Here is a 70,181-nt window from a genome sequence, read left to right on the forward strand (position 1 = left end):
CTCTTCTCTCTCTCCCTCCACATATTTTTTTGTTGACTGGCAAATCTCAAATGGAGTCACATTTTCAATGGATGCGACGCAACTTTTGTCAACAGAGCAGGCCAGAAAAAAAAAAAAAAAAATACAGTGACAGAACCGGAAGTTGAAGTGCTGTTGGGAATTCCAAAATTTGTTGCCTGCCATTGTCATTTTTGTATTCGCGGCGGCGCATTCGTGCGTTTTATTCCCAGCCAAACTGTAAATTCAAAGCTAGCGGCGCAAAATCGAACAAGTAACATGGCTGCTATAACAAAAACAACTACAACAGCAGCAGCAACCCGATAGCTCTTTTCGGCCATTGAAATTCGCTGCAATTGTCAGTTTTTTGTTGCGCGCCATGCTAAAGTCCCCAGCGTAAAAGCGAGAAACTCAACAACAGCTCCAGCAAAATTATAGTGTTTTCCAATTTTTTTCTGGGGCGCAACTTCTCCGATGGGCAACTGGAAAAGGCGCCAAATATGCAGCCAATTGCCAGCTGAAATTAATTTAGTAAACCAATTCCAGCTATACCCTGTAAAGTCAACAACTAGTGCAGGCTACGCTACGCACGCTTGGCTCAGTGCATATGTTAAGCTTTAAGCTCGTAAAGCTCTCACGTACGTGTGTCGCTTACGTGAGTAAGTTGCCCACACTGATTTAGGGAGTTACCCACACACACACACACACTCACACACGCACACACACATACGTAAATAAATCAGACTTAATGTGCCTAGTCTACAGGTCATTTCATAGTCGAGTCGTACGTTTAGTTTGCTCTCACCTGCTATTCCAAGTCTTGTCCCAGTATCGGATCAGAACAAACATTGAAGCTGAATGTGCTTTAAACACACTCACACACACACACACACATGCATATACACACACTCAGAAAATGTTCACTTAGTCCTGGCCATTAATGGACTTTTAAGTGCAGCCAACAATGTTCCCCGTATGTTTGACTTTATTGTTAAAATGTTCTTCGATTTTCGTGCGTCCGGACGGGGACTAACAAAGGCTGGGCAACGGCATGGCATCGGTTTCGGACTCATAATCCGTTTAGTGAGTGCGACAACACGTGCCGGCTTTCGTCACAGGACTTTGATTTCTGTTTCTATTTCTATTTTTGGCAAGGTAAATAAGGTGAGCGAAGAGTATTTATTAGTAGCAAACAATAAAGTTCGAGAGCTGCTTAACTTAAGCCACACTATTTGGAGTTTTTAAAGGAAATCTCTGCGCTAAGCTTTGAATGGACTAAAAATAGTTACATGTGTGGAGAGTATTTGAGATAAAGCGTGAAATATAAATGCGAGTCGGGCGTAAGTAAGTCGCAGCAGGATGCGCGTGTTGCTTAAACATTTTTGAGAACTGAGAGAATATAGTTTCAAGGACCAACAATAGTCAGGTGATGCGGATTAAGATTGCATACGTCGGCGTTTTTATTCTCTTAGCACACTATACATACCATTCTCACTTGCATTAAAAACTGAGTTACTTATCCACTTCGATTATGAGCAGAAGCGACTTATTTAACCTGATTATTATAGTCACTTATTATATGTACGTTTATGATAGAATATGCTTTCTGCTTCAGATTTACCTGTATTTTTTTTTTTATATAATAAACATTCCCTCTTCGTCTTTTATATGTGATATATATAACAACTAAAAAGAGGTAAGTGTATCTCTGACTCTCATTCGAATTCGATAAATCTTATGTTTCTTATTTCTGATGTCATATTTTAGATTTCATATAACGTTTATATGTATATATTGCTCTTACGTTGTTAGAATTTTTTTCCCTTCTGCTCTTCTTTATCTCTTTTAATTTCCACCAGACACAAGGTGTTTGCCTATTCTATACACTATTTATATATGCAGCAAAAGAGTTCTGTGGTTTTTCACTCCCTGCTACAGCAATAATTGTCGCCTACTGCGTATAGGGTATATTCATACAGCATATGCTGGAAGCAGCACTATATGGCTCTCCATATACATAGCTGCTATAATGTTTTTCTTCTTCTCTTCTGGAATGTCTCACTTTCTCTAGTCTTTCTTTATCCTACTCATCTCAAATCCTACGCATCTCAAATTGTTCAAGTTGTTCACTCTCTGTCATATTCTTCTTTCACACAGTTCAATTGCGTATGCCATAAGGCAGCTCTTAAGTGGTTTCCTTTGCATATCCACATTAATATACTCGCCGCAGAGCAAAATTGAAAAACCGCTGAGTAAATGCGTCTCAGCTGGTCCGCATTTCCTTTGGCCGGACAGAAATTGCTGGATTTATATTTATGACGCTGCCCTTGGCATATGGCCGGCTCCGGCAACGGTAGTGTGTGTGGGTGTATGTATCTGGAGGAGGGTGGGCGAAGGTCTAAGCCAGTGGATGGGTTCGGTTCAGTTCGACTCGGTCTGCTGGTCTGTTGGTTGGTTGCCTTTTGCCAAAAGATATTTAAAATCAAATTTGTTTAATTTACATGCATAAACGCGTCAAATTTGTTTGGGAAATGTGCACCCGGCTGTAGCAATAAGCCATAGTGGATCCCGAAGAGTGAAGAGGGGTGCGGGCAGCTGCTAGTGCGAGCCAGGCCATCGTGTGTGTGTATGTGTGTGTGCGCTCAAAGGCAACAACTGTTTCCGTTAATATAAAATGCAAATTTTGAGCATTTTTAGCAGCGCCCAAAATTGGTCAAACTCCCTGCCGCCCGTCATCCGCCTTCTGCCACATTGCTACCCGCTCCCTGCCCAGCCCTGCGGTCAGTTCGGTTAGAACAGCACAAGATATGAGTTTGTAATAACCAAATCGGTTGGCTGCCTGGCTGGTCGGCCATGGTCAAATGCAATGAGTAGTAAAATGTTGTTAGAAATTATGGGCCCAAACGCCGGATGTTGTTCATATCCTTTCTGTAAACGCACGGAAATATCCAGGACAAAAAACAACAGGCAGCAACAGCAGCAACATGGAAATGATGTTGGCAAAACAATTTCATGATGTTTTTGATTTCGCAACAACATATGTGCATAAACACAAACAACAGCAGCAATCACGATGACGAGGTTGTTGTTGTTGTTGTTGATGATGATGATGATGATGATGAGAAATAACAGCTAAACAAAGAGCAACTAAAGCATTTAGGTGCCGTTTCCTTTTGCATTTCGATTGACATTTTTAATTTAACGGGGGAGCAGCAAAGACAGATAAATTGAGAGCAAATCATTTTCATGCCATCGATGATTCAGCCGGCGGCGTCTTTCTCCAATTCTTACCATATTTTTCCACTCATTTATTTACATTTTCCTCAGCGCCCGCAGTCCTGGGTAGTGGGGATTTATTTATTTAGTGCTTATCTTCGAGGCGCATAAATGAATATCAAATCGAGTCGCATCGCATTCGAATTTATTCGCATCAAATGACGGCCAACAAAACGGCGCCCATTTCCATGCGGTTGACGCTTGTTTACACTAACAAGAATCGAGCTCTCGACCCTTACTCAGAGAGTAAGTGTGTGAGTGTGCGTGTGTGTGTGTAATGTGTGTGTGGGTGGACAATAGCAACGCCCACTTTTGTCGGCTCTGCCTTTTCTTTGCGAAGCATTGTGAAGGAACCCAACTCGTTGTTATGGCAAGTGATACGACTTCGTCGCTCTCGATATCTTTCTTCGTACTCTCTAATCCGATTAGCATCATTAAGTTAAGGCCACACAGTTATTGTCGAACGGTCCATTAGATCCATGTGATTGATTTTACTGAAAGAGAGACAGACAGACAGCTTACCGAAAAACTCGACTTTCCCAGAACTTTTGCGTATTCAATATTTTATTTCAACCTAAATATTACTTCTGATTGAAGACTTAACGGGCAGTGACCTCACTTCTTCTTCTTCTTCTGCGCCAAGGCCGAATTGCGGCAGACTTGACGTATAACCTGCAAGACCTGACCCTGCTCTACAGCGAAAAGACTCTGCACATGTTGTACGATGTCCTCCACCGATACGGGCTTCAGCTGCTCCTTGGCCTGTTTGTTCTGGGTAACGGTTCCGGGTCCCCTGCGGCCAGACAGCGTGTGCGTGGCCAGCACCTCCCGGCCGAAGATCGTGTAGCACAAGTCACGTGTGGCCGTTTGATATGAGCTGAAGTTCACCTTTCCGTACATCTTTTCACTCAACTCCGTGCAATTTGGTCCGATTTGAATAATCTGATTGCTTTTCTTATTTCGAGTAGGTTTTCTTGTTAGTAGTTGTTGATTTCCATTTGGCTTATTTTGATCACTGCTTGACGAGCTTTGGCTCTTCAGTGCCTGCTCAAGCTTTTCCAGCTTCTTTATCAATAGTTTTAAGAGCAGATTCTTTTCTGCCTCGTACAATCGACGTGGTGTTTGAGTAGCTGCATTCATTTTGATGCGCCCTGACATACTCTTCAACAACAGCGAATATAGCGGTAGAAAATGAGTTGAGATGGAAAACTATTTATGCTTAGTATACAGCTAATCGAGTTAGTTTTATATCGACTATTTTAAATACCGCTTATCGAAAGTTTATATTCATACATCTAGTATCGATGCTATCGATAGTATTGTATCGACTGTTCAATATAATATATCGTATGGTTTGCCGCCTCTGCAAGGAAATGCAATATTTTGAGGCGTGTACACAGCTGAAAGTATAAGTATATTAGCTTAATCATTTTAATTGGAGCTAAATGTAAAATCAATTAATTTTTGTTTATAATTCAGTTTCATTCGTGGTGCAGTGTAACTGGTCGAATACACCCGCCATGCATACTTTTAATTGCTTCTATTTACATCCGCAAATTTTTAAAATTTATGTTAGCATTAAATAAGTAGAGCAATTTGATTTGTGTTTGTTATCAAATAGTTCAAATTGAGCAAAACACAAATTACGTATTTGAACAATAATTTTTTGTAGCGCAAAATATTGACGAATAGGGCAAAAAGCTTAACACGAAATATGAGTAATATTTCTTTATTTTTAAATAAATATTTGAATTTATATTTAGCGTAAAAAAATGAAGCAATTTTGTTATGTTATTTATTACAGAGCTGAGATTAACTAAAAATATATTTATGCAAACTAAAAAACTTCATTAAATATAAATCGGGTTTGCGGAAATATATATATTTTTTATTGTACAGTTAAACAAATGAATGAAAATAAATACATTTTTGTAGTAAATGTAAAGTCTGCATTAAATTAACTAACAATATATATATTTCAGGAAACTAACGAACTGAATTAAAAAAAAAAAAAATAAATAAATAAATTGTGCATCTTTGGCAAGTTCTCTCAAATTGAACTTCAAATTCAAATCTCTCTTAACGAAGGAGCATTAATGAGTGTCGGCAACCTTTGCAGAATCTTTGCATCTGTGTTGAGTCTTAAGTAGCCTTTTGGAGCTGCTAATGGCAAACTAACTGCTAATTAGAGGAACAGACTTGGAACAATTAAAAGCCTTTGGCAGTTACAGATAGCAGATAGCAGATAGCAAATAGCAGTTACTCGTGTTCCGTCCGGATAAGCAAATGGCATTCGGTGTACTACAATTGCCCGCACTATTCGAAACAGCTGGCCAAATGGTTTTCCTTCTTTTTTCATCTCCTCTGTGGAACAAGTTCCAGATTGCATCTTTATCTTGGGCTATGCTCGTACATATTCTATAAGGCAATAAAAGTTTCTGCGCAATAAATCTGCAAGTTTCTGGACCGAGACTCCAAGTGCAGAGGCTGGGGTAAACATCTGCAGTTGGCACTCTGCACACACACACACACACACACACACAAATTGCAAAAGAGTTGAGCACAAAACAGGTGGCCCTCGAACTGACGACCATTTTATTTCCTGCCGGGTCACTGATTCACTTGGCCTCCATTTCGAGCCGAGCAGCAGCAGCAGCAGCAGCAGCAGGAGCAGCAGAAGGTTTTAAGGTGGCTTTAAAATCGTAGCTCTAGCAGCTGCTCCTGGCTCCTGGCACTATCAACGCCGTTTTGATATTTGGGTTGATAAAAATTAATGCATCCCGTGCATCTCTACCTCTCTCCACCCTTTGTCTGTTCAGCGGTTCTGACGAAAGTGTTGACGCATACAAATTGTGCATTAGCGAAAAACTCGCAGCTTTTGGGGCATTTAGTTGCAAATGCGTCACCAGGAGCCGCTGCTGGCCGGGCATCAGGCATCGGGCATCGGGTGAATGGTGCATGGTGCATGGAGCATGGTGCTAGTGACGCCTCCGTTTCGCGACAGCCAGTGGCGAAAATCTGCAAGCATCCGCATGGCATTTGCATAAATGCAATTTAAAATCTGAATTATTCATGAGCGCCGCCATTTGGCCATTTGTCTGAATGACCACTTGTGGCATTCGCTAGCTCCACACAAACACACAATCACACACACATAAATACATATAGACTGGACAGAGCTCTGCCACCAGTTCAGCGAGTCGCCTTCAGTTTCTATCCCCTCACAGCTGATATACGAGAGATGCTGTTTTATGCCTTGCTATGATAAGTATTTATCTACATATATATATTTGTTTTTATATATAATAATTAAAAAAAATATATATTAAAAATTTGATTTCTTCAACAAACACTTACATTTAAATATAATCGAAGATATGTAACTATTATTTTGGTGCATTTTTTAATACATTTTGAACATCCAAATTTGTTGATTGTTGGTTAATCTGAATAGCATTAGATAAAAAAACCAATTTTATAAATATAAGTAGATATCTAGATGCTGGATAGCTGGAACAATGCTGAATTCACTTCTTTCAGAAACCATTGTCATACTACTCAATAAGTATTTCTTTTTATTTTTAATGAAACTTTCTTTGATTTTCTTGAATGTCTAGGGTATCTGGAATTCGATAAACGCTCAATAAACAACTCGAATGGTATTTTTCTTTTTTATCTTTTGTGCTGGGCAACTGCATGTGCATGTGACAACTTAATGGTTTCCGTTATTTGAAAGCAAAAGCATCGAAAATTGCTGATGTCAAATTGTCGATAAGGATTAACTCTTCCGTTTGTGTACATTTAATATTAGCAGCTGCACATTTGATTTGGCTTTGGCTTTGGCTTTGGCTTTGGCCACGCCAGGCTCTGGGCTGGCCAGTCACCCTGCCAGTCACCCAGCCATTCAGTCAGCCAGTCAGGCTGTCACGCCCCTCCCCTGTTGCTGCTGCAATGTGTTTATTTTGGATTTGGAAATTACTAAAGTCTGTGTAGGTTCAATTTATTGAGCAAACATTTTTGTTAATCGGATGTGCAGTCGATGCTGCTGCAGTTTATTTCGCAATATTTCGATGAGTTTCACTGTGACATGGGACTGTTTTGATTGATTATTTAGAGGACATTATCAATTATGAACATTCCTTAATGGCAGTACAAAGTAAATGTGAAATCATATTATAAAAATAAAATGTATTTTATTAAGTATTTTATATTATGCTCATATGTATGTATGTAGTTTATTTATATTTCAACTATTATAATTATGAAAAAATATTGTTTCTTTTTAAATTTATTTAAATTAAATTAATTTATTTATGAATTTCTTTTAATTTTGAATAACTCTTCAATTTATTGTGGCTTCAATAATTTATAGATTAATGAATCTGACATTTATTATTACAATTGCAAAACATTTTCCCTTGAGCCAAGTCTAAAATATTATATTAAATTACTACAAAACCCATTGTATTTTTGTTAACCTATCTAAAATGCTTTGCTTTACTTTGCCATGAGCCAAGTTTTTAAATAATTCATTTGTCTGCGACTCACACTTGGCGTGGTAATTGTATTAAACGAAGTTCTTGCAACTTTTCCCCTTGATATTTGCGCTTGTTGCATGATATGGAAATATTAAATGCGTATGTGTATGTATGTATATAACATATGTCTGCATACACACACATATGTGCATATACATATCGATTTTCTACGGCGTATACATATGCCAAATGCCGTCCGTAAAGTCAAATGTCTGCGAATGTTTTTGTCACAAATGACTTGCCGTTTTAATTGATTGCTGGCAATAAACCGAACAGGCGCCCATTGTACGAGTGTGTGTGTGTATTTGGGTGTGTGTGTGCGTCTAACTGAGCTCACAGCTGTCGCAGGAAGTTTAAATGGCGAAAGCGTCAACGTCATACGCGTATCGCTCAAACTTTTGGAAAGGGGCAAACATGGCAGTGGAAATGGAAGTGGGCGGGGAGGGATCGTGAAATTCGTAGACTTTTCGCGGGTGAAGCGAGCTTTTTCCGTCTGCGCGTCTTTGTGGAAAATTTTCTTGTTTTATTCTTAGAATTTGCGACAATTTCAACTTTTATTTGCGCAACATTGCAGAGAGGGCGGGCACAGTGGGCACAGTGGGCGTGGCAGGCATTTCTATTTCAACAGCCGGTCCCCCCGTTGACGCATAAAATTTCTCAATTACATTTATGATTTCTTGCTGCTCTCCCTTGTTTTCTTTTTTTTTCTTGCTATGATTTGCCTGTTATGTTATTGCAAATGCTGTGCGAATGTGTGTGTGAGTTTCTTTTTTGTGTTTGTGTGTGTAGGTTTTTATTTTTATGCTATTTTTATAGCATTATTTTCAGAGTGCTCTGGCTCTAGTACCCTACAGTAGGGTATACGCAATGCCTTGTGAATGAAGACGTTTTGGGCATATTTTATTCTGTTTTTAGCGAGTTGGTTTTGGCTGAATATTTTTTGGAAATTATTATTGAGCTTAAAAAATATTTTCCTTAGGCTATTTTTTCATTAGGTGATTAACTCTAGTTAGTTTCCTCAGTTCATAAAATGAGAGCATATACTCTTCAACTCTCTGCCCGACAGATCTTTGTGATATTCTAGGAATTGTATATGTTTAGATTCGTATTCGGGCTTTGGTTTGCTTTTGCTCCGAAACGAAATGAAAATGGAGCTGTTTTGTGTATTGCTTGGAACGTGACTGAAACGCAATTTGCCAAGCTTAGTTTAATTTGCCTATATTAAGCCATCGACCAACCAACCAACCAACCCACCAACCAACCCGCCAGCCATCCATCTAGGCAGTCTGGCAGCCAGCTCAGACTCGCCTGGCAATAAAGAATTCTCTCGATTCGATTGTGCACACTTTTCAATATCGCTCATACGCAGCGGTGGCCGTGTGGGAGCGTCTGGCTGTATGATTTTTAGCAGCCGAGTCTATCTCGGCCGGAGCAAAAGCGAGACTAACGATTGACATGGGCCATGTCGAGGAATTTGTTCAGCTATTTGGCCTGGCTCGCCTGTGTTTAATCCCTTTAATGGACTATTAAGCGTTTTTTACGGCCAGCTCAGGCCAGGCCGTTCTAGCCGTTACTCAGAGACGAATGCTGTTGCTGTTGTTGCTGCTGCTGCTGCTGCTTTATGGTCTCGGCGAGTTTACGATAATCTCATCATTTGATGTTGCAGCACGTTTCACCGCTCATTTTATGCTCTCATATATTTGCATTGTGTGTGCATGTATGTGTGTGTCTGTGTGTGCTAGAAAATAAGAGAGTGAGATGTAAATATTCGCCATTTTCCAGTTTCATTGTGCTGTGCCTGGACTCCGTGAGCTCTTTCTGCGTTTGGCATTTGGAAAATTTGTCAACTGGCATTTGATTGTCACAGCGGGAGGCAAATTTTCTTTGAATTTTATATGACCAAATGGGTTGTACAAGTGTGTGTGTGTGTGTGTGTGTGTGTGTCTTGCTTTGATTGACATGTGAATAGAGAAGGCCGCAGCCACTTTCAGTTAGCCGGCCAATTAGGAGCGCTTTTTATACCCTGAACCCATTTTCAATGGGAAATCAGGGTATAATGGTTTTGTTGAAATGTATGTAACAGGGAGAAGGAGGCGTGGCAGACCCCACAAAGTATATATATTCTTGATCAGGGTGACGAGCTGAGTTGATTTGGCCCTGTCCGTCTGTCTGTCCGTCTGTCCGTCTGTCCGTCTGTCCGTCTGTCCGTCTGTCCGTATGTATGAACGCGTCGATTTCAGAAGATATAAGAGCTAGAGACTTCAAATTTTTTTTTAAATGTCCGTAATTACAGCGCGCATATCAAGTTTATCATTAAAAATCGATAACTCATCTCGATCTTTTTTTATCGATAAAAAACCTTATCGAAACCCAGTTATAAAATTATATCTTCTACACCTTTATTGCTAGAGTCTCCAAATTTTTAATGTATGCTTATATGCAATTTATACAATTTCGGTTTTTGTTAAAATTTACCCCCCACCTCTAAATTCACCCCCTCACCCCTCACTTTTGTAAAAAGCGTATTTCAAATACTAGAGACTTGTGCTTTGGCAATTACATGCATATTCATGTTATAATCATAATCTAAAAGTTTCATGAAGATCGTACGTCCATAAAAAAAAGTTATTAAACAATTAAGTTCTCATAGTAAGCGCACACTGCAGCCCATGCGTGTTTATGCGTGGTTGCTTGTATGTGTATGTGTGTGTGTATGTGTGTGTGTGTATGCGTTTGTGTCTGTATGCGTGTGTGTGTGTATGTGTGTCTGTATGTGTGTGTGTGTATGTATACCTGTGTGTGCGTACGTGCGTGTGTGTGTGTGTGTGTGCGTGTTTCTTGTGTAAGCTGAAAGTCGCGAAAAAGTATTGAAATATCTATTGCTCCAAGGGTTCAGGGGATCTCGTAGTCGAGCAGTCTCGACTAGAGCTTTCTTACTTGTTGCCTTTGTATTCGTCTAACAAAGCCAAGCACGAAGTCAACACCCACTCCACACACACACACATACACACACACAATCCCTTTGGGCTAGTACCACTTGGTCTTGGACATGGTCTTGTGAACGTGGCGTGTCAGTCACGCAGTTTTTTAGACGGCCGTCGTTAATGCCAACGACCACAGCACAGACAGGGCTCTGAATCTGGCCGACTGGCTGGCTGGCCGGCTGGCCGGCTGGTTGGCTGGTTAGCTTTAGCTCTGTGGTCGGTTGGCTCTGCCCCCGGGACAAAGGCTTTTTGGGGGCGTGGCATGCGGTGTGACTTTGTTGCGTGATTACCTTAATTGATGGGCATTTCCGTTGAACAAATGAAGCCACTCAATTAACACCTTTCAGCAGGATAAAAGTCACACGTCCGCCGAAGCAACAGCTACTAAAACCATCTCGCACTCATGTGTGAGTGTATTGCCCGGATTTAAATGTATTTAACTAGGTTTTTTCGGTTGTCATCTGTTAGACTGAAGAGCTCAGCTTTTTTAGCTCCCGTATATAATGGAAAATGGAATTCAATTAGTTTTCGGACATTTCAACTAATAAAAGAAAAGTTCCTGAAAGCGCCTGCCGGAAATGATAACTAATCATTGTAATGATATGTACAGTTTCACGTTTTGAGCTACGCCACTTGAAGATTTTTAACTCTATAATAACTCAAAGCTTCACTAATTTCTCATTATAGGTAGTTATTTTGATTTTCTGGTGTCATATAACTTTTTGTTGACACCGTATTATAGCTTAGTATGTTATAGAATATTTGGTATATTATATAATATCCTATGATATCACATCCGGAAAATGTAACTTGCCTTCCATTTTTAAGCAGCCTTGCCTATGCACTTTGCCTTATAAACAAAATAAAATAAAGAAGCTACTTTACCATTTTTGCATAATTAAACTTATTGCACTCACTCTGTCGCCCTTTTGTTGTAAAGTTAAGCGCACTTTGCAAATTGGTTATTAACAAAAAGGCAAGAGGAACACAAATGCCTTTTAACGAGACACCAAAACACGATACGAAACTTTGTGCACTTTTCGTAAAAGTGTTTTCTTTTTGTGTCTTTTTTCTCGGTTTTTGTGCACTGTTAACAAAATTATAAAACTTGGGCAATTTTTCGTGTACCAACCAACTCCCAACTCCCAACTCCCACATTTACACCTTACAGGTGTAAAAAGTTGTTGCATAAAGTTTTTTGCCAGCGCGCCCAGCCATGGCCACTCCCAAGTGTTGCGTTCAATTTTTCAATTAAAAATTGTTGGCAACAGGAAAGATGTGGGCCAGCAGATCAGCCCCAATAATCGCTGTGAGTTGTCAAATTGCAGCAAATTAGTGACAATGAACTGCCAGAGCAGAACACGAAGGCAGCCTACAAACGGCTTACGGAAAGCCAATAAAGATGGCCAGGCCAAGCATGGATGCAGTTGTCAGCGAACTGCCGGACAAAATTCGTAATCTCAACAGAGTGAAATTGTTTTGGATGTCAGCCAACTTACTAGCTGGTTGGCTGGTTGGCTAACAGGCTGGCTGACTGGCTAACGGGCAGTCGACCTACCATATTCTTACTCTCAGATAATTTCCTGTCATTATTTTGTGGTCTTCCGCAGTCGAACGTAAAAATTGCGACTCAAAGGTTTATTTCCAGCAAAACCAAACAAACAGCCCAACACAACGGACAGACAGACGGACAGATAGAGAGACAGATGGCCAGACAGAGGGTCAGACATTCAGCTGGCACAGATTGCAACTGTGAACTGATTGAGAGAGCTGAGGGAAGTGTAGCGTCAGTCAGTTGGTCAGGCAGTCGAAAAATTGACTGCATTGCCCACGGGTCAACAAATAAATTGGTTGACCGGCCTGGGCAGCGGACGATGAGCTGTGGAGAATGGAGAGTGGACAGCGGACAGCGGACTGCGGACAGTGGACAACGGACATTGGACAGTCTGTGCGGGGCTGTGCAGCCCCAATGTTGATTTTGAGGTCATCGCCGATATTGCGGATGTGAATCCTTTTTGATTGCATTGGCTCGCACTGAAATTGCGCTGCCAACTGCCAACTGGCAGCTGCCACTGCCACTGCCACCGGCAGAGTTGATTCCAACTGCAACTGCGACAAGCTACCAATGGACAGCGGACTGCGGCGTATTAATTGTGGTTTCGTCTGTCGAAAATTGGCATTTTAAGTGCGGCTTGGTGTTATTCCGCTGTAGTTAAACCATAAAAAAAAAGAATTACCTTCACGTCAAATATTTATTACGAATGCCCGCAGCCTGACCGACTCATAGACAGCAGCAACAGCTTCCAGCAGAACACACCTGCCCAGCACACCATGAAATAGTTATGGACATTCAAATTATATTATTAAGACATATGTAGTCTCAATGTGTGCCATCCTGCTCTATTCGAACATTAGTCCTTGTCAGCACTCGACGTGAGTCAATTTCTTTCTATTCCATACCTGCGCCTGTATGTGAGTGGCTTCATATATGAAATTTCTTTAATTTAAATATTTATTAGTATGATTTAATATTTAAATGTCAACTTTTCTTGAATATTTGCAGCTTAATAATCATTTATTCCATTATATTATTTTATTTATTTAATATTAATTATTTGATACATGTACAATGTATATATTCGTAATAAATAAGATTAAATATATTAATTTATTTATTTTTTGTAAATTTGGTTTCTCGCTTATGATGCAAGGTCTAAGTCCATTGACGAAATTCAAATTCAAATGTGAATATTAGAAATAAGGTATATTGAAGTAAGGTATATCACGTGTGTCTATTAATATTCATATTTATAGTTAAATTTCAAATTTTGTTTTTCAATTATAATTATAGTTACATATACTAATCGTGTTATTATTGCTTGTATACTTATATTTATTTTTGACTGATGCACATCAAACTTATGTATCAGTTACTGTATATAGTTTTTTTTTTTTTTTTTTTTTAATATAGATATTATCACATTCCACAATAGATAAGTGGCTAGTTGTGGGGCTCATGCGCGGGCCACACATTATCGAGTTCAAATCGAATGATATACCTCTGATATGCGAATGCTAAACAGTTGCAAATCGCGGCGCTGAGCTTAGAAGTCTATATGAAAGCTAAATGTACACTCACATCCATTCACAGCCCTCCACACACACATGCATAGAACGCACGGTTCATTGTCGAATATTTCACGAATCGAGCTGTCATGCAAATGTGTCATTTCTGTTTTTGAAGTTGACAGCGTCAAAATTGCTGCATACGTCGGCATGGAAATGCTTTCAGTGTCGAAAAGAGAGAGAGAGAGAGAGAGAGAGAGAGAGAGAGAGAGAGAGAGATAGAGATAGAAAGAGAGATGGGACGAGAGGCTAGGTAAGGGAGGGAGTATAGATTTGGCAATGAGTTTTTCGGTTGTTCAGAGATTGATTTGGTTTGGTGCGCTGCGCTGCGCTGCGTTGCGCTTTCCCTGGTTCATTGTTGTGCGGATGTTGCCGCAATTGTCAGTTCCATCAATCATGACCGCATGACAGACACTTGAGCGAGGCATAGATGAGTTGGCATGCCCCAGCGCACAGGCAACGATATGAAATTGTGTCCGTAAATTTCTACACTTAATACGCTAATAACTCAACTGGCTCGGACAACAGCTGAAAGCGCAAGAAATGGCAAAAGTTTTATTGAAAGTGCCACACAATTTGTTTGTATATTTAAATTATCATATAATTTTCAAAAAGTTTCACTCTGAAAATGAAAATGAGCTCTGGCCGCCCTCCATGACGACCGCCTGCTGCTTGACTTTTGCCCTCCTTGGAGGGCTGCGAATGGGTCCTTCTCCTGCTCCGTCGTCCTTCGTGTCGGCGTCCCGATGGCATTTGAATTACATTTGTGTAATTTTGCGGAAAAGAAACTTTTTTATTTGCTAATTTTGTTAAATTAGAGAAGAAAATGAAAGAGAATCGTGAATGACTTTATGCAATGCAACCAGAATAAATATTTCGAACAGACTCGTGGAACTTGCGGCAAACATAATTACGGAGAGACACATGTAATTTGTAATTCTCTTTAGCGCAGAGTAAAATGAAGGGCAGCTGAGGTACGAGGGGACCTTTAAAATATTCTAGAGCATTGATGTAAACCTTTATTACTTGGGCAAGTAACCTTAAGACGGAATCTGAGAAGAAAATAAACATATTTGATTCTTGGCATATTTCCAAAATGTTATATAAGTACACAAAGTGTATATGTGTGTCCATCCTGTTTATTCCATGTAAATACTCTCAAAGTGAATAGACTCTATATATAAATTTTGCTTTGCTTTTTCTAAGGGAAACAAATTTAAATTTCAGGCTCTCTCCTCTTTCACTCGAGGCAGCCTCAACATAACTTCTACTCTGTCCACTAGTTTTGGGTAAGACTAAGCCAACGATTACCATTAACTGTCATTTGTATATTTATTTGCTTATTTGATTACAAAAATCAGCTGACAGCTGTCAGCTCCCTCTCCCGAACTACTAAATCTGCTTACAATTTCCAATACACTTGCGGTCAGAGCATTAGCGGATTTATCAAATGGCAGCGCACAACATTTTCCCTCTCCCAGCCATAAATAGCCGATGGCAAAGTGAAGCCAGAGCGCACATATACCCCCACAATTTGGCTGAGTTTAATTGCAATTAACTAAACAGGCATAAAATGTACTTCAGTGGAGCCCAATCAATATGCATTCCATTAGATCAGCATTAATTTATATAATGTATTGTGCCCTAACTATGGTTGGAGCTTTTCTCTTTTTGCTTCACTTTTTTTGCTTCTTAGTAAATGAAATGTAGATGGAACTTTGTTTTGCGTCGTGCTTATGCCCTGTAGGTATTAGAGAGGGAGTAGTACAGAACCAATGGCTGAGTAATGAAAATAGCTAAGCTATTTATAATTTCCCATAGCCAGAAAATATTTTTCAATTTTCAATTTCAATTTATTTCACTCTTTGTAGTTATACTACATAATTTTGTGAATGGTATTTTACAATGTTTTAAGAGTTTAGGCTAATACATAACCCCTTTTCTGATAAGTTATTTATTTACATACTTGACATATGGATATGCGATAACATTGTTATTTAAAAAAAAAAAAACAAAGAAATAGGAAACCCCATGAAAATTTACTACAAACTAAATTAAATTAAATTAAACACTAAACATTAAAAACTACAAGTCTATGCCTGGTCGTTTATATGAGAATATGATGATTCCTGACACTTGGTTATAAATTTTTGCGATTGTCGCGATAGTCAAGAAAATATTGAAATTTCTTCTTTAAGAATCACTTATTTAATAATATAGTTTATCTTTTTTATAGTAAGTTTAAGTCTGTTAACGTATAAAATTTTCCATTTAAAAGTATCTTGTATCTTATATATTTTAATTATATTATATTAATTATAATATTATTAATATCACATTTGTTTTCCTCTTTTTTTATAGGGTATACTCCAGGCTGAGTTTTCTTTTTCTTTCCTTTTTTTTTTTTTTTTTTTTTGTTATTTGTCTCATTTTGTTTGGTTTCATTTGTGCGTAAATTGTAATAAACACATGTAGGGCAACAAATACATTGGCATGTGTTAGAGCCTACGAATAATTGATATTGATGACTGTAATCTAACTTAATCCCTAATTACAAACAAATGAATACATTCGACATGTGCATGGGAAGCATTTGCACTCCCACATCGAGATGTATTTAAATGGGGCGTCACATTTATTTAATAATAAGAAAATATGTATAAATTATTCGTCAATATGGCAAAGAGTAGGGAGCCAGACTCCATATACAACGCCAACCCACTTTAATGAATTGCTAAAAACAGTCTCTCGCTCAAGTAAGTTTCTTCGCCGAATCCAATGAAAATTACTTCCTAATTAGACTGATTGAAGCAAATAATCAGGAATGCCATGTGTGCCATGCATACAGTTAATGATTATGATGATGAGGCTGATGATCATGATGACGCTGATGATGATGATTATGCTGTCTATCCATTAATTAGTCCCTGGCATCGGCTTTCGCTCTAATTGAACAAACATTGACTATGAATAATTAAATAAGCCTGAGTGTTCAAATTAATACGACACTCAAAGAATTTAACCCGGATAAGGGCAGAAAAACCTGCATTATTCTGTATACCTGCATGGTATCTGAAAAATAACTTTAATATATGCTTTAGAAAAGCTTTATGGCGGTATGTCTTAGAATATCAAGGCATATATCAAAACTAATTGAAATGGTAATCATCGAACAAGGTTGATTGTTAATATTCTAATTGGTTAATAGAAGAGTAGTATAAATTAATAAAGTAATAAAAATGTATAAGAGAAGTATAAGTTAGCATAATAATTGGATTATATAACAAGTAAGAAGACTCTACTCGAGACTGCTCGACTAGGAGATATCCTGAAACCTTCAAGCTGATACTCGAATCATTGTGCACTGAGAGAGCCAGCGACCTTGAGGGGCCAGTGATGTTGAGGGGCCAGTGACGTTGAGGGGCCACTGACCTTGAGGGCTTGAGAAAAACTCAATATGCGAGAGATATACACGGACCTAGGAAAAACAATTTAAGTCTCTTGCTCTTATATCTTCTAAGATCGACACGTTCATATATACGGGCGGACGCCCGGACAAACGAACAGGGCTAAATCGACTCAGCTTGCCTCCTTCTGCCGGTTACATACCAAAAACCATTATACCCTGATTTCCCATTAAAAATGGGTTACGGGGAGAAAAAAAAGAGTTAATATTATTACTGTCAACATTCTTCATTACTTAGAATACATAAATGAAATATAATTGAATTCTACTTATCAGACATTCTAGTAGTATAAGTACACATTCCAATTTGAATACAGATACGAAACAGATACGATTAATCAATTTTTACGTGTGATAAATATGAGTTAATATAATTTGAATGATATATTGTAAGTTAATAGTATATCGAACCGCAAGTTAAAGCTATATACTCTCAGCCTCTGTATAGATCTCTTAAGCACTTGCCGTGTGATTGTCCATGCAGAGGTGTTAATCGTTTCTGATAAACAACTAAGAATCAAGTTGTGCTCAATCGTCTAGACACTTGTCAATCCATAAACTCCGAGTTTCGGGCTATCAATAAAAACAATCAATATGCTGACAGCAGACAATCCCCTCGGTCAAACAGACAAGCAGACGCCAATGGAGCTATTCATAAATTGACACATTATCAAAATTTATGGAGACAGAGGCGCAGATACAGAGGCGTGATATGAGTAACATGCAGAAAAAGGGATGGTGGCATGGCGAAATGGTGGGTGGTATGGGCATGGGCATGTCTGCGAGGGGGTTGCAAGCAAATAGCTGTAGGAAATTAATGGTGCGACACGCTGCAACAGCAAAAACAATGGCCAGCAACAGAAGCAACAGTTGCACGCCAACAAAACCAAAAGCAAAGAAAAGAAAAATAAGAGGAAAAACCAAAGAAAAGGCAATAAACGGTAGAGCCAAAGGGGTTGGGGATACTATGGGGTTGGCAAAACAGAGTCAAACCCCTGCTTCGCGACACATTGAGGGATGTCGAACCGTAGCAAGTGACCAGCAGCTCTATATATAAAGAGGAATATAAAAATATACATATAACAGTCGTTGCACAGAGTTTGACCTTCCCTTGGAGGGGACGGCTAAGAATGTTTGTCTGGCCAGCGGGTGGTTATTCTGAAATTTTTGGTACGTCAAGTGCTGAGATTTCTTGCGTAGCCGCCGGCTGATGTTTTTATTAAATTTCGGGCACAAATTTTTTAATAAACTGCCATCTAGTAATGAAACAGAACAGTGGCCAGAACAACCCTCCGTAAGAGGGTAAGAAAATGCCAAACAACCACCCACCCCTCCCCCGCCGAGCATCCGTGTGGCAACGCCCGAGCAATTGCGCCTGATGGAAATTATTTGTTTTGGCTTTGTTGTGGTCCAAGGGATGGTTATCGCCGTTTGATGTATTCATTCAGTGTACAAGTGTGTGTGCGTGTGTATTCGTGCAAAAGTTGTGCGGGTATAAATTTCAACTTGCTGCAAATAATTACGACGTGAGCGGCGCAAGTCACCAGAAGTCAGTTTGGCAGACAGATTACGTGATACGTTGGGTAAAGGGAACTTACAGAGTGAGAGAGAGAGAGAGAGAGAGAGAGAGAGAGAGAGAGAGGGAAAGGGAGACAGAAAGAAGTGGTAAATAACTGACAGGATCGTGAAGGAGAGGAGGGCGACGGCGACTGCCGTGTGAAATGTCACTTCAATTGCGAGTCTACAAATGTTGTTCACCTTTTTATACGTAGTGAGCATCAACGTCAACAACTTTTTAACAATGGAGCCGAGTGGCATAGAGGAGCGCAGACGTGGGTATGGGGCATGGCCCAGACAATGGTTTACTTATTCATGCTGCAAAGTTGTAGATGCTGTGAGGAGTCGAGGCTGCCAACAACTTCCGCAAAAATCATCCTTAGACGACGCTGTTTGACATTTCGGCCTGAATTATTTATTTGCTGCACTCTGGCAGGCTTCAACTCTTACTCTCTCTCTCTATCCACCCCATCCCTCTCTCTTACTCTCACTCTGTCCCTGTCTCTGTTGGCTGTTCGCTCTTTAGTCTTTTACTATTTGTTGCAGCGCACTAAAAAATGCCCAGGGAATCGATGTTAAAAGTAAACTTTTTCTAGTTTAGTTTTCATTTTGAATTTGCCTTTGTTCAGCTCCGCTTTTTTTTCATTTCGTTCTCTTCCTTTTTTTTTTTTTCTTATTTGGCCGGTTTCTCTTTTATTTAATCAACAACTGACATCGCTGCTGTCGCTGTCCGCTCGTGTGACGGCTCCACAGTGCGCCCGTTAGGGCCCCGCCTCCACCTTGGCCCCCACCCCAGCCTTTTCAATACTGGTGACAGTTGCACAACCGTTGAGCACATAATCCCCACTGGCCGAATCGTAAAAGCTCCGCAGATTCACATGCATATTATACGTAGATTTGTTGCATTGCACATACATATACATCACATATAAATACATGTATATACGGGAATATGTATATACATATATCTGTGTGGTATCCACGTTGGCCAGCCATTCGCAATCTGTGTGCTGCACAGGTTTGAAAGTGATTTGGGAACTGGGAGCTTATATTAGCATTTGTTCCGATTCGCCATTGACAAGCGGCAATCCAGGAGCTCTTAAGCACACTTAAGCAAAGTGCATATCGCCCACGATTTACAGAGTTCAATTGCTAAAGTAATTAATAAGCTGTGTGCGGATTTTAAGGAGTGTGGATGTACATACATATATTTAAATTACGAGTTGCTTAAATTATATTATTAGCTTGAAATTTAATTGAATATATTTGTTAAATCATAAAAATATTCGTATATAATATTTGATGCGATCTTTATACACAAATGCTGGCAAAATAAAAACAAATAAAAAACAATTTATGGTCTTTTGAATAGGTGGCCCAAATAAAAAAAAAAAAATAATATTTTGATTAAAAGTATCGCCTTTGTAAAATTGATCAAACATTCTGAACGAACTCACTTTGGTACAACATTTCCACTACCTACAGTACCGAGCAAAAATGAGTGAATGTTTCACAACTTTGACTTTCATCACGCATAAAAATTAAACCATACAAGCAAATTAAGATTTTGTTTTTTATACTTGTTTATTAGTTTGTTCTTAACAAATAGAAAAAGTTGCAACGCTAAATCAGCTAAACTCAATTAATGAAAAATAAAAAACCAAAAAAATCCACATAAACTCAATTTTGCACGTTTCATAATTGCCAATACTTTGGCTCTTCTACTTCTCTTCTCAGCCGAAATCATCCAGATTTCCCCATAACTTAGCTCCTTGGGTATTCTTCTTAGTCGTAGATTGAGCATATAGATTTACCGTTATCTTAGTCCTTTTAATATTCTTATTTGTAAAGCGATTTGAAGCACATTTTCTTTTCGCAACAAATCTAAAATAATTGGTGAAATATAATTTTAAAATGTGGAAAATTTCAGTCGACATTGAAAATAGTGGTGTGTGCCTGACCGGGAAGGGATTTCCTTCGCTTATTATTGCCGAAAAGCTTTGAATCAGCCGAAATTTGACTCCGAAAACTCAAGTCAAAGGTTGCAAAAAACTGTTCTCGGGCTCTGATGCTCGCCTAATGATGTCGAAAATTAAGAAAAACAAGCTGCTAGCACCAAAGGGTGTTTCTCTAGCAATTAATAAAAATGTTAGCAAATGGACTGCTAGAAGAGAAATTCGTGGCTTCGGATATGTATCATTCGTTAAAAAACAAACCTGCATTGTCCGAAAAGAATATGAAGGCGCGTTTGAAATTTGCAAGGGATCACAAAAACTGGAGCATTTATGATTGGAAACGAGTTGTTTGGTCAGATGAATTAAAATTTAACCGTTTCCAATCATATCCAAAGCAATATTGCTGGTGCAGACCAGAGGAACGCATTCAACGACATCATGGAAGGAAATCGTCAAACATGGCTGCGGCAGCATTATGGTTTGGGGATGCTTCTCTTGGTAGAACGTTGATCCTCTACATAGAGGAAGGATTATATGAATATTCTTCAAACCCATCTTCCCAAATTCACTGATAAATGTGCGTGTCCCCACAGAGAAAGGGTTTTCAACAAGATGGCGATCCAAAACATACTGTAAAGATTATTTAGGAATGGATAGGAAAGCAGAATTTTAAGCTAATTTTCGCTCCATACATATAGAGTCTATATACAAATCCTATCCCGACTTCAATCCTATTGAAAATCTGTGTTCAATAGTGAAAAGACGGCTGGGACAGTATGATGCAGCCCCAACGAACATTGACAGCTAATGGGAGCGCGTAGAAGCGGAGTGGAGCCAATTTCCGAAAGAAATGATTCAAAGTTTGGCTGAGAGCATGCCAAAAATAGTCAACAAAATTATTGCTAATAAGGGTTTTGGACTAAATATTAAAAATGTTTAGTTTTTTTTAGTTTTTAGTAGTTTTTTTTAAACGTGCAAAATTGAGTTTATGTGGATTTTTTCGGTTTTTTATTTCTAATTTTTTGAATTTTGCTAATTTAGTCTTGCAACTTTTTTGTATTTGTTGAGAATACACTAATAAACAAACACACAAAAAAATTTGTTGATTTGCTTGTATGGTTTAATTTTTATGCGTGATGAAAGTCAAAGTTCTGTAACATTCACTCATTTTTGCTCGGTACTGTATGGTGCCTATGGTCTTGAGATGTTCAAGAAACATCGAAGCTGATTTTAAGAGTTTTTGGCTCTCAGAAATAAATTATGAGAGTATAATCTAAGTCTAGAGACTTTGCGAAATATAAAGATTCAATTCACAAATTGTGTACAAATTTCTCTAAATTATTATTAGTCTTACGATTTGCCGTGAGAACAAACAAGCTTGAGGGGAATGAAAAGAAATTTGAACGAATGACCGAAATCTGTTTGCAAATATAAATCTCTTAGTCACATTAATAGTAGCGCTGGTTGCTTGGCTCAACAATAATCATTGAGTGAAACTAATTTTTCTCAGGAATTTTTCCCCTGCAAGGCATGAAAATCAGTTTTCTCAAAGATCACACTTAATTTAGTTGAGTTGCAGTGAGCAGCAGCGGCGCCTCTATTAAAAGCATTTTGTATTCCTTTCTGGTGCTCAGCTCTGACCCCCCGCCCCCTGCGGGCATTGTGTTCAGGTTCATCAGTGCAAATTAACTCGACCCGCTCAAAGGCCAGAGACTATCCATTGGGTGCGCCTTCGTTACGCAAGCCCTGCAGCTCTCTCAACCCTGGCTTAATTAGTTAGCAAAATGTTAGAGCACTCGAAAATGTACGTAAATTGTTTAATTGTTGCGTAAAAGGAACTGAATAATCTGCTCAAATTCATTCATTACTTGCCTTGGCATTGGCATGGCTCTTATCAATTTTTTTTTTTTTTTTTTGTGTTTTTGTTTTGCTTGTTGCTGGCACAGCGGAAGGAGCCCCCAGTTGTGCGGGCGTGGCAAGCTGAGAGGCGGCGTCATAGAAGCCACTTCATTTGCATAAATGAATTCTGCAAATTTTGAGTAGCACTCGAAGCTCTCCACAATCTCAAACGCACTGCAGCTGCCATTTGCCCCACTTCCACATTTCCACAGTCTGTCTATGTATCTGTCCGATGCTGATGCGTATTCCTGTGCCGATGCCTCAGCCGATGCGGTTGCTCTTCAACTCTGCTTGTGCTTATCCGTAAACCGCAATTCAATACGCAGGCCAAACAAATTGATATGAAAGGCTGTGGCACATTCGTTCCCGTATTTCTACTTTTGTCCTTGTCGGCTGTCGGCTGTCGGCTGTCGGCGCTCGGCTCAACTCAACTTGAGCCGAGTTTCGAGTGCCTTGCATCACGCATACGCACTGTAGTGCGGCTGCTGTTTGGGCTTTCTATTTAATTATGTGAACTCTGACTCGTATGCTGCCTATTCACTGTTGCCAGTCAAATGTGCAGCTCTCCCAGCAGCTGCCAGTTTCAATTCGCAATTGGCAAAGCAAAAGCAAAGCAACGCAAAAAAATGTCCATTGAAATTCTTCTTTTCAGCTGCAGCTTTGAAATGAATCCTCACTTTGGCAAATCAATTCTGAAGCGGCAATACTACATCAATTGCGTTTCATAACTATTTTACATATTTTTCAACCTTTACTGGGAGTATTTCATGTCAGCATCGCATCTGGCAACACCTCTCGTTACGCCGCGGGCGCGTGAACTTTTATCATTATGACGCGCAAATGGGCAAAACTTTGCGCTATGCACCGCAACGTAAATTAGTTACGTTCTAAGCGATTTAAATTTGTTGATTAAACTTTTTGCATAAACGCTATGACCGCGCCTCAGGCGTGCCCCATAAATAAATTATCCAACGTTTTGTCTGTGACTCGAAATATTTCACACACACGACGAACTCATTTAACTTTTTATTGTAATTTAAATGCCTTAAATTACTTAACTTGTGTTTGCAGTTTGATTAGAAAAATTCTCAAATAATTGGGAATTGAATTAACATCGTTACGCATGCGAAGAGTGTGACGTTTATATTTTATATCCACTGTAAATTATTTTGATTAGAAAAACTTGAAAATGTCATAAAACTGAATGATCGAAAATATATGATAGATGGATATATGTATATTATTTATTTTATATATATACATATATCCAAATTTTTTTAGCACAAAAAATCACGCATACGACGAGTGTAGTGCGTATTATATAAAACTTTTGATTTTTATTTGATTAAAACGCTATTCAAGTCGAGTATACATATACACATATGTAGATATATGTATAAATCAAATCATACCATACATCATCTCTTCATTCAATATATCAATCCGAGTTAAGGTGTGACGCATATTTAATTACAGTTTGCTCTCAACTATTAAATCAAATCTGCATTTTGTATACGAAATCAAATTCAGCTATCAAAATTGCGCAAAATTGTAGCATCAGTTGAATACTTGACTTAAGATAGAAATACATCTGTGGTTGCATTAAATTGCCTCTCACAGAGTCATTGATGCGCAGTATAATTATCTAAAATCCATTGTTGGCCTTAATTAGTGCAAAATCAGGGAGCATTTTTTAATCATGCTGCGCTCCGCTGCGCTGGGTTTGGCGTAAAACTGCATATTTGTGTTGTGAGCCACAAGGCTAACCCGAAGCAGAGTTTCGCAGCAATTAAACATTAATTACGAAACCTCAAAGAGGCACATTAGTGGCCGCTGTTGCAGCGTGGCAGCGTGCAAAGGACGACGCGTCGCATCGCTACCCCCCCACCGAAACCTGCACCGGCGCCTCGAATTCTGCTATATAATATATATAGAAGTCTGCATTCGAGTGCCAAGGCGTGAGCCTGTGTAAGTGTGTGCGAGTGTGGGGCATGTATGTGTGGCGTCTCTGTGTGTGTGTGTGTGCTGAGTGCTCGTCGGGCAAACTAATTACGCGCCTCTTTAAGAAAATTAAATGCATTTGGGCCTTGTCAACATGCAACACCAACTGGCAACAACCGACAACCAGCAACCAGCAACCGACAACCGACAGGCGACAACAACAACAACAAGCGGGTTGCGCTCCTTTTGCCAATTGGAGTGCACACTCAACGACTGGCTGGAGGACATAATTGGCACTTGGCACAAGTCCTTGAGGAATGTTTCCTTCTGCTGAAATCAAAAGAGTTGACTTGCAATTAAAATATTTGAAACATTAAAGACGCCCAGCCGGTGAGCAGCAAAAGTGCTTTCACACCAAGCACGCTGCAACAAAAGCATTACATTTATTTATTTTTTTATTTGCCACGTTTTTTAAGCTGCGGCTAATTGGGCGCATTTGCAAGTTGAGGCCATTAAACACTTAAAAGCAATGCAGTGCAAATGCATTCTCTCAAGGCAATAACAAAATCAATTGTGCTGCCAGTGGAAAGTTTTAAAAGAAGAAATGGAGCTGTGCGAGGGTCAGTTGTGAAGTAATGAAAATTCATTTAACTAGGGATAAATAAAAAAAATGTCGGACTTATCTAAAAACTGAACAAGTACAGATTTTTTAAAATATTAAAAATTTAATTTTAAAAAATTAAATAAACCTGTGACTGCAATAATTTACCTTTATATAATCCAAATCGAGTTGCCAAAAATAAGCCACAGCTCACAATAATAACTTTTGCGACATACCATGCGAGCATTTACTTGCGAATATCTGTGATTGTTTAGAATTTTGAGCGGAAAAGCACAATTTGGGAAATTACATTTAAATAATTGAAATAACAAATGTTTTGCCCGTAGACAATTTTGACATCGTTTTACGTGTCTAACGAGGTCGCTCAATTTGATGAGATCCACAGCCCGATGAATTATGCATACAAAAAAAAAAAAAAAAAAACAAAAAACTCCCAAACTAACTGCGGGACGAATTGGGGGCTATGCAGTCATCCATCCACAGGGAGGTAAGCCCACACAGAGAAAGAGAGATAGGGAGAAATATACTGACAAATGGAAGAGCCACATGTTTGTACTTGTTTTGACATAAGGCAAAGTAGGTAGGTAGGGGAGAGCACCATGTGAAGGGGGGCAGGAGGCAAGGTGTTTGGGCTGTCTTAGATGGCTTTAAACATATGTACGTTTAATATAGCACCCAGGACACACACACACACAGACACACTGCTTTGGCATTTGCTGTGCCAGCTGTGGGTAATTTGTAAACGTCAAAAGGCAAACATCGTGTCCTGCTGCCTGCTGGCTGACTGCCTCTTGGCTGACTGCCTGCTGCCATGTCAGGAGATCAGAATGAATTCGCACGTGCCTGGAATATGGAGTACATATAGCTATAGCTGCTGTTGCCGCTTCTTTCATTTTAAATACAATTTATTGTGCATGCCAGCCAAAAAACTAAAACTAAAACTAAACTAAACGAACCGAACCGAACCGAGCACTGAGCGCACCATCAGAGCCTCACATAATCCGCATTTGCCTCGTGGCCTTTTAATATCTCATTTGGCCTGCTTCTGACCTCAACTGCACACGAATTGCTGGCACAAATAAGTATGTTTATTAATAAAATTCGGTCACCGAACAGACCAAAAAAATAAACGGAGACGAAGCCAGCAACTAGTTGACTAACTGATGCTCTTTGCAGTGTTGTTCCTTATGAATAAGTGATAATGAGAGTAAGTTATATAAAATGTCTGCATCTAAAAAAACATTCATATAGTTAGCTGTCCCAATTCAAGTTTTGTATTCACTTTTAGGTATAAACAAGTACCCCAAGCTCTCATCTAGGACAACGAGAGACATTTGCTGAAAATACTGAAAAGGCACAAAAACTATTCCCCAATCTTGTTCCGCCTCTCGACTGCTGTCAGTTGAGCTCACGTTCGGTACGTGTTCAATTTTAATATTGCGATGCATTCGCCTATTTCTCAAATTCATAATGTACAGCTCGACATGTGCCATGCCGTCGCAAGCCTAGCGAATTGACAGATGCGAAATATTGGCATTTAGCTGAATGGCTCAGCTCAGAGCATCAGAAAAGTACTTCAAGAATATTAGCGAGTAATAGCATAGTTCAATTTATTACAAGTTAATAGCACAGTAAATGCTTAGACAAGAGCTGTTTAATATCCTGTACATAAAAGATCTTGAATGCTAAGAGCTAATACACTTAGTGTTAGTTGTAATTCCATCAAATTAATCTTTTATTAATTTGTATTTTATTCTTTAAATTTATAAATTATATTATTAATTTCGCTTCTCTTAATTAATTTTTTATAAAGTAAATATATTAATAATTTTATTTTATTTTATTCTATTATTTAATTTGTTTTATATTGTATTTTTATATTTACAATTTTGGTTTTTTTTTTTTTTTTTTTTTCATTTCATTTTGATTTATTATTATTATTATTTTATGTATTCGATTTATTTCACTTGTTTATATTATTTATTTCTTTAATTAAATTTAATATTATTTTATTTCATTTAGTATCTCCTGGATTGACCATAAATATATGAATAAAAATAAATAAATATCTTTCCTTTCTGCTAATCTTAGAAATTAATTAATTTGCATTAGAACGGCTTTCAACAGTTTTGCGATGCAGTCAATCGTTTAATGGGATCAAATTCTAAACACTCTCGGGCAGCTATTCCCTTATGTAAGCCCCTTGACTAAAGCTATTTAAGGCCCATGTAGAGCTTAAGGATTGGATAGCTTTGAATATGGGTATTTCGCATGTATGGCAGGCTTTGCCAGATTAACAGCGCCACCTAGAAGATGAAAAACAGTGCAAACATAATCGCAACTGTGGCGTTGACATTAGGTTAATAGCAATTGCAAGCAAGCTCATAACCAACGAAATACAGCACACACACACACACATACACCAACACGCATGCATAGCCAACAGACGCATTGCAGCATTAGGCATCATCTAAATGTATTTGCCCCTCAAGGATGTGGCTGTGAATGGAGGCTCGCTTGTGTGTGTGTGTGCGTGTATGCGTGAGTGTTGTAGAATGTCTCACCTGCCGCACATTTGTCCATTGTTTGCCCAAGGTGCATTTTGTCAAGTGTTTGGGGTGTCAGGATGAGTTCACTCCTCCTCTCCAGCTGGCTCACACACCCGCACACACTTGGCACGTTCGCCTTTGTGCGCCTGTTTGGCAACATGCAGCCACTTGAAGATAACTTCTGTCGCCCCAGCATTTGTGGGCCCCTTAGGCAGAGCGCCAGAGCATTGAGTTCGCCCCAGTCTGGGCAACACCAACAACAACGACAACGACAACAATGGCTGGCCTCTTGAACTGCGTAATCGCGCCTGTGTAGGGCGCTTCAAGTTGTGCTTAAAATTTGCATTTTTAATGAAACGACAACACAAATAACCCCAATGGCTATATAAAGTCGTTCAATTTATGCATGCAGTTTCGACTTAACTTTAAATAGACGCCTGGAACTATACGTTAATTGGTTTCCCTTGTTGCGTAATTAAATTTCTATTTTATGTGGCCCAGCGACAAATGTGCGTCCGTCCATAAGCCTGGCCGAAAACAGAAGCTGAAGCCAACCATCGCGATGTTGCCATTAAATAAAAATGTTTATGTCACATCATTTGCTAGAGGCAAAGCCACAGAGAGACAGAGAGAGAACGAGATAGAGGGTGAGAGAGAATAGTGATTAAAACTTAGACGCAGTGCAGCAAAAATTAATAAAGTTAAGTGTTGGGCCACATAAAAATGCCAATCGATGGCCATTGGCCCATAACACAGACCCTGACACAAACACATGGCCCGCTGGCCCGCCCACTGGGCGTGACATTCAAATGGTTAGCAGCCAGGCAGGCGTATCGCGTTGCTGGCAATTTGCTTATCACATCCGACGAACATAAATATTGAATTTATTAATTAATGAAATGACGCCAACGACAGCTGGAAAATAACAAACACAAACTAAGGCTTTGAGTTCAATTTGATAACGGCAAAGGAGTAAAAAGTGAAGCAGAAGAAGTATGTGGAAAAGACGTAAGGAAGGTAAAATTATTATATATATATATGTAGGTAAGTTGCTAAAGTGGATAGAGAGAATACAAATAGGAGGTTCAGGTATACGTAAATACTGTACTAGGCAGATTAAGCTTGAACTTGTCAGCTGACAATAATAGAATTATTACGAACATCAAAAATGTATTCACATTCGCTCTCGCTCTCAGCAAGGGACTTCGGTTCTTCGGCTTGATTCAAATTTCATATTCATGTGACGTTCTTTAACCGAACATCAATAGCTCTCTGAGCCTTTTTTTTCTTCAGAAAATAAAATAAAGCACTCTCTATGATTTTCTTCTTCATATTGAATAACTCAGACTACACAAATATAAATTATATTTGCATATTAAATCAAATTGCATTATTTTATATGGAACTCAGCTTAGTACCAAAGGTCTAGTGGAACCATACTCTAACTTTGTTCAGAAGTGAAATATCTAATAGTACAGTAGTCTAGTTCGAGCTTAATTTAAGGGTTTTTATCTCTTATTATAGATAATAGAGGTTAATTCATTAAATGCTCTTCACATTTTTAATATTAAATGAAGTCCTAAATGAAATTTAATACCAAGGCCATATCTGACTCTGGCATATCCAACGCCTTTTTTGTGTTTCTCTTAGAGTTTCTGTCTGTAATCGACTTTCGTATTTTATCTGCCCCCAACCAAGGGCGAAAATCAAGCTTATAATTTCACCTTGGCGTGTATTTGGTTGGCTTCACATTTCTATTTATTCGCTAGAAATCACTTTCGTGGCTCATCATCAGCGCAAAAAGCAACCTCAACCGCCGCCGCCACGCCCACACAAAAAAGCCAACATTATAAATGCTTATGGGCAAAGTCGAAAGTCAGCCTCCTTTTTCTGTGTGTGTGTGTGTGTGTGTGTGTGTGTGTGTTTGGGCGGGCAGCAGGCGATGACTGACAACTTAATTGTATTGCTGGACAAACAAGTTTCCATTTGGAGGGGGTGGGCGCTTAACGAGCAGGTTAAAGTCGCGGCCAACTTTCAGTGGGGCCGAATCCAATGCCAATGACAACACCATTAATAATTCAATTTGTTGTTGCTACTGCTGCTGCTGCTGTTGGCAATGGGACGTTGGCCCACGCTGCGTGGAGTGTTGAGCTGTTGTTGGCTCAATATTTGGCAATTACTTTCAGTTTCGCTTAGTTGGCCGCGTCAGGTGCCCCGGCACTTAGCGGTAAGCGATATCCTTAATCTATTTAACCTGTATGTCAACTCCAGGTCCTCGCGCTTCGAGAGTCACAATCTAAATTACCTAAGCTTCTGCCTTACATCCAGGATGTGTCGCATATCCTGCGGCCCCGCCCTGCCCTGAACTGCTGCCGAAGGGGACGACGCGACGTCCTCCTCGTCTGAAGTATCGTTTTAATAAGCGTTTCGCATGTCTTGGCCTTGTTTTCACTTTTCGGTTAATGGCCCACAAGTTGGCCATTGTAAAGTTGGCAGCGTTGCCGACATTATGCTAACTGCTTCCCATTTTGGCTCATCAGATGTTAACCCCAAACCTTTTTATCCAGGAAATGACCGTTCAAACGACCCGTCCATACTCCCACATGCTGCTTTAAGTGCTTATATCTTGGGTAGAGTATCTATCTGTGTGTGTGTGCGTGTGTATTTAATGTTTTTCGAGTATGTGCTTATATTGTATATATAGCAATATGTTGTCCTCTCATGACATTTCACAGCATTCATGAACTGGAAATGACTGAGTAAATGCATGTTTAGTGAGTTATCAATTTTTGGGTGCGCTCTTGAGAGCAGCTACTCAGACTATGAATAGCTTTTTGAATCTCGAGTTCTTAGAATGAATATATGCTAAGGATATATAGAAATATATACGTATATGAAGTATTCTAAGAACACTCCTTTTACAAAGACTTTAACAGGCTGTTAGACTCAGCTCAAAATCAGATTGAAATTGGACGGCATTTAAAAGTCCATCAATCATTCAGTATAACTCCTAGTATAAGTATAATTTAATTCAGTATAACAATATCGATTTTATAACCAATTATATATATTTATACGTTAATAAATTAATCACTATTTAACTTGAACACTATCATTTATCATTCATCACAAACTAATAGACTGAAACTCTCTCTACAGTGCATTCATGTTTAATGTTTAATATTTCGTTGAATGACATTTTATAATATTTATTTTATTTATTTATTTTTTTTTTTTTTTTATTGAACTGAAATTCAAATTATCTTAATTAAAAACTTTTTTTTTTTATTGAACTGAAATTCAAATTATCTTAATTAAAAACTTAAAAAAAAAAAAAAATAATTAAATAAATTAATATTTAAATATTGGAACATTCAAGTTCGATTTATAAGCTTAGCACACGGGCATATTTCCCTTGATTATTTTAATACTAAATCAAAACAAATCGGATGTAATTTATGCACTAATTGAATCCAATACAATCTGTCAAATATAACGAAAACATTTTCGCATTTTTGCCTGTGCCGTCTCAGTCGCAAATAGATTTCTGGTATTTATGCGTTGCAAAGTGCAAAGCGATTTCAAGTATTTGAGCTCGTTGTTGTTTTTGTGCCTGTTTGGGGTATTCACGTGTCAATCAAATGCTAAAAGCATCGACTTAACGGCATCACGTTGCATTTGTATTGAGCTAAGTGGCCATTTATTTGTGTGAGGCCCAGCAGCAAAAGAAATGCGCTTTAATGTGTGTGTGTGTGTTTGTGGGAGTGTGTGTGTACAACTCAATTTGTGTATGTGTGTATGTGCTTGGCAGCTGGCAGCTAAAGGGGCATGGTCTGGAGTAATGTGTTGGGCAATTTGTAAATGTTACTGGCAGATAGAAATCCACTGAGAATGCGTTCATTTCCGACAGGCGGCACTGGCAGGAGCAGCAGCAGCAGCAGCAGCAGGAGCAGGAGCAGCGGCATCAGCTCAGGCACATAATCAAAATTAAAATAAGAATCTCATCGCTCAGGCGCAGACACAGTAACAGCAACAGAGACAGTGACAGGGGGAGACCGGGGGTGGGGTCGCTCCACTGCTTCGCCAGATACATTCTAACAGATATGACACACAGAACAAACGAGCCAAACAAATTACACTTTTTTCCTACTTTATTGCTGGCAATTTATTCGCTGGCTAAATTGAAATACACACAATTTACCTGCAGACGTCGTGACGGCGCTGCGCAGCGCGGCTTGGTGCGTCGCGTCGCGCCACGTCGCTGTCCTTGCCACAGCGGACGGCGAGTGTGCGGTGGCAACTGTGACAGTGACATCATCTGGCTAGAGCAGACAAGAGTCATTTCGGGTCAACATTTCATAAGCTGTGCAGAAACTTCGACTTATGGCCAGAGCACCTTGTACATTAGAGCCATCAATGATCTACTTAAGTAAACCTCAATCAAAAGGCAAGAGGCAAGCGTGCTTGACCTGATAAAGGTTATTAAATGATTAAGAAAACAAATTTTCAGAGGTGTTGAAATTATGGAATATGTGAGCTTAAGCGAAACATTTTCAGTTTTAATTTACAATTTATGTTTAGTAATCAAAAAACCTCCAAAGCAAATAATACAATACAAATAGCAAATAAATAAATAAACAATTTATACAAAAACTGTGGATAGTTCTACTTGAATTTTTTGTTTACCCAATATTTATGACTAACAAAATTTAATTACACAAATAAGTTGCAGGGTATTCCAAGCCTTAGCTATAGCACCTCGCCTTCTGTTCAAGTAAATAAAATGGAAAAGAAAATCTATACAAGTTGTGAACAATTATAACTGAATTAAATCTCGGAGTAAATAAATTTTAAATGAATAAGAAAAAATTCCTAAATAAAAAATAAAACATAAATAAAATACAACAAAATATGCAAAAACTATATTTATTATATATTTCTAAATAAATTGAAAATATATAAAATAATGTTTTCTTAAAGTGCATATATATTAGTTTTTACTATTATTATATCTTATGTCTTACATATGAAATGCATAAGCAAATTAGCTTACGGCTATTTTGACTATTCAATCTATTCGATCTACCAGATCTTCTTCAAAAGAAAAGGATTTTAAAGCGAATTTCGATTCAAATCAACTCTAATGCTTATAAATATCACTTACTCAACTTATTGCAGGGTATCACGAATGCTTACCAAATCAGTTCCCACTGCTGTTCGGTTTTCGGAGCTGGAAAAGTTCAGATTTTAATTTAGATAAAGTGCGCCATGGAAATCAGCGGCAATGGCATTTCGCGTAACTCCACTTGGTTTATCCAAGCTCGAATCAGTAGCACAAAACTAAACACTCCATAAACGCCCACATACATACACACTGAATTGGAGTAGGTGGATAGAGGTGGGGGCATCAGGTAAAGCTGTAAATAGCGCGCTTTCATGTAGATAATTAATCACTGGGCACTGCTAACAATTTTCTGCGAGTTATTTGCAACCGCTTTTTGCATTTTCCTATCCCTGAAAAGTTGGACTCGCTTTTACGTTTGCGTTTCGGATTTGTGTTCCGCTTGAAGCTTGAATTGGGCAGCGCCACGGAGAGGGAAGACGAAGTAGAGGAGTGACGGGAAGATGGCTGCGAGTGGTGGAGCTGGTGGGTTGGTCTTGTGGCTTGTTTTGCGGGCAATCTAAATGCAGTTTTATGCAAATTTATTTCTGATCTTATCGCAAAATTTTCAAGTTCTCAGCCATGGCATGGATGATGAAAAAGGTGAATGAGAGAGGGAGAGAGAGTAATGTAGCGGTAGAGAGGGAATGGGTATTGCATTGTGTAGTTTTGAATTTATTGCTTAAGCTTTCATGGCAGGCGCGGAAATGAAATCAATTATACGCCCTGTTGGCCATTCGATGCACGAAAGGAAATCGAAATTATACGAATTAAATGAAAACGATTAAACATTCGCTGTTAGCCTGTGAATATACAGAGAGCTTTATCTGAAAGGCTAGATTTGAATGGAACGAATATATTTTCGTATATATAAATTTCTATAAATCGTATTTTTATGTGCGATTTTTATTAGAAATGAGAAGCTTGCTTTTAATATAGGTACTAGATTTAAATATTGAAATCGATTTAGTATGCTTATAAAGTTGATATAAATTGTATTTATAATGAGTTTAGAGTTGCCTCCTTGTATAGCCTCCTTGTATATATTTATTGTAGGATAATTTATATTAATATTTTCATTTAATGTTAACAAAGCTATGATTTCTTCATAAAACTGCGCTCTTTTTCTTCCTCTTCTGCTAGTGCCATTCTCATTTTTTATCGATGATTAGCAATCTATGGTTAACTATCGATATCTATCAATAACTCTATCGATAGCTAACCATAGTGCCATCCGCTAATCTAAACAAATGAAATCTCTTATTAGCCTACAAAAATATTAGTTTACTTAGATTTTTATTAGTCCTAAACTGGCTATAGTTGTAGATACTGTGTTAAATTGTTATTGTAATACGTGCTGGAGCTTCGGAAACAAATGTTAAAGGAAATTGTGATTTATATTTGTATATTTGTTTTATGGAAGTAGAATTGTTCCTTTTGAAAATGTTAACTAATTAATATACTTATTTTATTCTTGCAATCAGATACCCATTCCTCATGGACTGAAACCGGAGTTGAAAATTGGCAACGAAAATAGTTTACATAAATTCTGAGCACACTTGCATGGCCGAGCATGAATTGGACTGGAACCGGAGAATGGCTTCGATATTTGGTGGGGTGGGCTGCAACACTCTCTGGCAATCGAGTTGCAAATGGCAAAATATTTAAATGTAACTCAATTTGGAGCGCGCTGGAAACCACTGCCCCAACAAGGAGATGCAGGACAACAGAGCAGCAGCAGCAGCAATAGGAGCAGGAGACAGCAAATGTGTGTGTCCTTCTACCCATAATAACGAGATATTTCTATTTGATTTATTTATAAGTGCAATTTGTGCGCATTTCTTTTGCAAAACTCTCGCCGCTCCCAATGCCTTTTGAGCTCCGACACACACACACACATATGCACACGCACACACACGTGTTCACACATACTTACATTTGAAATGGGGTGTGGTCTTCTGACTGCAGGGAAATGCAATGTTTTATTGACGACAGGCAATTCAATTTGCAAAGTCTGTAATATATTTTGATGCCAAAGCGCAAATAAAAATTGAAATCAAATGCTAAGCATAGCTGAAAATCAAATAAAATAAGAAATTCAAATGGCAACGGCTGTTCGAGGGTATTGCTTGATCTTTTCCACGCCCACAGAATGCTTGAAAATGCCAGAATTTCATTTGTGATTGCATATTGCATGGATAATCTGAATCAATATAAAAAGGTGGAATTTGTAAACGGAGATAAGCTAAAAGCACTCTGAATGCCGAATGGAATCCATTTAAAGGGAAAATTAAAAGGTCTTAATTGTCTGACATATTTATATTGGAATTTCATATAACTTTATCGAAGCACTTTCAGCTCTCTAATATATTCGTAGTGATGAATTCTTTGCCGTATCTATGAGGCACACCTTTACGCAAATGTTAAACGATTCTGAGTTCTGCAAACGGTGTAAATAAACGCAAGAGAATTATTAATGCGGACACCTTATCAAAAATGGCAGCAATCAGCACGCTCAGTTAGCACCTCATTACAGGCTCGAAAGGCAAGCGAGTAGGGTGCGGGCAGTCAAGCTTATTGCTGACCAACCCACACACACACACACACACACACATACGTTAATCGTGGCATTTCTTTTGCAGCTGCAGCTGTGAGGGAGGCAACGGTGGCGGAGGGGCACCCGTCAAAGCCAAGTGGCGTGTCAATTGGCCATTAACTTGGAGTTCAGCCCGATAAATAGAAGCACTAGGAAGAAAAAGCAGCGTCTGGCACAGCGCTCCGAGCCAGGCCAGGCCGTGTCCTGATTGATGCTAAGGGTGTTAGCTGATTGAGCAGCACCTGGCCTAAGTTCTTGCCTACGATCTGACCCGTTGGTCAGCTTGAAAAATCTTTTGGCGTAAGAGGGTATTTTTTCTGTGCTGTTGTTGCTATTGTTCTTGTTCCTTGTACAAGGGATGTCGTTGGGTTGTCAAGGGACTGTGTGGCTGCACGTCAACTTTGTCGCGCGTCAGACGAAAAATTTTAATTAAAAAATTAAATGCGGCAACACTTGGAAATTTGTAAGAAAATTGCTCATTAAAAGTTTTCACCTGGTGAGACGCTCAAAAGCGCAAATCTCGACACTAATTTTCTTTTTCATGTAATTATGTGCAGCAGCAAAACCTGCCAGAAGTCTGAGAAAGAGTAAATGACTCGCAAATACCCCGTATAAAGATGCTGATATAGAATCTATAAAATAATGAATGTAATTTTTAAAAATATATGTACATATAAAGCATATAAAATATAAATTAATAATAAATATAACATATGCTCTATATAAAAATATTTAAGTTTCAGACTTATAAGACTAATCTGATGCCACACTGAATAATATAGTTAAGTTTATTTCCATATAATTTAAAATATAGATATATATATGTATCATATCTATGGATAATTGATATAATTTGATAATTATCCAGTACCCCCCTCATATATTAAAATCTAAGTCGAATAAAATATTTAAAATAATCTACCATGCAAACTGCCCTTCTCCTGCACACAATTACAGGGTACACAGCTTCGCTCTTGCGCTGCATTCAATTGTGTTTTTTGCCAGCGCTTTACACCCAATTTTCTGAGCGCATTTGTAGAGGCAACTCCAACGCTGCCAGAAAGCAACTGCAGAGAGTAGAAGTTGGCGCTGAATTTTTGAACTCTTGACACGATTTCTGAGTTGGTTGGCCATGGGTTTGTCGCTCTGTCTATAGAGTTTCGGAGCCAGTAAGCCTACTAGCCACCAAAATTGATATAAAATTGTTCCCAGCAGAAACGGGAGAAGTCTGTTAGTTAATTTAGTAATGGCTGATTATACGAACATATTCAGGTGCCGTCGAATGGTCGTTGTAATGGAGACAACCATACCAGCCTGCCGAGCAAGTGGCAGCCGTGCCCAACTGGAGAAGTCCTATCATAGTCGGCCGGTATTGATGTGACTGTCTGTGTGTATGCCATGCATATTAATAAATCTATCTTCATGGAGCGACAGCTAGAACAATTGACGTTTTATGTTCGAGTTTGGGCTTGGGCTTAAGCAGATCTGTTATTATGTCATGTTATATAGTCGCCATGGGAGATGGGGCGTACGTGGGCGGTCAGAAAACTGCAGGCTAAATCAAAAGTGTCTGTTCGGTGTCAGTTTAATTGCAAACGTAAATTGGATGCCGGCATTTACAACGTTTTCATTTGCTACGAATGCAGCACGGCTCCAGCTGCAATGTTGGCACTGACAGACATTTCTGGCAGATGCTTCGAGTGCTCTGCTCTGCACCCACACACACAGAGAGAGAGAGAGAGAGAGAGAGAGAGAGAGAGAGAGAGAGAGAGAGAGTAAAATGCAAACGTTGCACAAATCTGAGCTGTGTTAATTGGACTCATTTTAGAAAAGTTGCAATTGTGTATTTCGAATTGGCAGCTCGGACAGTTGACACGCTGCAAAATGGATTCGCAATCAGAGATTGCTGGACACAGGAAAATTCCTTATTTATTACAAGTCTCCTGGGTGTGCATAGAAATTGCAGCAATATATTGAAAGGATTTTATTTCAGACAATTGGTCTGCAATCTATGCTTTACTTCTTCTTATTCTGCTTCTTCTTCTTCTTTTTATTGTTGATGTCAGCGCTCTCGATGGCAGGAACCTTAATATGGGCGTAACCCTTCAGGCTGCACCAGTCATAGCCGTCATCATGAACATATCTGAGGCGAGCGATGAGATCACTAAAGCTGCGGCGCAAGCCCAGATAGTTGGGCTGCGTCTCGAATCGAACATTGCGGCAATAGATCAGGTACGCGGCGAACTCATCGGGGTAGCCCTTGCACAGATCCTCTGGCTTGGTGGACTGCTTCCGCTCGGCCAGCATCTCGTACTTCTGATGGCGCGGCCCCGACAATCCCTGCCAGGGTAGACTGCCGCGCAGAAAGTACATCAGCACATAGCCCAAGGACTCCAAGTCGTCGCGACGGCCGAGCTCGAAACCCAGGAGCGCATTAATGGAGGCATAGCGAGCCGTGCCCGTCATTCGGTTGCCCCACTTGAAGGGTATGTGCTCGTGCAGCTCAGCATCGTAGAATCGCTTCGCCAGGCCAAAGTCAATGAGATGCACGACATTGCTGTCGGTGCCGATGGTAAAGTTATCGGGCTTAATGTCGCGATGCAGAAAGCTCTTCATATGCACATGCTCGATGCGCTCGATCATCTGCAGCGCCAGCATCAGCACCGTCTTCAGTGTGAAGCGACGCGAGCAGAAGTTGAACAAATCCTCCAGCGACGGCCCCAGCAGCTCCATGACCATCACATTATACTTGCTCTCCTGAAAGAAGTTGTGGACGCGCGGCACCCCAGGGGCCGGCATCAGCACCTTGTAAAGATTGTACTCGAACAGCAGTTGCGGCCGAATCATAGTATTCTCTTCCAGCTTGAGGGCCACGCGCTCCCCACTCCCCATGTGCTCGGCCAGTAGGACGTCGCCGAAGGTGCCGTTGCCAATCTTCAGGAGAACGCGATACTGGCGTATGCACGCAGGTACGGTTATCGTTCTCTTGGGCTGACGAAGCATGGCTGAGCGAAAATCACAAATTTCTTCAACTTTGTGGTTTTGTTTCGCTTTAATTTACGCTTTTTTTCGGACGTAGTTGCAGCTGACTTTCCTATCGTTGTTCGTTGTTGTCGTTTGACATTTACGGCTTGTCAAAATTATCGATAATTTTTTTTTATTTTGCATTTGGGATCTTTGCGTCTGTCGGCAAGTTGACTTCGATTATTCAAGTTTCAAAATGGTGCACTTTGACGTGATGCGCCTCCAGTATGAGAAGCGCATAGGGGAGCTGGAGCGGCAGGTGCTGGAATGCTCGCAGATGCTGCAACAGCTGAAGGAGGATACCGTTGTCATGGACCTGGACGAACAGAAGCCCGTCAGCTACGTGCAGACGGAGACGCATTTGTGCTGGCAATTCGACATGCACGAGTTCCCGTTGCACAACATAAGGGTTGAGCTGAGGGATCGACGTGTCAAATTGCGCGCCTATCACGATCTCGGGGATCAATACGAAGAGGTCTCTCGCCAGTTCGAGTTGCCCGAACACGCCAACACCGTCCTGAGCGCCAAGCTGGGCATCACTGGCATTCTGACCATACAGGCTCCGATCAGGATCCAAGCTGACTAGAATGCAAGCAGATTAGTACAACTATATACACACATATACACCTATACACATATACACATGGCATATGCATATATAGATTTGGTTGTTTATTGTACAATATTGACCTACATGTTAATGGCAGAAGATTTATATATTGTTTGTTTATTGAGTTGGGCTCTAGAGCGGCCGCCAGCACTTCATGTAGGGGCAGTCGCGCGCAGCTGGCGCCGGGCAGATGGGACAGACTGGACTGGCTGGCGGCGGAGTGGGGAATACCATAATGTGTGGCGTCGGATTCTGATATGGCAATTGTGCATTCATTCGCTGTTCCTTTTCCAATTCAGCTAAGAGCTCCCGTTTCAATTCCTCCACATATGATGGACCATCGTTCTTAGACTGAGCGCAATTACCGATTCCTGCTTGTCTAGTCAATTGGGATTTTGAACAGACGCGAACTGGCTCCAGTTTAGTTGGCATCCAACACGGCCCAGCGTTGGCTGCTGGCGGTGCCAGCTCTTGACCGGAATTCTTTATACATATGTTCTTAAACGAGGTTATATTTTGCTCACTGCACTTACACGCTGGGAGTGGGGGCTCTGGAATGCAGATAAAAGATGAATTGGGACCTGGATCTGGTGAAATTGTACACTGGTTGTTTCGAACGCTGAAGTAGTCGTTTTCTAGATGATTTCTTTTCGCTGTCATTTGATATGGACATGACGGCAGCTCTTCCATGCAAAGCGAAGGCTTTGCAATTGTTCGATTGCATTTCATACTCTGGTTGCCCGAATGCAAATGAGTACAGGAAACTTTGCGATCAGAAGGAGCGCATTTCTGTAGCTGCTCCGAATGCAACTGAGCAAAAGAGACCTTGTGCTCGGTGGGAAAACATTTTGGCTCTGCCGATATTAGGTTTTGTTTGCTGCACGACAATTTTGGAGGAGACAAACCCAAGCTGCAACAGGAGCCCTGAGGTTTAACTGCTGCAAACGAGAGTTCTGGCTCGTTACATGTCTTGTGGCCCACAGAAATCTTGTGACAGCAAACCATTGTAGAGCTAGCAAGACTATGATTGTCTTCAATGAATTTTGAATTCACATTCCGATTCTCATTTGGATTCCTGCAGGCATCGATGTGGTCATCCCGATTGTGACAGTCGTGACAGCTGTGACTAGCCTTTGCTTTGGCTGTGCACGAAAAGGCCGCCTCTTTAGAAATAGCCGTAATCCGCTCGGCAGGTACAATACTCTCCGGTTTCCTATAATAGTCACAGCAGCCTTTAATATTGTCATCGTTCACAGTATCAACATCTGTGTTATTTACCTTTCCGCGCGTTACTCTGTAGACCGTTGGGTAGACGTTGCATCTGGTTTTCTTTCTAATCGAAGTAAAGCCGTAACTAGGTTTTCTTTGAAAGCATCTCGGACTCTTAGAGCTCGAAGTTATACGGGATGCATTACTCCCGCACTTGGACACAGCGGTCTTATGACTTATAAGGTTATTGAAATTTGAAACAGATCCCTGCTCCTTTCCATCGGGTCGGTGCTTAATTTGGCTTTGGATTCTAACCTTGGATTTGGACCTTTTAAAGAATCCAGATATTTTCTCTTTTAGTGACTTATGGTGTTTGCGCTGCGGCCTATAGTAATTTGTGGAACTCCGGCAAATCGAATTGGAACGCATAAAATCCGAATCATAATCTACATTTCGCGACATCGGCTTAGTTGCAGCATAGTAATCATAGCCGGACTCTGGGCGACCACATACATCATACTCATAGTTAAAGTTCGGTACATGATTTGGCATCGTTTCCTTAAATGGAATATCAACAGAGTGTAGCTCAAGGCATGATAAGCTTTCTGGATATTCGTAATTTTGTCTCTGCGTACGTAACATATTTCGTTTCATTTTTAGTATGTTGTAGGGTATTTCACAATCGACGCCAAGGAAATCCACAGATTTCTTCTGATAAAGCGACCTTCGATACAGCTCGGGACTGTACTCGTAATCGCAGTCATAGCTTAATGCGGGCTCTGGATAATAGTTATACCTTACGTGTGGTATCGGATTGTACTTCCACTCTGAGTGGTATTCTGGCGCATATTTTACATTTGGATTATAGTCTGTATAGCAGTCACGCTGATTATGATTATGATAAGGGACCTCCAAATACTCTGAATTCGTATAACCGGAAGGTTGTCTGAATCTTGTCCTATCTATACTGTTTGGTTTAGCTACGGCGTAATCTTGATTTTCAGATGGGTGTGAGCTGTAGGATCTATCGTGGAGTTTGTTGGGAAATTCACATTTATAGAACGAGTTAGATAATTTTGTGTTTTCCAGACTTCCATAGCGCTTCTTATTTCGAAAGTCCCATTCCGGAGGATAATCCCATTCAGCAGGTGGTTTGGCATAATTTGCCTTATATCCAGGATGTTTGTAATGTTGCGCATAGGGGTCGAAGCTCAGTTGGTTCGGGCATTCGTAAGACTCCATGAGGTTAGGCCTGGGCGGCACTGCACTCATACATCTATCACTACATCTCGTATAGCGTTCGGGCTTATAGATATCATTGCGACTATTTGAATCTGGATTCAAACCATATGGAATTTGGTGCTTTTTGCGATGTCTCTCTAATCCAGAGCGTTTCCTGGCAAAGAATTTATTTGGAACCGTAAAAGACAACCTACTTCCTCTACCGTATTTGTCCTCTATAGATCCAAATAGACCTCCGCCAGGACTCCGATCTGAAAGAAATATAGACAATTAATAAAGTGTAAGACGAGGTGAAAATAATTACACACGCTCTTGATGAGTTGCAAAGATTTGGCCAAAACTGTTGATGCGGTTATCTATCATCTCCGATATATCAATACTAAGACACACGGATATTCTCTGCAAATAATCGTCGTCCCGCTCTTCATTCGAGTGTATGTAGCGCAGGCCGCTCCACCTTTCCATGTTAAATAGCAGTGCCCAACCTCATGAATCCGTTAGCCAGAAACCCAACTCTCAGATTGACTCACAATTTAACAGAATAGTTTTTCGATTATCGGCAAGCTCTGCAAGCTTAGCAACACTTATCGATTGGCCGATTAATTTTATTCCGTCGCTGCAGAGGTTGAGGTGAATGGCAAACCTGCACTTATATTGGATATTTCTGGAAGTTTTCAAACTATTTGGAGCCCTTTAATATGTCAGCTATATCGAGAGCAACACAAACTGAGTCATCGGATCGTTTGGCGGCAGTTCAACTGCGTTTGGAGAACCTGAAGAGCATCTTGCCCCAACACGATGTTGCCTGGGCAGAGTGTCAAGAAGTTCAACGTTCGCCAACTACAATTGCTAAGAGCGGAAGCACACAGATTAAGCGAGACAGATCGACAGTCCCTATTGGCCACTACCGAACGAGAGTCGCCCGAAGTGTTTATAAGAACCTCAACTGGGATTCCTATTCGCTGGCGACGCGCGCCCTTCTGGACGCTGTCTTTGACAAAGAGACGCTCGGCACGAAGAATCTATCTGGCATTAAAATTGACTCGAAGGGTCGCCAATGGTCCGCGACCAATATGCTTGATCCGCAGAAGATCAGCGACATTGTGCAGCTGGTTAAACGAAACTGCAAAGTGGACGAACGACGCATACGTAAAATTATTGCTCACAAATGCGGGGATACTGCCAGTACGAAACGCATAAAGAGTTTATAAAATAAATACAATACATTGTAAATAAATACATACATACATATTTGATAAACAAATATCAAGACACTAAAGTTTTGTTTGGGGCTTTTCGTTCTGTGGCATTATTCTTGCTTTTAATTGCAGCGTTAATTATTTTATAATGATTGAAATGGCAACAACAAAGGAGGACGTCGGACGTCATCATTATTTTAAGAGTGCTAGAAAATATGCTCTTAATTGCGGAAATATATTTCCATTTAAAAATATGAGAATAAAATAGATGCGATAATTATGCGGAATACGCCAGCATTTCCATCACATTAAAATTTCAAACAATAGAGACAGTAAAATGCAGCGCCCGGATAATGGGAAAAACCCAATCCCAATCCCAATTGCGAATGGCAAATGCCTGAAGCGTGTTCAAGTGCGGAAACGCTGGAAATTATTGTGAGGCAAAAGTGCTTTTTAAGTACCACCCGCTACCACGAGTTTCGGAGTGAGCCACTCGTAAAGCTCCCCCATACCCAAATGCAATGCAATTTATAAGAGCGTAGGCAATGCCAATGCCAATGGCGAACACAAAGCCCGAGGCAATGGCCAGTGTACCGTGCAATGTCGAAGATGAATCAGTTTATTATTATTTAATCACATTGCTAAAGTTGTAAGCCCTCATTTTATTAATGTATAGTCTGTCAGATTAGATATTAATTTATTGGGATACTACTATTTACGAAGAAGTGTTGAAAATCATTTATCTTGAACAAGGCACTTCCATTTTTTAAAGGATTTTTGTTTGTTTGCTAAAATCTGTTTTAATTTGATTAAAATATTTGTATTAAAGTGACCCTTCGGCTATTGCTAAAAAGTATAGATTTATATGTAAATACTGTAAAAAGTTGCATTGGTTTGCTTATTGATTATATGGCTCAAGAATGGCACAAGTATGTATGTATGTATGAGTGACCGATAGTCAAGCTTGAATATTCTGGCCGCGCTTGAATTTAGATTTTTAAGAGCGAAACGTTCTTTAAAAGTCAAGCTGTGATTTCGAATGGGATTTAAGTCAAACTTAAATAAGAATAATACTGACATTCTAACATTTTCAATTAGCTAATATGTACATATGTATTCTTCATAGTCCTTAAATGATTTTGTTTGCTTTGATTTGTTTCACATATAAACAATTATGAATTTATTATTGAATAGTAAAATCAGCGCTAGATAGCTAGAGTGTTTAGTTACTTATAGAATGTTTTGTATAGTATGTTTTTGTTGTCAAGTAAATCTCAGTTTTGTAGTCTATTTTTATACTATTTGTACATGTTCCTTTTTTTTTTTTTTTTTTAAATTTCAATGGAAACTGTCATCGGCTTGAAGGGCAAAGATTATGTCATGCTGGCGGCCGATACAATGCTGGCCAAGAACATATACTTTTTGAGGGATAGTAAGTATCAATAAATCAGCATGCTTGATGCAGAGACGGTGCCTTCTTTTCTTCTGCGGCTTCTTGTTTCGTAGATTGCTCAAAGATACGCGTCCTTTCGAGCAATAGCATGGTGGGCGTGATTGGCAATGAAGGCGACTCCACGAAGTTTGCGGACTTCATTGCGACGCGTGTTTCGCTCTACGAAATCGCGAACGGCTATTCCATGGACACGCCGATAGTCACACACTTTGCGCGCCAGCATTTGCTGTCGAGCTTGGCCAGCCGGATCAAATTTGTGGTCTCGATGCTGGTTGCCTGCTTCGATACGAAAAGGGGAGCCAGTTTGTGTTATATCGATTCTAAGGGCGCATCACAGTACCTCAACTATTCCGGACAAGGCATCGGTAACTCAGTATCCATGAGCATTTTCCACACGATGTGGAGGCCCGACCTCAGCATCGAAGATGGATTGGCCATAGTACGTAGGTGTGTCACAGAGATTCAGAGCCGTTTGATAGTTAATTTCCGCCATTTCGAGATCTTTCTGCTGGACAAGAACGGCGTTCGCAAGCTGGAAGTGTTCTGCCCCCTACCAGTATCAGATCAGATATTTCCCCAACGACTAATCCCCGATGCATTAAAATGAGACTCGTTTGTTGTACAGATTTTATTAGAAAGTTAGATAATATATTAAGTGCATCGCAAAATCGATATTATGATATAATATTTATTATTCTGTCAAATAAAGGAGTGTACCACCTGCTGATTCCGTTGCACCTACTGAAATTCGCCATATGGCATAAAACTTACAGTTAAACAAGTAACAAAACTTTAGGTGGGAGTGCTTGACTGGGACATACCCTATCCATATATGGTACAATGTCTCGAAATATCACTTGATAATCGATTATTGTTAACACCGTCCACTGATCTATTGAGCTCTACCTGATCACCGATGTATGTATATACTACATGGGGTCGGTTACGCCTCCTTCTGCCTGCAGCACACATATTTACAGCGGCATTTTACAGGCTGCAATTAGTCGTGGCTTTGATGGCGATAATTGCGGAAATGACCTTGAGCTTCTGTCCTTGTCATTGTGGTGGTATAAAAGCCCCTTTGGGCTCAGCCTTTTAACAATCAGCTAGGTCAACAACGTAACAGTCATGTCGACAATTTTCATCAAAAAAAGCGTCTACTTCGGCGTTATTTGGTCGTCATATTACGCCTTGGGCGGCGTCAACTTGTATGACGGGAATTATGGAACCATTCGCTACTGGGCTGCTGTGCTGCTTAATGTTGTCGTGACTTTGTGCTTGCCGCTGATGCTTTTCATGAGCATGTTCAGCTTCGATCTGCCGCTGGACAATCTGATCAACTTCAATATAACTCTCACCTCGGCGTGCGCCTCTGTGAAATTCGTAGTATATGTCACTCAACTGAAGAAGATTGTGGAGATCGAGCAGCGAGTGGCTCAGCTGGACCGGCGTGCGGACACGGATAAACAACGTTCTTATAAGGCCGAAATGGCCAGGAAATTAGTCATCATGTCTACTGTGTACAAATATATTTACTGCTGTGCTATTTTAACCACATGTGCTCCTCCTTTGTTTCAAAAGGAACGCTCGCTACCATTCCCGGCCTGGTTTCCAACGGACTGGACTACTTCGCTGACCAGTTACATAATTGCGGTGAGTCACCAGATTCTCTCAATAGTCGTACAAGTGCTGCAGAACTTTGTGGATGATCTGTTTCCGCCAATGATCTTCGTGATCATTGTTGGCCAATGCGAGCTGCTCATCCAGCGACTCTCGAGCATCGGCTACGACCAAAGTGACCAGCGCGCCAATGAACGGAAGCTCATCGGATGCATTCGTGATCATCAGAAGATTATTCGGTAATCCACATCAAATACTCATTTCTTCACTGCCCGTAATCTTTTTTCTCTCCCTCTCTACGTTAGGCTACACGAGCTCACCATGGAGATTATCTCGTACCCATTGTTGGTGCAGTTCGTTGTGATCGCCATCGATGTGGGCACCGCCCTGTGTGCTCTACTATTTTACGCCGAGAATGTGAACGACAAAATCTACTTTATCTCTTTTATTTTCGCCATGACAATGCAAATATTTCCCATTTGCTATTTAGGGACCATGGTGGAGTATTCGTTTGGACAGTTGCACTTCGCTGTCTATAGCAGCAATTGGGTCGATCAGAGCATTTCCTATCGCAAGAGCGTACTCATCTTTGCGGAGCGTACTCAGCGATTACCTAAGCAGATTGCCGGCAATTTTATACCAATTGCTTTAACCACTTTCCTCGCTAACTGCAAGGCGGCCTATTCCTTCTGCACTCTCCTCTCAGACACTGGAGCAAAGTAATAGAAGGGGAGCATATATAATCGAAATCAATATAAAGTTCACTTAATGAATAATATAAATTATATATGTATATCATTCTGTCAAATAAATTAGTGCACCACCTACCGATTGGATAGCTAAATTTTGCCATATGGCATAAAGTTCGCAATTAAATAATTAAGAAAGTCCTAGTCGGGAGTGACCGACTTGAAGATACCCTAATGACATTTTTGGCCAATCAAAACTGTATTGTTAAAATATTACATTTGCATCATACAGATATAATACATAATATTGTATATCAGAACTTGAGGCAGTTATCTACTTCTAGAGGTCTGCTGCTCTTCACCGAATGCGAACTTCAGTCAGTACACGGAATGTTCAAGGCCCTTCTTGCCTTTCTAAATTCAATTTACAGGCTGCAATTAGACTTCGCTTTGATGTCGATAATTGCACAAAATTACCTTGAAAGTCTATCCTTGTCACTGTCGCGCTATAAAAGCCACGAGCTTCGTGCTCAGCAGCTTAACACTTGGTCGGACCTGGATAGTCACAGTAACAGTTATGTCGACAATTTTCAACAAAAAAAGCGTCTACTTCGGCGTTATTTGGTCGTCTTATTACGCCTTAGGCGGCGTCGACTTGTATGACGGGAATTATGGAACCATTCGCTACTGGGCTGCTGTGCTGCTTAATGTTGTCGTGACTTTGGGGTTTCCGCTGATGCTTTTCATGGCTATGTTCAGCTTCGAGCTGCCGTTGGACAATCTGATCAACTTCAATATATCGCTCACCTCGGTATCCGCCTCTGTAAAATTCGTAATTTTTGTCATTCAGCTAAAGAAGATTGTGGAGATCGAGCAGCGAGTGGCTCAGCTGGACAGGCGTGCAGACACGCATGAACAACGTTCCTATAAGGCCGAAATGGTCAGGAAGTTGGTCATGGTGTCTACTGTGTATAAATATATCTATGGCTGCTGCGTTGTGACGTCGAGCGTCTCCTTTCTGTTTTACAAGGAGCGCTCTTTGCCATTCCCGGCCTGGTTTCCAACGGACTGGACTACTTCGCTGACCAGTTACATAATTGCGGTGAGTCACCAGATTCTCTCAATAGTCGTACAAGTGCTGCAGAACTTTGTGGATGATCTGTTTCCGCCAATGATCTTCGTGATCATTGTTGGCCAATGCGAGCTGCTCATCCAGCGACTCTCGAGCATCGGCTATGACCAAAGTGACCAGCGCGCCAATGAATGGAAGCTCATAGAATGCATTCGTGATCATCAGAAGATTTTTGAGTAAGTTTTCTCAATTGCTGTTGCTCGAAAAATCTCTATTATTACTATTATTACTCAGGCTGCACGATCTCACCATGGAGGTAATTTCGTGGCCCTTGCTGGTGCAGTTCGTTGTGATCTCTATTGACGTCGGCACCGCCCTGTGTGCTCTAATCTTCTACGCTGAGAATATGAACGAAAAAGTCTACTTCAGCTCATTTATTTTCGCCTTGGGCATGCAAATATTTCCCATTTGCTACTTTGGGACCATGGTGGAGTATTCGTTTGGTCGTTTGCACTATGCCGTCTATAGCAGCAATTGGGTCGATCAAAGCATGTCCTACCGCAAGAGCGTGCTCATCTTTGTGGAGCGCACTCGACGCTTGCCTAAACAAATGGCAGGCAACTTTGTGCCAATAGCCTTAACCACTTTTCTGGCCAATTGCAAGGCGGCCTACTCCTTCTGTACGCTGCTCGCAGATAGTGGATCAAAGTAATATGAGAAGCGGATCTAGAGTGGATTATAAAATTCATTTAAGTAATACATATAAAGAAGGAAAACTTTATAAAAGCTTTCAAGTAGTAAAGCTCAAATATATTTTAATTGCATGTTTTTTAAGTTTTTGAAAGCACATGTAAGCACTATTTGTAAAATGTTATAAATTGCAAAGTTATATCAAATTTTAAAAGTAGTTTTTTTCTATATTTCTAATGTTTAAATACCACAGATAATATCAAATGCGTTTTGCTCTGAACTAGCAATCAAGAAATATATACTTTGATCAATCTTTATATTAATGCACTTAGTCTGTTCATATATCAAACTCAATCAAAAATAATTTCTCAGAATAAATTAAATTTTATTGAAAGCTCGTTTCAAATACTATTCAAAATTTCTTATTGGAATCTCATTTTAAATATCTTTAATCATATTAATATACTATTATCTTATTTTATTTTTTTTTTTCGGCAAATTAGAATATTGAAACACTTAAGCTAAATAAGCTTATCAACAAATTAATCAACCAATCAACTTGTCTGGTAAATTTCTCTCAAAATCACAGATTAAATTTATAGTTTAGCTTTTGGAAAAATATCAAAATTGAATTTAAGGATGGCAATGGAAACGATCTTGGGCATAAAGGGCGAGGATTGTGTGATGCTTGCCTGTGATACGATGCAGGCGAAATCTGTGATCTTTATGAGAGATGGTACAGAAGAGACTCGCTGAAATACAGATATCTTTATTTATTTATATAAAAGCATTTCTAACCTTTGAATTTGCTTTCTAGACCAGTCGAAAATTCATCGTCTCTCCGATTTCGCAATATTGGCAGCAATAGGCGATGGCGGCGACACTTTGCAGTTCACCGATTATATAGCGAAACATCTGAAGCTATATAACATATCGAATGGCTACCACCTGAGTCCGCGCGGTGCAGCGCACTTTACGCGCAAGAATCTGGCGGATTATATAAGGACCAATACCAGGTATCAGGTGTCGATGCTGTTGGCTGGCTACGACAGCGTTGAAGGACCCGATCTACATTTTATCGACTCCTATGGCGCTGCCATGCCCATTAATCATGCTGGCCATGGCCTGGGCAGCCTCTTTTGCGGCAGCATCTTCCAGCGGTATTGGACGCACGAGCTGAAGCAGAAGCAGGCCTACAACATATTGAGGATGTGCGTGGCCGAAATCCAAAAGCGTTTGGTCATCAATTTGCGTAACTTCGACGTGTTCGTCGTGAACAGGAACGGAACGAGTCAGCTCGAATCGATCAATCCGGCTTCTTTCGATGCCGATATGCTATGTTTATCGCTGTCTACTAGTATTCAAAACTATAATACAAAATCGTTAAAGTAGAATGAAAAAGTAGGGGATATCATTGCTCAGGTATGTCATTATGAAAGTTTTAAGGGACTTGAGCGAATCATGAATGAGTGCTGTAAAAACTGTAATCTAAAATAGGCTAAATAGGGGTAAATAAGAACCTGTGCCCAGCTAGAGATAGAATAGAGAAATGCAATTGAAATAAAACGTAGCATATTTCAGACATATAAATCAGCTAACATTAGCTAGACTTTCAGCTGAATTATTGGCTTTAAATTGTTCATAAATATGACAAACATAAAAACATTGATAGATCCTACATAAGTTTTCTAACTATCAAATTCCATTTACAGGAGAAATAACTTAAAATGGAATTACTGAAATTTTGCATACAAAAATGTTAAAGAAGATCCAAGTTCCCCAGACAACCCTCTACTATTTAAGCTTTCCACGTTTTGGCTAGATCTCCAATCAGTCAGGCAGTCAGCCTCATCTACATCTATTTACATATGCTATTCTCTATCAGCTGCATGAACTGATGGGTGGCTGAATGTCTTTCACATTTAATGCTGCTTAACTTTTATCGATTAAAACTTTTGGTGGCTTTTTTATACAGCTGTAAACTTGAAGGGATTAGTTGGGATTGAGTAGGCGTAGTGGTATGACAAGGGAACATTCTATGGTTGGCTGCGTTCATGTATTAGCATATGTGGCCTGGCTGCATGGCTGCCTGCCTGGCAGTATGAGGATTTGTTTGTGCAACAATGGCTAAAGTTGCACATAGAGCAACATCTATATATATATATATATATATATATATATATATACGTATATATATACATATGTATAGATACATGTGTGTATGTGTGCGTGTGCGTGTGCTAGTTATGGCACATGGTAACGTCAACTATTGCAAATCGGAAGCAGAAAAGCCAACATGTCTCTATTTCCCCATTTGAGCAGAGCAGTCAGTCAGTCGTCCCGTTGGACAGACGGCAAAAACTCATAAAAATGTGCGCAGCTTGCAACAAAATGCAGTGACAGCAACATCGCCAGCATCGTGTGGCATTGTTGCTGCTGAAGTGGCGGGGTTGCCAGGAATTGGCCGTCAGCGATTTTTATTTGTTTGCAGCCGTCGTTGCCATCACTAATTGGCCGCACATGCCAAAGTGTCACTCGGCTAGCACCGACTCGCCTGCATAGAAATGGAAAACGAACCATGGAAATCTAGGAAAAAATGATCTGCAAATAAAGCCAGCGCTGGCTAGAGACATAACAAACATATCAGCTGGAAAAATGTGAAAACAGTGCAACTAATCGAATGGAAAATACGAAATTCCCAAATGATTTAAGCATACAGATGATGCAGACAGAGCGAGCAAATAAAATGTGCGGGGCAGACGGAGACTGCATAAATGCAAATGAATTGAATATATAAATGGGAGATCATAAGATAGATAAGACTGTTCAAAGATATATTGAGTATGGACTATAGATTGTATGTAAGTAAAACTTATTTTGTATTACAATCATAACCCACAAAGCCATTGGTTTCTCTCTGTCTAGTTCACTAGTTCGGCTGTCCGTCCGTCTATACTTCCATCTGTTCATCCGCCTGTTCGACCGCCTTTCCATCCATATCTCAGTCCCTCTATCTGTCCATATGTTTTCTGGGCTGTACTCTTTTTTCCATATAAATTATAGAGCTCAAACAAAGAGGTTCTAAAGCCACCTTCCTTCCCACTTATATCAACTATAGGTATGATATTTTATCGATAAATCTTTAACTCAATCAGCATAAAAACTTGTTCAGAGACCAAACGAAAGAGCTGCTAATCGAATACGGCTGCCTCTGCCAGTTAAGCCCCGTTGATTCATGCCCTAAGAATCAGACATCCACATACAATGTAAACAAATTTGAGTCTGACTGCTTTGAGGTACTTTAGTTAAATTAATGCGTTTCTAGCACCTTATGAAAAATACTTGAAAACTTTTCGTTTCTTACTCAAGTGAGCGTTTAGATAATGCGCTTGTAAGACCTGCCAACCCACCATGTCTGTCTCCCGCTCTATCTGTCTCTCCATCTCTCCCTCTCTCTCTCTCTCTCAGTTCGTTTAAGCGCCGCATTCGCAGCCAAGACATGGCAGCAATTTGTGACGTTTAAGAGACGCAGCTTGGAGGCAGCGACTTCTTGACAGGACATTAACTTGCACATGGATAAGTTCAAGTGGAGAGCTGTCTCAGTGTATGTGCGTATGTGCGTGTGTGTGTGTGTGTGTGTGTGTGTCATATGACTGCTCTGATGATGATTCATGATGATGATCTTTGCCTTTGCCATGGCTAGCAACTTTTTGTTGTTGTGCCTTGGCCATTGCCATTGTCATTTTTCACTGGCAAATGTCGTGTGTGTGTGTGTGTGTGCGGGTGTGTATGTGTGTGTGGAATTCTGTATTCTTCGACTGATAGCTGTGTTTGCCCGCCGGCCTCGTTTTTCGACAGCCTATTAGTTTTTATTATTTGTTGCAATTAGTTTACGGCCACGACAGAGCCCCTTTTGTCTGACTCGGCGCGATGCGGCTCCAGCTCGGCTTTTATGACACTTTTGTGCACATTTTTCAACAGAATGAGCGTCATCTGTTGCCGCTGGGCGGCTGTTTTTCTCGCTGCCATTGACAAAAGCCAAACAGCGGCAACGGCAGCAACAAGGACAATAAGTGCGACTCGCCTGATATCTATGATAAATTATGGCCAAAAGTCAAAGTCATCAATCAGCGGGCCATGTTTTATTTGCCGCTCGTGGCCATTCGCCATTTGCCATTTGCCATTTGCTACGCCCCGCGCGCCTCGCCCAACTGGTCATCGGGTAGGTCCAAGACTTCCTCTGTACATCTGCTAGCCCAGAAAGGATTAAAGTATGTATATATAAATCGCAAGCTCGTTGTGTAGCTCAGGTGTCGCACATTTCGATTTAATTTTCATTAATATTCATTCATTAAATATGCAAAAGGTAAACTGCGGCAGCTCCGCTCAGCTCGGCCCGCCTCGATCCGTCTTCAATTTGAGCCTGGCCAAAGCCCATTAAAATTCCTTAAAGACCGGGCCAGCAGCACTCGCCTTGACTCGACTCCTTTTCATTTTCGAGTGCTTATTAATATTGCAAGGGACCAGAGCCAGGATTTGCGGACATTATGATGCGGTGAATGCGAATTTATGCGACTCATAGCCCCTCCAACAGCCATAAAATGCCCTCTCTGTCTTTCTCTGTCTCTCTCTCTCTCTTGCTCTTCGAGTGTCTTGCTCTCGCTCTCGCTCTGGCTCTGCCTTTGGCTTTTTAATTATGCATTTTTATCTGGCTACAGTTGCTGAGTGGGCCAAGAAGAAGCATTTTGGCAGCTAGTTTTGCCACTTAGCTATATCAACTGTGATTCACAGTCTGTGAATCTATTGCATTAACAACTCCTCGACGCCGTCCCACATGGCGTATGCGCAATTTATGAATTGCTTTGATCAGCTCTGAACAGCCCTCGACTCGAGTATGCCCTCTCGTCTGTGTCTGTGTCTGGCACGAGTGCCACAGCCAGCTGATGCCAACTGTAGAGGGAAAATCCTTGACATGCATTGATGATGTCAGCGGCAGTTGTCAGTGGCACTTACAATTAGCATCCGTTGGGCTTGATATGAATAGCGTATTTTCTATTAGCAGATATAATACCAAGTAATGGGATATCAGTAAACTACAGTAAATTGCATTCAATTGAAGCCATATATGTATATGTATATGTATATGTATGTATAATAATGCCTAAGAGCTTCAAGTTGACATTTTCTGCTACATTGATTTTCCTTCATCAAACTTTGTATTAACTCGGGAAGTGCTTCAGCCAAGACTTGTTCGTCCCATTCCCTGGACAAGAAACACTCGGAAGCAAGCCTTCAAATGAATTGAAACCTTTTTCCATTCTTTCACATATTTTTTTTTTTTTTATTTTTTTTTTTTTTTTTTTTTGCTCAACACCTACGCAATTTACCTCAACTGCGCCGTGTCGTGGTCCCTGCTGGCAGCTGGCGCATGTTTTAGATATGCAATGCGGATGCCTTTGGGAAATTAACGGTACGTTTTAACGGCAACGTCAACGCTCGCTTAAATGTCTTTCATTGTGGCAGGACTTGGGGGAACATTGCGCAATCAGCAACATTTGCACATTTTTAAGGTGTGCGTCGTAAACTGAAGATTGAGCACAAAGAGTACGGGAGTAGCAGAACGTGAGTGAAGTAGGAATGAAGCACGACAGCCTAAGCAGGATTGAAGGACGTTCATTAACAGCCGACAGATCGGAGTGGATCTTGGCATGAATACAACTGCTGAAAGAGGCAACGAAGGACGCTCAATTGGCTTTCAGAAATTTTAATATATATAGAAATTATTTAAAATAAGCAGAAAACAATATTCGAGTGTTTGATTATTTCACTCTTTGTTATAACTACATGATGTTGTGAATGGTATTTTACAATGTTTGAAGAGTTTAGGCTAATACATAGTCCTTTTCAAGTATTTGATTATATTTTAAAAATTTATTTAATTAATATTTTCAAAATTCCACTCCAATTTCTTAAGTATAACCTATCCATCAACAACAACAAAATATAATATTATATATATTAAATTTACATTTTAATTAAAGTTTTTCTTAAAGAGAATTCATTCCATTGATTGGCAAATGCATTTATTTGTAATCAAACCTTGAAGCGCACTTAAAGCTGTCATGTAAATGTAAAGTTGAAAATGACATCATGTTTCGAGCGGGCCAGAGCCGATAAACAGCCTATAAATCACTCACTTTGATCTCATCGATATTTTCCCATTGTTGCAAATTTTATTTCGTTGCATTTTGCTGCGCATAAATCAAGTTGCATGTGTGCGTGTGTGTGTGTGTGTGGCGCGTGGGGCGGCGTGTGGGGCGTGTGCTGCAACCCAATCAGCCAACTCGCAACAATGCCAGCTTTAAATACCAACGGCATAATTTATGATAGCACACAGATTCGAGAGGGTCGCATTGAGCGAGTGGCCGGAGACAGTTGTGACATCAACAATGAACAGAGAGAAAGGGAGACGGAGAGAGAGAGCTCTGGGGCGCGAAACTAATGTCGAAATATGAAAGGACCTATCGGAATAACAGAAACAGCCATAATGCATCGCATCGTATAATTAGTTGTAGCTGTGTAAATAGTAAAAGCCTTAAAAGTAATTGCCTATGGAAGTAAATAGATGGACTGGATTAAATTTAAGATGCAAATGTTTTACTATTTAAATAATAATATTTTTATTTAAAAATGGTATTGATAAAGGGAATCTTGTACTTTAAAAACATTTTTTTATTTTCAGAAACTTTTTACCCTATTAAGATAGTGTATATAAAAAATAAAATAAAATAAAATAAAAAATACAAAAACTAAATGATATTGAACAAAATTTACCATTTGAATAATTTGTAAATAATAAAATATTAAATAATCTCTTTAATAATCAATAATATATATTATATGTTATTTAAAATCAAATTAAATCATTTTTCGTTGGATGCTAAATATTTGCTATGGACTGAACATCGATATGCCAATGATGGCCCATAAATGTTTAAATGTTAAACTTAAATATTTAATTAAAAGGAAGACAGTATAATAGTTATATACACATTATATACATACACACATTTACTTCCAAGTAAGAGAAACTTTCTTCTACTGTTTCAATTGCATGTTGCAATCTTCGCAGTAAGTTGGCAGCTCTCCCATTGGCAGCAGTAAATCTATATAATACATATCATATATGTATGTCTATATATGTACATGAAACATTTTATATACTCCGAGTTTTGCCTTGCGTCATGTGCCTGTGCGTGTGTGTAAGTGTGCGTGCATGTGTGTTAATATGTGTGTGAGTTGAAATGAAATAAAAAAATAAAAAAAAAACAGTATAAAAGTTGCAGTTGAACTTTTCAGCATTTGTCAGAGAGTCAGAGGATTTGTTTGCCTTTGGGGGCTGGCCAAAGCCAAAGCCAAGCCAACAATTTTGCTGGCTGGTCCGCTGCTTCGGTCGTAGTTTTGTTTTTGTTTGTTTGTTTATTTTACGTTCGCCCCACTATTTGTTTTCTTTCCAATTTTGTAATTTCAAACTTTTTCTATTGATTCCATGGCACGCATGAACACCTTCAGCAACAGCGCCGATGACGACAGCAATTGCTATTACGAGTCCTGCTGCGATGGATGCGAACGGATGTGAATGCGGGCGATTCGAAGACAGCAAGTTGCCAACTTCTTCGATTTGGCCGAGGGCGGGAGCCGGGGGCCGGTGTTTGGTGGCCGAGGGCAAAGGACGAGCACTCAATTTAAGTTGTGGGCGAATGGGATTGTCGGGCTGCAGCTGCAACTACAACTCCTTCGTGCTGACCATGCGTGGAAGTGCACAATTTAAAAGAAAACAAAACAGACACGCAACAGAAAAAAAAAAAAAAAAAAAAAAGCAGAGACTAAGAGAAAACTTGAAAGATGGAGCGAAACTTTCTAATGCACTTAACACTCTATTTTCCAGCCAAAAACTGTCAATGCCATTTCGCAACATTTATTAATGTGTCAATCGGATGGAGAACGTCCATGCCAGACCAGATGTCATTGATTTTATTTTCCAATATAACAACTCTAAAATAAAAAGTAAATTAAATTTGATCAAACTCTATAATGTGACCCTTTCAACTAAAATCTCAGATAACTAAAAGGTCTAAAGCCTAATAATAAATACAATAAATAAAATAATAATAACAAATCAAATTTTGTCCCATATTAAAAAAGAAGGTTATAATTTTTATAAATCAAATCAATTGTATAAATAAATAAAATAAAATATATTTAAGTAAACATTTTTTCATTTTTTTTAAGAATATAAAATACAATAAAATAAATTTAAATAAATAATAAAATAGGAAAATGAATTCATAAAGATTTAAATATATATGTAAGTATGTATAAATAATTTATATACAATGTAAATTGCTTTATTTGAAAGTAAACAAATTTGCAGAAGTTCCATGACCTGTAATCATCAGGCATTAAAGTTTCTCTTCAATTTAATGGCATGTAATATTCAAATGTTTTGTGTAACACTCTCAGCTTGGAGCGGAGCTCGCTGCAAAAGTAATGCCCGGCGAGTGTTCATCAAATATTCGAACAAATTATAAAAGCAAAAGTCGCAGCACAAAGCGATTACACAACTCTGACTGGTCCCCCCAGTGGAAATCAGCCACAGAGCCACAGAGCCACAGAGCCGCAGAGTCAGAGCCGCAACCGGGAGCGGAGTAATTCCTCGAACTGCCCGTCTCCCCGCCTAATGGCGATTAGGTAAATGAAAACATTGCGTGCCAGCGACATTTTTGTATGTGAGTGGCTCGGGCGACGCTTTATTTGCCATATTTCATGCCTGCCTGCACTTATCTCCAATTGTTCATCACGCCCACCAGGGGAGGCGAAGGGAACTTTGACTGGGATTACTGTGTTGAAACTGCGGGGCTGACCAAAAATGTCATTTGAGTTGGCCAGCGAGCTTCGATTCGACTTTACGTCCTAATTACTCGCACAACACAAAAACGCCACTTCAATTTGAATTAAAATGAGTGGGCAGCACCACCACAGAGCCAAAGCCAAAGCCAGACCCATGATCGCGGTGGGTCACAGCTGGCGCCACAGTTTTTAATTACCGCCTACACAAAATTACCGCGCACTGCTCAGCCACGAAAAAATCTATTAATGGCCAACGGTGCGGGCCATCGCGTCGCTTGTAATGGCTTATAATCGATTTAAGCAGCGCCATTATGATGGCCCCCAACAAATTGCATTCTCGGCCATGACAAATGGGCTGTGGTGAGACAACTTCTTAGACTTTACAGCTGCGTCTTGCATGAGCAGAGTAGAAAACAATGAAACAAAAGAAACCAAATCATCATCAAATCACACAGTTCAGCTTACAGTATTTGCCTTTATGCAACTGTCATTTACTTAATTATATACACATATCTACATCTTTGTCACATTTTTAATCATCTCTTATCTCAGCTTCTCGTGTTACACCTTGCTGGTGTAGGAATAATTCAGCTTTTCATGGCAAAACCAATCGATATTCTGTGGCTCTGGCCGATGCTGTTTGAGTCCTGTGCATTGCGGTCGGTTTGCTTTTCAAAGTGAACTTCCAATTAGAAGCTGTTGCGTGTTGCCGTTGACCATCAAACTCAGTCCGGTGTAAGAGACATATTCGATTTGCGCAGCGCACGAGGCGTCGCCTGTTGTCGTCTGCTTTTACCTACTATATCATCAGCGTGGATAGACTGAGGTTAGCTCGTTATTGTTGCCACTGGCTTCGCCGTCAATTGCAGCTGACTGCACCGCAAAATTCAACGCAATTTGTAAAATGAAATCGATTCAATTGATTGTTGACTTCACCAAACACACACACACACGCACACACGCGCACACACAGACACACACACACACACATGTGGCATTGTGTGTGCCTTATAAAGCAATGGATGGCATCCTGCAGGAAGCAAACGCCAGCAACGGTGACAGGTGTCTGAGGGGCGAATGTGTTCAATATTGTTGTCCTTTACCGGCCTTTATTCACTCTACATCTCCCTCTCTGTCTCTCTTTTTCTCTCTCGCCCTCTCTCGCTCTTTTTCACTGTTTGTGTGCTTTGCACTTTGCTTGATTAAATTTCAATATTTACTAAAATGTCGCTGAACTCTTTTTGACAGCTCTGTAAATTTCATAACCAGAATGGACATAAAATATGGTCAACAGTGTGTAAATTTGAGCATGACAGGGACATAAAGGGACATGAGTGAAATAAAGAGAAATCAATCGCTTCTTTATTTTTACTTTTTTTTTTATTTGCTTCGCAAATGCAATTTGTTATAGTTTGTCAAGTCCCGAGTTGAAGCGTATCTGGGAGCGACTTGCTATAAATTAGACTCGCTAGATGAAGGATTTTATTGAGTCAGGGTAAACAGTAAACAGTCTTGGATTGTGCTCAAGGCTTTGTAGTTTATGTAATCAAATTGAGATGCCCTTATTTACTTCAGGGCATTCCAATGCATCATTGCTTTTACTATCAAAATGTCATAAATTACCAAAATTTTTACATTTTTGGGGCACTTTTCTGCTTTTCAAATATAACTCACTTGAATTTGTCACATGCATAAGTATGGATTGTAAAGAAGATAGGTAAGTTGCACACTGAGAGAGCTTCATGTATAATCAATCCGACGTCCGCAGAAAGTGTTCAGATAACGATATTGAGAATCTTGAAGCTACGCTCGATAGCAACATACCCATAGAAACATTGAGCGCCTCCATTCAATTAAGTGACGCGCCAGTAATTTTCCAGGATGAGGCTGAATTGGATCCCATTGAAGACTTTTTTAAAATCGGATTGTGTGATGACGATTTACTTCAAGATGTTAATTTTTTCGCTGATAAGGAAACAGACGACGATACAAATGTAATAAGAAATGACGTCAACGACGACATACCCTGGTACGTGGAGGAGGAGTCGCTCGGCAAGGTCGAAAACTCCAAGCAAGTGGAAACGAACTATTTCGGCTTGGACTGGGACTTTAGTTTTGGCAATGCCAAAAGCGACGATGATATCATTGGAGATTTTGTCAAAATTGATTTTCCCAAGCCAGAAGATACGAGTGCATGTAGTATCTATAATACCGATATGGGTCTGTTGAAATCGGAGAAACTTTTCGACACATCCGAGATACTCTCATTGAAGGAAACGTTAAGCAACTTGGAGGAGGCTCCTCTCGAGGGCAAATTCTGTGAGTGTGACGAGCCCAAGGAAGTGGACGGTGACACACCCATAATACCAGACTTTGAAATTGACTATGATAACGTCTATGAGAATATTGCAAAGGCCAGCGAAATGGAAAAGCAACTGGAGCTGCTCTATCGGCCCTTCACATGCCTCATGGACGTCAATTGCCAATTCAGCCTGTTCGAGTTGGCGATTCTGTTAGACGATTCGCGCTATGAGCCCGCTCATCACCCGGCATTGTTTGTTCGCTTGCATAAACCCAGTGCCGAAATCAAGATATATTCTGGTGGTAAGATACAGTCGACGGCCTTGACAGCCAACTCGGCGCGCACGGCGTTGCTGAAGGTGATCCAGGTGGTCGAGGAGCTGGACTATAAGGCGGACATCACAAGCTTCAGCAGGAATATTGTGCACGCCTCCTTCTGTCTTCCATTCAAAATCGATCTGGAGATGCTGAGCGAAATGCACAGCGAGCACATATCCGGCAACCGTGAGACGCGACCCTTCATCACCTACAAGGTCGATGGCACCTCGATCCGATTTGCCGTATTCCCCAACGGCTACGTGCTCGTGCTGCACTCAAAGCAGCACAGCGAGACCCGAGCGGCTATCGCCGGCTTCCTGCCGATCTTGGCACAGTTCCGGAATGGCTACCTCACCCACTCGGAGAAGTACGGCTCTCTGTGTGGCGATGTCTCGTTTAAGTTGTTGTGGGAGCGCAAGCTGGAGGAGGATAAGGAGGGTGTCTTGCTCTATTCCTGAGTCATATTCGCCGGATTGTCTTGTTTTGCCTCTTTTCGTGTTGTTCTTTATTTGAAAATGCTGTGAACATTTGTCATAAACCAAACTTGTGTAGTACGTGCAGTGTTTACTCTCTGAAGTTTGGGGCCCACTCGGCAACTTGTTTAAATACGTGATTTATTTACCATCCAGATGCTGCTGCTGCTGCTGCTTCTGTTGCCGTTGGTCTGTGTAACTGAATATAGGGCTATGTACAGCTGGGAAAACCAAGGCAAAGTTGCCAAACACAGCCAGCAACAACAGCAACAGCAGCAGCACATAAACCGAGAGAGTCCGTCTCACACCTCCGCAAATGGAGAAACAAAACAACACACAAATTGCAACAGAAGTTGCAACAACTGTAGCTGCAACAGGCGCATACATAAATAACGCAACATTCTGCAGGAACACAACTAGTTGAGAAGATGTCACATTATGCGGGCACAAAACTTGCGTCAAATACGTTTTAGACGTGCTAAAAGCACCTAAGCCACATGATCAGACAGTCGAAGTAAGGGCTGGAAAAAGTATATAAAATGCGGGATTAGGATATAATAAATATATATTATATAATACAGTTGAAGTCGGTTAAAACGACTTCGCTTATAGCGTCCAAACGGTTATTGTGACGAAAATTCTGGTCCTTATTCAAACTTTAATGAGTAACGTCTTTCATGGGCGTCCCTAGGGCGTCGTTATATCCGGATTATGTCCGTTAGTAAAGTAAAATTGAGAGAAAAACTAGTTTCTCTATGCTTCAGTCCTTACTCCGTCTACTAAAAAAGCTACTCTATGATCAATTTTGATTCTCCATTAATTCTAATTCTGATACTACTGTTTTTCACTTGGAGTCAATGTATGTAAGTAAGTATATATATATATATGTGTATGTATTTATGTACGCACATATGTATGCAAAAAGAGATAGCATCTGCTCCGATCACCTAGACTTCGTTTCGCGAGCCACGAGCGTCGGCTTCGGCAATACGATCAAACAGCTCTGAGCACGAACGAAGACTTCTGAATTACTTCTTTTAAGCGAAATGAAAGAGAACGACGAAAAGCGAATACATTTTAGCACACTCTTATGATGCTCTACTTGTCTAACACTTTGAATGTGAAACTCGAAGCGGGCCTCATCATATGGAAGACAGCAGTGAGCTGCAATGGTTTCCGAGTAGAGATGCTTGAAATAATAGAGAAAAATGCAGAGCGAGAATGAAAGAAAGAATGCAATAATTTTAAAATATAAAAGGCTCTCACAATTATAAATCGATGTGGTCTAGCTGCTGCTGGGTGCAACATGCATCCTTCCGTAAAATCTTAGGCAGACTTATTAAGTCGTATACAGTACAACTTACTTAACATGTACATATTTCAATAAATTCATTTTGATATTAGCTTTGATACAAATAATATTTAATAATTCATTCTATTTCCGGCTGCAAATGTTTCAATATTTATTTAGCCAATCTTAAATTAGACAATCAGCATTAATTGGTAAATAATTATGTGTAGAACATCGAAATCAGACCGCTGATTAGCAAATGTGTATATTTTAGCCTTTTATATAAGCAAGCACACATACACACATACACACACGCACGCATACTGCAATGCTCTTTCCTGCATCGAACAAACATAAATAAATGTGCAGATAAGTTTCAATTTGAAAATGTTCAACAATTGCATGTAATGCGGTGCGTTTTGATATTAGTTTTTTGGTCATTAAATGTTGGCTAGCTGCCAAGCTGCCAGCGAATCGCCCGAGCGGCCAGCATCCACGCCCATTTTAGTCGCATCATTTGGCGACAAGCAACAACACAAAAAAGTACAAAAATAAAAAATACAATAAAAATAAAATTATTCTAGCATATCGGTTAAGCATTGTTGAACACGTACGATATTATGCCAGTGACTGGAATGAGGAAAACAAAAAAAAAAGTAAATATAATTCCCTGAGAGCAATTTTAAACAGAGGCCAAAACAGTGCACGGGGCATGCCACATGTGTTGTTTCTGGTTTAAATGGCCTTTATGACGCCGAAAGGGGACAAATTAAAACAAGAAGCAAAATATACGAGTATGTGACATGCTGGACTTCAAATAATTGCATTCTGTAATGCCATATCGATGCATTGTTTAACGAATATAAATGCTTCCGTTTACTGTCAGTTTGAGTATCGAGGATTATTACAGTGATTCGTGTTGATTGTAAAGTGGGCTTATGCGGAGAATATTAATGCGATTTCTAGAGCTGCTATTGTGATATATAAAAACAAAACTCTATTCAAAAAGACTTTTATAAAATCCAGATGCAATTACTGCAAAGACTTTGAGTTATTTGGCTGCGGAAATAATGGATCGACCTGAGCAATTGATTAAGCAAGGCTAAAAGAAAATTGTTGAGCCAATGTGCAAGAGCAAAGAGGGTTGAAAAGTATTTGAAACATCACCCGAATGCCAAAAGCCGGATAAAGTGAGACGAGGGAACATGATGAGGATGCTCAGCTGGAGCACCACCTGGAAGATTAATTCGGAATAATTGATGCTTGCAAAGTTAAAGTCGTTGAAAGAGAAGAAATAACTGAATAAATCCAATTTTTGATTACGTTAATTAATTTAAAATATGTTGCAGATGTGACTTATCCAAATTAAACCCCATTGTTCAAGCTGCGGCTTCCATGTCTGTTCAGTCCACGTATAAGTAGCTGATCATATTTCGAATATGTTTATATATGTGTCCATAGCACACATTTGTACTACACATTAGTATGTGTCGGGCATATGATGCCATTACATGTAGAATACTCTACATTGCATCGGGCATTATGAATATCATATTGAAACCCTATATTATTCTTTAACCTCTATTTTATGTATTTTCTTTTTTTATCGAATTCCTTACTTCAAGCCTCTCAGCTAATTCGATGTCTTTCAGTCTCAGTCAAGGTGACTCTCTCTCTCTCTCTCTCCCTCTTTGTCAGACCTCGTTTGTCATTGTTTCCTCCTCTTAAACCTCTGCTCCATATCGTTCTACTTTCAGAATTTAATACTACTTAACAGTTCTTAATTCTCTTAAGAAATGCATGAAGCAATCTGATTTGGAATGAAGTTTACTCTACTTAATATGTAATGTGCTGTACAATTAGGAATTGATGTCATATGTCAGCGCTAAATTGACTCTATGTTAAAAGTCCATAAAAGTAAAGGAGGCACGAAAAGCCCACTTTGTAGATTGAATGAATTAGTTCAATTTATTGTTTGGGCTGCGCTTATATGAACTGGCAATATGAACGTTTGGCATGCGGTGTCACGTTCTGGATGACTGAGCGATGGATGGCTGCGAAACAAGTGCGTAATACGCAATATGAAAGAAACATGTTGGACATACTAACTGTTGCCAGCTGATATATATAAAATATATGTATATGTATATGTATATGTGAAGGGCCGAGCAACGCCAAAAGTTGTTTCAATTTAATTTGACTTTGATCGCCAGCTGACGCTGTTGGTGTCATCCCCATGTCATGTACTTGTCCTCGCGCTGCCGTATGGAAAACAGCCATATTAGATGCCAGCATGTCTCATTTTCTTCATGAATATATATATATACATATATATACATACATCAACGCAAGCTGTGCGCAAATTGCAAACGACTCAAATTTCAAATTCGCAACATTTTGTTATTTCAATAAATGGAATTTATAAAGAATGTAGATTTAAGATACTATAAATATTTTATTTTCTGAATTTATTTCAAATCTTTTTTTCCACTTGATTTAGTTTATGCAAAAAAAATAAATAAATAAAATAAAAAAAAAATAAAATAAAAAAAATTGTTTTTATGGGATTTTCTACATAGATATTGAACGAAGAGAGGATAGAGAGACAGAGAGAGTGAAAGGGAGGTATTCCTTATCCCTGTTTTATTGTTAAGTCTCATAAAGATTATTGTGTTTTTTTTTTTTCTTCTGTTCGAGTCTTTAAAATGTAAACACAAACTTGTGTATCTGAGATGTCGAATTTGGGCTGTGTTTTATTGCCAAGCGGACTGCGAAGTAGCTGAAAACTTCATAAATCACAAAAGTTTGTTTCGGCCATGAAAAGGCTTAAGGGTTTATCAAAATGAAAATTTATTGGTGCTCAAATACATGGAATTTTGAGATTTATGTATTTTCGTTGCCCCTCCTCACACAGGACATTCCATCGATGGCTCGTCTACGAACCTAAAGCGATTTCCCCAAGGCTGCGGGACGGGGGCAAATCAGAGTTTTCATACTAATATTAACACGCAGCAGCCAGCAGCAGTGGAAAATTGCTGTTAATTTCAATTTACGTGACACTTTCAAACTGCTGCAGTCCAATTTTCTAGTTGCCCAGGTAAACGACTACGATTATCCGTATTCACTGCAATTAAATGCAATTGCGGTTCGGTTATGCTGCAGCAATCCAAATACAAACATATTCATTTTCAACTCACAAACTTTCTCTTCTTCTCCTTTTATCTGTGCTTCTATTATCTGTGCATGAAAGAGCCTCAATAAAGGAAAGCTGAAAAGCAATTTTAAAGAATTGTTGGTGACTAATATTAATAAAGAGTTTATATTAATATACAATGGAGTATATTAAATTATAGCAACCAAAACTTTGCTTTTGAGTATAGAAAAATTAACCATCTAGATAAAGTTGATACCTTAAGTTGTTTTGAGGAATAACATTTAAAAGCTTTCAGATGGATATCATGATGTTATAAAAGCATATTCTTTTATATATATTTTTTATAAATTATTTTTATATCAAGAATGTTGAGAATAATTTATTTAACTTATTTATTTACTTCGCTCAGATAACACTTTCGTATATTAAATCTTTCTCCGAAGCTAGTTTATCATTGATTGAAAAATCTTATTGGGTAAAAAATGGGTAAGCTGATACAAATATCCTCAAGTAACTATGTTGCACTTATTAGAAAACATTTAATATTCGATGATTATTCCGAGCACCCATTCTAGCTGAAGCTTTACTTTATTGTAAGTATATATAAATTTTATATTCGTCTTACAATTTTGCTCGTCAGTTTATCTGAACATAATGACAATGACAATAATGGTCAAATTAAGTAACTCAAACTTCAAATTAAAATCTTAAATATTTCTCAGGCTGTACCACACTTTCTACATCCGATCCTAGAGGGTATTTCATAGCCAACTTCCACTCTCTCATCGGCGCTTTCAACATCATTTTTGAAGTCAGCTCCGTTTTCTGCAGCATATCCTGTGCCAACCGAAGCAGCTGGCATTAATTTTCATTTAAATTCCGCTTGTTAAATATGCAAAATTCTCGCTTTGTGGTTCAGTTGGGCCTGAACCTGAACGTGCACCATGAGCTCGTACCAATCTCTCTGACAGTTGCCAGTTCGTGCTCGAGTCATTATTAAATTGCAGTACACTCGGCTGGGCACCTGGTCGAGAAGTGCGTCGCATAATCTTTGCGGTTGACCAACAACTTCTCGCAAACTACATTGCACCTGACAACAGTTTTTATCTCACTTGCAGCCCGAGTCCGAGCAGGAGTCCAAGTCAGAGCCAGAGCCAGAGAAGTGCTGCAATATTTGTGGCCACAGCTTGATTAAGCATTTATGAATGCAAAGTGCAAATCTTTATGAAATGTTAAAAACTTCTAACAGCAAAAAGGAAAACAAAATATCACATGGTATATTTCCCAACGCATCTAATTGCAAGTTAATCGAAAAATTAAAAACTTTAAAACTTTTATGCTCTGTTCGATTATTACAGTTTGTTGAGAGAGGATGAGATAGACTAGAATCATAATAATTAAACTTAAAAAGATAGTAAAATCTATGCTCCAATTGTAGAAAATATCAATATCATTATTAATGTAATGTAATTTAGTTTTTCAGTTTTACATAGGTTCTCAATTTTCTTTGTTATTTTAGATAAAAGCCAAAGAACTGATGTAAGAGGTAAGAGGTATTTCTGCGTCATATTCACGAACTTCATCTCGTCCAGTCTCATATTACACATCTAACCAACTTATTTTTTGTGTTAAAGGGTATCTGCCAGTCGTTATCCCGTAAATTCGGCAGTAACACACACTACCATTTACTCTCCCAAATATCTTCAATCAAACCATAGCAAAAAGTAACTGCTAGTCATACTCTCAGACAGTTCTCGCTCGCATTTAAAGGGTATCTGCTAGTCACCATCCCACACACATCCCCTTTTGGTATATACTTATGCGCAACTCCCAACAGCTATATAAGTATTTGAGAATTATGCATTTTAAGCGCTCCTTTAAATGCAGTGGGTGTCTTTGGGGTGGACCACAAGAGCAGCCTGGCGCTGGCCTCCTGTTCAACCTAATCTTCAAAGCAGCCACAACCCTTTTTTCCAGTTGCTAACCAAGTGGGGAGCAAAAAAAACGTGGATAATTTTTAGCTTTGAACGCAAAGTTCCCCTTTGGCTAGAATATATAATTCATAAACCAGAAGCCATTTGAACAGCGCCCACAATCCTACGCCACAAAGCTAGATAAAGACAGATACATGGAGTGAAAAGTAGCGACAGAGAGAGAATGAGACAGAGAGCAAGCGAATGAGAGGCAACTTTGATGGTGGAACTTTTTAATCGGATTCGGCAGCTCGATTGCCATCACATCGAGCATCGGCACTTTCTTAGTGGTTTGCTAAGATATTTTCGTCTCGAACTGCTGCAGGCCGCAAAGTTTCGGCCAAAAAAGACCCAAAATCTCGAATGGATAAATTTGGCACTATTTGAGGCAGTTTCTCGATAAAATTCATCATGCATTACAAAACTAAAATTTTGCTGCGAGCATTGAATTGATTCAACTACAAAAGTATATAAGGATGGTGGGAGGCTTTCCTCCGGAAAATTTTACAAATCAGTAGTTGATTTTCGATGTGGAAATTTGGAAAACAAAAATTTCAATAGAGGAGGTTTATTACTATTATTTTTATTTTATTTATTTATGTTTATTTATATATTTTGTAGAATATGGCTTGAATAAAAGAATGTTTAAAATAAATTAGAATTATAATTTATAAAATAATAATAATAAAATAAAATAATTCATAGGGAAATTTTTTATTATTTATTTTTAATTTAATTTGATTTATGTAGTGTTTATGTTATCGTCTAATTCGTTCAAAATTGTGATCTCTAAAATTCTATAAATTAAGGCACCAAGTTGAACCAACTATTGTGTTGTGTTGAACCTCTTCAACACACTCTCTCTCTCTCTCTCCTCCTCCTCTCTTAGTTATTCCCCACTCTCAACAGTTCAAGTGTCAAACGAATTTAGCCAGTCAGCCAATATAATTGTTGTCATGATGTATTGCCCTATTAAGAGCTCGTTCCATTCGAGCTCTATGAATATTTTCATTTAGTTCTGATTCCAAATTCCTCAGTTGCAGCATGAATTCGCTAGACGCTCTGTTTGCTCGCTGTCTGCTGGGCATCTATTGGTGGATGGGCCTGGTGCCGTTGCCACCTGTGTCTCAACTTTTGTGGCTGCTGCTCGCCTTGGTTATACGCCTCATTTGGGTGTCCTACTTCATGTGGATGCTGTGGACCGGCATCTCTTATGTGCTGGTGGACAGGAGCATGAGCGTCAGCTATCTCACAGGATCAATTCTATTCATAGGCTACTCAATGCTGGGTCTGCTCATCCAGGCCCAGACCATATTTAAGCAGCGATCGTATGTGCGCCTGGAGGATTATCGCATTCAGCTGGAGCTGCAGATGAGCAGGCTTAGCAGCTCGCACTACGGTCACAAGTCCGGGCGTTTGCTATTCCTACTGGGAACACATTTGGCCAGCGATATTATCAAGTCCTGGGCCAATTCCAAATACAGCATATCCCCGGTGCACATCGTCTCCATGATGCAGAAATGGCAGCTGCGCTTCCACTTCATCCAGCTGATGCGGCAGATCATGGAGCTGAATCAGCGCGCCATCCAGCTGCGACACTCGCTGCTGCGCTTGGCTGCCGGCAACGACCTCTGGCTGCCCTACAAGCTCTCCGACTTTAAGCACCTGCAGACGCTGCGCCTCAGTTACGAGCGCATTTACGAGTGCCACGAGCTCTTCAACGACTGCTACGGCTGGGGCATGCTCTGCCTGCAGCTGTTGTGCAGCTTTGAATTCGTGGCCAATGCCTACTGGTTCATCACAGAGGCCTACGACTCCCAGCGTCTCTATATATTCATTTTCAATGGGAACACCTGCTTCACCATCGGCAGCCTCGTCACAGCTCTCTTCTGGTACGGCGACGCAAGTGCCAATAATGTGAGTAGATGAAATTAAGCAATGGGTCGATGAGAGACAGATTTAATGATAGATGAGAGAGATATGAAGAGATTATGGCTACTATTAGAATACAGTGATATAAAGAATATATAAAGAGAGCTCTTAGGTATTCTGAACTGAACTGAATCAGGGTATAATGGTTTTGTAAAAATGTATTTCATATAGCCCAATCAGAGCTCAAGCAGAGCTTTAGCAGAGCCTAAGCAGCCTTAGACTGGCCCTACAGAGATCGAGCACATTCGAAGAAGAGCTCAACAACGTTGAGAGCGTCTAAGCAGAGTCTGAGCAGAGCCTAAGCAACCTTAGAGTTGCCCTATCCCATATAAATCAGAGCTCTAGCATAGATGAAGCAGAGCTCAAGAGCAGCCCCATTACAAAGGTACTAAAGCGCAGTCAACTGCTCATGCTCATGAGTGAGTGTGTATGTGTTATAAGTGATACAAGTGCTTATAGTATGAGCTCTTCCCTCTTCGTTTCCAAGTCAAACATTCTAGCCTAAGTACTCTTACCTGTATCACTTAACCCTATTTTCACTTGCTAATTGCCATGATAAGGCTGAATTCGATCAGAACTCAATCAGGTTCAATAATTATGACAGTGATGAATTGCTAGAGCGACAAGGCTTGACTCAGCTCTCTCGAAATCATAAGACCATCAAATCCTTAGTCCAACTGCATCCCTCGACTGCCTCGGTTATGTTCGGACGAAACGCTTTTCACCTGGTGCTGTGCTGCATGGGCGTGCGATGCGGCTCACGGCTGCATCGCTTGCAGCTTTTGCCTTTCGGCTTGTGGCTCTGCTGGCTGATTGCGCTCTGGAGTGGAGTACCGCGCTACATCTCGACGATTCCCGACTGCAGTCTCGACTGTCTAATAATAATGACTATGTTCGTTATGCTGAGCTCAGCGCATGCCTTCGTCCTGCTGGACACCCTTCGGAAACGTCGCACGCATCGGCAGCTGGAGCTGCAATTGGCCGTGAATCAGTTGACGGATCGAAAATTTCAAAGTGAGCTGATCTGTGTCTTCTGCGTCTTCCTGCTGGTGGCGCTGCACAGCCCAATCGTTTGGTTCCGTCTCAATACCAAGCGGGAGTGGTACACGCCCATCTTCTGGATAAGCGCGCCGAGTGCCTGGGTGGTGCAGCTGAAGACGATTGCGTTTCTCTCGGAGGTTCTGGCGGCCAACGAGCGGGTGCTGGGCATGCGACGCAGCCTGAAGCGGCTGGCGGCACAAAGCACTCGCTCCAAGCAGCTCCCCAACGTGGAGCAGCTGGTGCGCCTCAAAGAGCAATACAGACAACTGCATCTGCTCTTTGTACAGCTCAACGCAGCCTATGGCCTGAGTAT

General features: G+C 39.9%; 9 protein-coding genes and 1 long non-coding RNA gene across 13 annotated transcripts in view; 8 read left to right on the plus strand and 2 right to left on the minus strand.

Annotated features, from left to right (window-relative positions):
* The first annotated feature begins 34,298 nt into the window (after positions 1-34,298).
* LOC116803903 lies at positions 34,299-35,603 on the plus strand. 2 transcript variants are annotated; one of them, XR_004363918.2, is made up of 3 exons: positions 34,299-34,474; positions 34,556-35,368; positions 35,430-35,603. It is a non-coding gene; the product is annotated as an uncharacterized LOC116803903 (long non-coding RNA). The 2 variants fall into 2 exon arrangements; XR_004363917.2 differs by having other exon boundaries at positions 34,299-34,461; positions 35,430-35,602.
* A 1,893-nt stretch (positions 35,604-37,496) lies between these two features.
* Positions 37,497-38,676, minus strand: LOC6577383 (casein kinase I). The gene has a single exon (XM_002003314.4). The coding sequence runs from the start codon at positions 38,668-38,670 to the stop codon at positions 37,684-37,686; it is 987 nt and encodes a 328-aa protein (XP_002003350.1). The 5' UTR covers positions 38,671-38,676; the 3' UTR covers positions 37,497-37,683.
* A 196-nt stretch (positions 38,677-38,872) lies between these two features.
* On the plus strand, positions 38,873-39,402 carry LOC6577384. Its single transcript, XM_002003315.4, has one exon. It carries the CDS (start codon positions 38,888-38,890, stop codon positions 39,275-39,277), a length of 390 nt encoding a protein of 129 aa, XP_002003351.1. The 5' UTR covers positions 38,873-38,887; the 3' UTR covers positions 39,278-39,402.
* Positions 39,343-42,340, minus strand: LOC6577385. 2 transcript variants are annotated; one of them, XM_015165647.3, is made up of 3 exons: positions 42,061-42,340; positions 40,580-42,003; positions 40,372-40,514 (listed from the first exon to the last, which is right to left on the minus strand). In XM_015165647.3, exons 1-3 carry the CDS (start codon positions 42,215-42,217, stop codon positions 40,467-40,469), a joined length of 1,629 nt encoding a protein of 542 aa, XP_015021133.1. In that variant the 5' UTR covers positions 42,218-42,340; the 3' UTR covers positions 40,372-40,466. The 2 variants fall into 2 exon arrangements, with proteins under 2 accessions (XP_002003352.2, XP_015021133.1); XM_002003316.4 differs by having other exon boundaries at positions 39,343-42,003; positions 42,061-42,339.
* A 110-nt stretch (positions 42,341-42,450) lies between these two features.
* LOC6577386 (protein insensitive) lies at positions 42,451-42,963 on the plus strand. Its single transcript, XM_002003317.1, has one exon. It carries the CDS (start codon positions 42,451-42,453, stop codon positions 42,961-42,963), a length of 513 nt encoding a protein of 170 aa, XP_002003353.1.
* A 1,280-nt stretch (positions 42,964-44,243) lies between these two features.
* Positions 44,244-45,076, plus strand: LOC6577387 (probable proteasome subunit beta type-2). The gene is made up of 2 exons (XM_002003318.4): positions 44,244-44,383; positions 44,458-45,076. The coding sequence occupies exons 1-2, from the start codon at positions 44,293-44,295 to the stop codon at positions 45,009-45,011; spliced, it is 645 nt and encodes a 214-aa protein (XP_002003354.1). The 5' UTR covers positions 44,244-44,292; the 3' UTR covers positions 45,012-45,076.
* Positions 45,077-45,420: 344 nt separating this feature from the next.
* LOC6577388 lies at positions 45,421-48,770 on the plus strand. Its single transcript, XM_002003319.3, has 4 exons — positions 45,421-46,263; positions 46,330-46,745; positions 47,199-48,021; positions 48,080-48,770. The coding sequence occupies exons 1-4, from the start codon at positions 45,533-45,535 to the stop codon at positions 48,495-48,497; spliced, it is 2,388 nt and encodes a 795-aa protein (XP_002003355.3). The 5' UTR covers positions 45,421-45,532; the 3' UTR covers positions 48,498-48,770.
* Positions 48,771-49,010: 240 nt separating this feature from the next.
* Positions 49,011-50,445, plus strand: LOC6577390 (probable proteasome subunit beta type-2). 2 transcript variants are annotated; one of them, XM_044008913.1, is made up of 3 exons: positions 49,011-49,211; positions 49,293-49,897; positions 50,188-50,445. In XM_044008913.1, exons 1-2 carry the CDS (start codon positions 49,115-49,117, stop codon positions 49,865-49,867), a joined length of 672 nt encoding a protein of 223 aa, XP_043864848.1. In that variant the 5' UTR covers positions 49,011-49,114; the 3' UTR covers positions 49,868-49,897; positions 50,188-50,445. The 2 variants fall into 2 exon arrangements, with proteins under 2 accessions (XP_043864848.1, XP_002003357.2); XM_002003321.4 differs by having other exon boundaries at positions 49,293-50,445.
* An 8,502-nt stretch (positions 50,446-58,947) lies between these two features.
* On the plus strand, positions 58,948-60,558 carry LOC6577391. Its single transcript, XM_002003322.4, has 2 exons — positions 58,948-59,102; positions 59,154-60,558. The coding sequence occupies exons 1-2, from the start codon at positions 59,083-59,085 to the stop codon at positions 60,460-60,462; spliced, it is 1,329 nt and encodes a 442-aa protein (XP_002003358.2). The 5' UTR covers positions 58,948-59,082; the 3' UTR covers positions 60,463-60,558.
* A 7,381-nt stretch (positions 60,559-67,939) lies between these two features.
* Positions 67,940-70,181, plus strand: part of LOC6577392 (gustatory receptor 23a) — a 2,930-nt gene continuing 688 nt past the window's right edge. Inside the window, exon 1 of the mRNA XM_002003323.4 lies at positions 67,940-68,812. Coding sequence (XP_002003359.2) covers positions 67,940-68,812 — 873 coding nt within the window. The remainder of the gene's footprint in view (positions 68,813-70,181) is intronic.

Source organism: Drosophila mojavensis, unplaced genomic scaffold (genome assembly GCF_018153725.1).
Source record: "Drosophila mojavensis isolate 15081-1352.22 unplaced genomic scaffold, ASM1815372v1 contig_36, whole genome shotgun sequence".
NCBI lineage: Eukaryota > Metazoa > Arthropoda > Insecta > Diptera > Drosophilidae > Drosophila > Drosophila mojavensis.

What these genes read in the sequence shown, in the direction of transcription:
- LOC6577390 (XM_002003321.4), top strand. Translation starts at nt 49,115, where the DNA reads ATGGCAATGGAAACGATCTTGGGCATAAAGGGCGAGGATTGTGTGATG. An exon ending in TGTGATCTTTATGAGAGATG is followed by an intron (nt 49,212 to 49,292) that starts GTACAGAAGAGA and finishes TTTGCTTTCTAG; the next exon opens with ACCAGTCGAAAATTCATCGT.
- LOC6577385 (XM_002003316.4), bottom strand. Translation starts at nt 42,217, where the DNA reads ATGGAAAGGTGGAGCGGCCTGCGCTACATACACTCGAATGAAGAGCGG. An exon ending in CTTTGCAACTCATCAAGAGC is followed by an intron (nt 42,004 to 42,060) that starts GTGTGTAATTAT and finishes TATTTCTTTCAG; the next exon opens with ATCGGAGTCCTGGCGGAGGT.
- LOC6577383 (XM_002003314.4), bottom strand. Translation starts at nt 38,670, where the DNA reads ATGCTTCGTCAGCCCAAGAGAACGATAACCGTACCTGCGTGCATACGC.
- LOC6577384 (XM_002003315.4), top strand. Translation starts at nt 38,888, where the DNA reads ATGGTGCACTTTGACGTGATGCGCCTCCAGTATGAGAAGCGCATAGGG.
- LOC6577386 (XM_002003317.1), top strand. Translation starts at nt 42,451, where the DNA reads ATGTCAGCTATATCGAGAGCAACACAAACTGAGTCATCGGATCGTTTG.
- LOC6577391 (XM_002003322.4), top strand. Translation starts at nt 59,083, where the DNA reads ATGGATTGTAAAGAAGATAG. An exon ending in ATGGATTGTAAAGAAGATAG is followed by an intron (nt 59,103 to 59,153) that starts GTAAGTTGCACA and finishes CGACGTCCGCAG; the next exon opens with AAAGTGTTCAGATAACGATA.
- LOC6577388 (XM_002003319.3), top strand. Translation starts at nt 45,533, where the DNA reads ATGTCGACAATTTTCATCAAAAAAAGCGTCTACTTCGGCGTTATTTGG. An exon ending in GATCATCAGAAGATTATTCG is followed by an intron (nt 46,264 to 46,329) that starts GTAATCCACATC and finishes TCTCTACGTTAG; the next exon opens with GCTACACGAGCTCACCATGG. An exon ending in CTCAGACACTGGAGCAAAGT is followed by an intron (nt 46,746 to 47,198) that starts AATAGAAGGGGA and finishes TTACCTTGAAAG; the next exon opens with TCTATCCTTGTCACTGTCGC.
- LOC6577387 (XM_002003318.4), top strand. Translation starts at nt 44,293, where the DNA reads ATGGAAACTGTCATCGGCTTGAAGGGCAAAGATTATGTCATGCTGGCG. An exon ending in CATATACTTTTTGAGGGATA is followed by an intron (nt 44,384 to 44,457) that starts GTAAGTATCAAT and finishes CTTGTTTCGTAG; the next exon opens with ATTGCTCAAAGATACGCGTC.